At 52.0% G+C, this 69,293-nt stretch overlaps 4 protein-coding genes across 4 annotated transcripts in view; 2 read left to right on the top strand and 2 right to left on the bottom strand.

Annotated features, from left to right (window-relative positions):
• Positions 1-11,084: 11,084 nt before the first annotated feature.
• On the bottom strand, positions 11,085-30,857 carry LOC113997212 (ankyrin repeat domain-containing protein 26-like). Its single transcript, XM_039388684.1, has 10 exons — positions 30,151-30,857; positions 29,616-29,730; positions 29,197-29,370; positions 29,002-29,108; positions 28,206-28,296; positions 27,813-27,949; positions 27,549-27,642; positions 26,801-27,082; positions 26,307-26,542; positions 11,085-11,239 (listed from the first exon to the last, which is right to left on the bottom strand). The coding sequence occupies exons 1-10, from the start codon at positions 30,366-30,368 to the stop codon at positions 11,176-11,178; spliced, it is 1,518 nt and encodes a 505-aa protein (XP_039244618.1). The 5' UTR covers positions 30,369-30,857; the 3' UTR covers positions 11,085-11,175.
• Positions 30,858-34,593: 3,736 nt separating this feature from the next.
• On the bottom strand, positions 34,594-37,845 carry LOC113997213 (zinc finger protein 239-like). Its single transcript, XM_039388681.1, has 3 exons — positions 37,827-37,845; positions 37,111-37,186; positions 34,594-36,378 (listed from the first exon to the last, which is right to left on the bottom strand). Exons 1-3 carry the CDS (start codon positions 37,843-37,845, stop codon positions 35,460-35,462), a joined length of 1,014 nt encoding a protein of 337 aa, XP_039244615.1. The 3' UTR covers positions 34,594-35,459.
• Positions 37,846-56,095: 18,250 nt separating this feature from the next.
• QPRT (quinolinate phosphoribosyltransferase) lies at positions 56,096-58,550 on the top strand. Its single transcript, XM_027738866.2, has 3 exons — positions 56,096-56,683; positions 57,859-57,990; positions 58,242-58,550. Exons 1-3 carry the CDS (start codon positions 56,096-56,098, stop codon positions 58,425-58,427), a joined length of 906 nt encoding a protein of 301 aa, XP_027594667.1. The 3' UTR covers positions 58,428-58,550.
• A 2,806-nt stretch (positions 58,551-61,356) lies between these two features.
• Positions 61,357-69,293, top strand: part of LOC113997210 (medium-chain specific acyl-CoA dehydrogenase, mitochondrial-like) — a 9,430-nt gene continuing 1,493 nt past the window's right edge. Inside the window, 12 exon segments of the mRNA XM_027738869.2 lie at positions 61,357-61,392; positions 63,004-63,103; positions 63,743-63,840; positions 63,939-64,008; positions 64,858-64,958; positions 65,138-65,218; positions 65,396-65,526; positions 66,629-66,737; positions 67,326-67,466; positions 67,543-67,624; positions 67,627-67,637; positions 68,035-68,283. Coding sequence (XP_027594670.2) covers positions 61,369-61,392; positions 63,004-63,103; positions 63,743-63,840; positions 63,939-64,008; positions 64,858-64,958; positions 65,138-65,218; positions 65,396-65,526; positions 66,629-66,737; positions 67,326-67,466; positions 67,543-67,624; positions 67,627-67,637; positions 68,035-68,283 — 1,197 coding nt within the window. The 5' untranslated portion in view covers positions 61,357-61,368.

The following is a 69,293-nucleotide window of genomic DNA, read 5'->3' as shown; positions in this document are numbered from 1 at the left end:
GGTTTGGTTTAGAGATTGTGCTTTGCTTTGCTTTAACAACAATTTTGACAGCGTTTGAAGTGTGTTTTTGCAGCCAGACCCTGTCCCTGACCACCACGAACCTTTAACCTGTACCAATTTGTATTAATAAAGAGTGTTATTCCTCAGACTGTTGGAGGGAGTCCTTTATAAAAGTGCTGCCAGTTTTGTTGATGCTGGAGTAACTCGTGGAAATATCCACTGAGAGGTTTATCCTTTTGCTGTGACGTGTCAGTCCCCAAAAAGGGCCCTGGAATTCCCCCCACCGGGTGGATCTGTTTGGTGGAGGGTTCCTGGGTGGAATATGGGACAGACTAGATGGGACTGCCAGGGTTTTGTTTTTCCCTGGGGCACCAACAGACAAACAAATCTCCAAGAGTCGGGTGAATTCCCCTTCCCCCCGTTTCCCGGCACACACGGGAATCTGCTGAGGTTGGACAAGACCAAGGTGGTGCAGCCGGGTCAGGGCAACCCCTGGGATCGGTGCAGGCTGGGGGAGGAAGGGATGGAAGTCCCTGCTGGGAGAGGGCTCTGGGGGTGCTGGTGGGTGACAAATGGGACACGAGCCAGCCCGGAAACCCCCCGTGTGCGGGGCTCATCCCGGGGGCAGGGGAGGAGGGGAATGTGCCCCTCTGCTGCCCTCAGGTGAGTCCCCACCTGCAGTGCTGCCTCCAGCTCGGGGGGCCCGGATCAGGAGGAATGGACCTGTTGGAGTGGATCCAGAGGAGGCCACAAAGATGCTCGGAGGGCTGGAGCCCCTCTGCTCTGGGGACAATTGGGATTGTTCAGCCTGGAGAAGAGAAGGCTCCAGAGAGGCCTTAGAGCCCCTTCCAGTGCCTCGAGGGGCTCCCAGAGAGCTGCAGATGGATTTTGGACAAGGAGCTGTAGTGATGGGATGGGAGAAGGGGGAATGGCTTCCCACTGGCAGAGGGCAGGCTTAGAGGGATATTGGGAAGAAAGTTTTCCCTGTGAGGGGTGGAGACTCAGGCACATGTTGCCCTGAGAAACTGTGGCTTCCCCATCCCTGGAAGTGTCCAAGGCCATAATGGATGGGGCTTGGAGCAACCTGGGCTAGTGGAAGGTGTCCCTGCCCATGGCAGGGGGTGGGACGGGATGAGCTTTAAGGTCCCTTCCCACTCAAACTAGTCCATGATTCCATGATTCTGTGCTGAGACAAGGCAAGTCTCTGTCGTGGGCAGTGACTGTAAACCAGTCCATTATCCCAGTCAAAACCAGGACAACAGGACAGACACCTCCTGCTGAGTCTGGTCCTGCCCCCCCCTCGTGCAGCTACTGAGGGACTCTGGGAATCTGAGGGCATCAGGAAATTGGGAAGGGAGATGTAAATGTGGGTAGAACAGGGCCCCCTTTTCTCCTCCCCTTTCCCTCTGGGAGTCACCCCAACACCTCCCTGCGGGTCACGGCCTGAGGAGAACATCCAGGCCCAAAATACATTTGGAACCTGAGGGTGGGAAAAATCCCAGAGCAGGGACTGCAGGAACAAGAGGAATTTCCCCAGGTGCTCCCAGCCCTGCTCAGGGGGAAGGAAGGAGACAGTCCAGGGGGGATCAGCTGCACCTCAGGCACCCTGGTCACATCTCTCATCCATCTCTCTCAAACACCAAACTGGGGACATTTCCCTCTTCCAATGAGCTGCTGCTCCCACCATTTGGATGGTCCAGAGTGGGACCTTTGGTGTTGAGGGGCTGTAAATGCCTCCTTCTTGAGCGGCTTCACCTCCCCTGAGCCCCTCCTCTGTCAACGTTCCTCAATTATCCAACAAACGAGGCACGAAGCAGAAAGGGGCAAAAGGAAAATCTTCCAGGTCACTGCCGGCTCCTGGGGAAAATGCAAGGCAAACAGTCAAGTCATTCAGCTGAGATGTTTTCCCAGCTGCCCCACAATGGTCTCTTGTGTGTGGTCAGGGGCCCGTAAGGATGGAAGGTGTTGCGGAACTGTGGGCAAAGGGGAGTGGAGAATTGAGGCTGTGGCAGGTGGCGGGAGCCCCCGCTCAGTGCCTGTCCTTGATCTGTGCCCACGGGGGTCCCAGCCCAGAGGGGCCTGTGAGGCGGGTGGGGAGGGAGGGAGAGTGGGGCGGGAAGGTGCCATCCTGCTGAGGGCCAGCGCTGGGCCCAGGGCAGGGCAGGGCCATCCCTGGGGACAGGGGCACTGGGGCAGCTGTGTGCCAGGGCCAGCCCAGTGTGGAGCCAGAGCCCTGCTGGGCTGCCAGTGCCTGGCCCCGCCTGCCTGGGCCAACTGAGCAGAGCGGGGCCCGGCTGATGCGGGAGGACACGGTGTGCCCAGCTGGGACAGGGGCAGGGCCAGCAAAGGGCATCTGCCCCTCTGGGCTCTGCTCGGGGAGGCCGTGGCTGGGCCTGCACCACTTGGGGGCTGCAGTGCCCGCAAATGGGCTGGAGCCGGGCACTGCCACCACCCCAGCACTTCCCTGGGCCCAGCCCTTGTGTGCCAGGGCCAGCATTGCCCAGTGCTCCCCAGTGCCTGCCCAGACTGGAGATCCCAGTCACCCACCTGTGCCCATTGCCCGTCAGCCCCTTTATCTCCCAGCTCCCTGTTTCCCTGATCCCGGGCTCCTGGTGCCCCAAGAAGGGGGGCAGTGCCAGCCCCGCGTTCAGCCAAGGGGCTGAAGTGGGAACAGGGACAATTGTGCTCAGACACGCCTGGTTTGGGGCTGGGCTGAGCTCTGGGGTGTCCCAGAGGGAAAGCTCTGGGAAGGGATGGGCAGGAGGATCAGGCTTTGGGGGCCGTTGGAGGATGGATTGTGTTGTGTGGGATTGTCCCCACAGGGTATGCAGCTGCTTTCAGCTCCCTGCCCACCCCCTTGGCACCCCCAGGGGCCTGGGCCCTTCCAGGGGCAGCTGCCCCGTGCAGGAAGCTGGAGGGATGCCGGGGAAGGTGGCTGGATGGGTGCCGCAGGCGGGATGGACTCTGTGCCAGGGCTGGGCTTGTGGCCAGGGCTGGGGGCTGTGCCCAGCCGGGCTTTGCCCCGGGGGCTCTCGGGGAGGGGGCAGGGAGGAGTCCCGGCAGGGATAAATGTGCTCCTGCCCTTGTGCAGCCTCAGCCAGCGCTGCCCAGGCCCAGAGGAAGATGAAGGTCGCTGTGCTCAGCGTGGCCCTGCTCTTCACCATCCTGCTGAGCCCCCCGGCAGATGCCAAGGTGAGGCCCCCTTGCCACGGCCATGGGCTCAGGGATGGGCCCCCTCCCAATCCAGGGGATCCCCCATCACTCCCCTGCACCCCCAGTCCCGGGCCAGGCCACTTTCTTCTGGCCACAATTCCCTCTCTCCTTCCCCTTCCCACAATTCAACTCCTGCTGCTGCAGCTCCGCTTCCTCACGGGATGCTTGCACCCGGCTCCGTCCTGGCACAGTCCCAACGCTTCCTGCTCTTTCTGACCCCAAATCCCACCTTTTTGGGCCTCCCCATCCCATCCTCTTGGTCCCCTGGGGCATCTCCCCACCATCTCCTCTCTTTCCCAGCCAAGGCAAAGGCCCAACCCAAACTGGGTGGAACTGGGCCAAGCCCCACTGGAGTCCAAGGAGGACAAACAGGCCCAAGCTCCACCCTGGGCTCAAGTGGGACAAGACCTGGCCAGGCTGAACTGGCACCAACTGGGAAATGCCCTGCCATGGCCCCTTCCCAGGGCCTTTCCTCCAGGCTTTGCCCTCGATCCCTTGCCTTTCCCCCTGCACTGGTGTCCCCAACTTGCCTGGGAGCCGCAATCCCAAAGAGCCCCGCTCAGCCCAGGGTGCAGCCGGGGCTGGAGGGGGTGGGGACACCCGTGTCCCCCCCAGCCCCACAAGGCCAACCCCAACCAAGCCTTTGCTCTCCTCCTGCAGCCCGTTCAGGCCGGCGGCGTCCAATGTGGGGAGGTAAGTCTGGGAGTTGGGGGGCACCCAGTGTGGGAAGTGGGGGCACTTTGGGCTCCCATCCCTTCCTGGCACTGGGGACACCCCAGTGACCAGTGACGTCTCCTTGTCTCTCTACAGGCAGGCGTCATCGGCGGCCCGGTGGGTACCAGGGCTTGTGCTGGGCCCAGACCCTCCCCTCTGGTGGCCACCACCCTCCAGGCCATCCCAGTGCTCCCCAGTCCAACCCAGTCTGCACCGGGGAGGCCCTTCCTCAGGGCCCCCACTCTATTCCCACACACCCCAGTCCACCCCACCACACACACACAGGGCATCATTCCCACACCATTTCTTCCCTTCTTTCTCCTCTAATCCTTTCCCTTTCCCATTGCCCATGACACTCGTGTCCAGAAATCCCCTTCCTTGACCCCCTAGTCTCAAGCTCCCTCGAATCCCTTCCAGTTCTCTCCCCTTCCCCATTTCTCCAGCCCCCACCCTTGCCCTGCTTCATTCCCTGGGTCCCCTCCACTGGTATCCTTTCCACCTCCCCCGCATCCCCCACAGTCCCATCCCTTCCACACCCCAATGCCCATCCTGTGGGATCCCCAATTCCCCCCACTTCACCCTCTTTGAGTCCCCTCCTCCTCCCTCCCACCCTCCTGCAGGCCCTGAATTCCCCTGGCTCTCCTTGTCTCCATCCCTACCCTGGGCCCTGCAGGAACTGGGATCCTGGGGGAAACTGGGTGCAGTGGGGCTGGGGGGAGCAGAAGGGACTTTCCCCCTCAGAATGAGGCCAACCATGGGCTGGGGGGTCTGGGGGCACCCGTGTCCCTCCCTCAGCCCCACAGGGGCCAATTCTGCTTAAACCTTTGCTCTCCTTCCCCAGCCAATCTCGGGACAAGGAGGAGGTGGATGTGTCGGGGTAAGTCCTGGAGCTGGGATGTCCCCAGTGTGGGAAATAGGGGGAAATGTAGTCCCCCCATCCCTCCTGGGCCTGGGGTCACCCCAGTGACCAGTGACACCTCACGCTCTCTCTCCAGGGAGGCATGGATGTCCATCGAGTGAAGAGGTCTGAGGTGGGTACCCCGAGTTCTGCTGGGCCCAGACCCTCCCATTTCATGACCACGACCCTCCCTAGCATCACAGTGTGTCCCAGTCCACCCCAGTGTGTCTCTAACCCTGCCTTTCTTCTCAGCAGCCTGTGGATGACCCGGTGCCACTGCTGCGTGAGTGATGCTTGGCTGCCTCTCTGCATGTCCAGGTGAGAAATATGGGAGGGTCCTCAGCCCCCCAAAGGAGCCTGGCAGGGCCCTGGGGGGTCCCTGAGCCCTCTGCAGTGGGCAGAGCTTGGGGACAGCAGAGCTTGGGGACAGCAGAGGGACACACAGGGGGCTGTCCCTGCTCCGTGTTCCGGGGCAGCTGGACAGAGCTGCCCCCAAGCCTGGCCTTGCACTGGGGGCTCTGCAGACCCCCAGGCTCACCGGGAGGGCAGGGAGGGGCTCGGGGAGGTGTCAGAGCATCCCGGGCTGGGGGGCTCTGGGGGCCACATGGATCTCAGCATCCAATTCCCTTCTCCTGCCCCAGCTCCCTGCAGACAGACGGGGTGGGGACAAGGCCCCTGCCATGTCCCTGTGGACACCAGGGGTGACGTTTGGGGCTCTGTCTTTCAGGACTGGAAGTGGTGGTGACACCCGTGTCCTGGCCCCCTCCAGCGGCATGAGGAGATGATCATCCCTGGAGGACCCCCCTGATCCCCTGGGTGCCCTGGCAATTTCCCTGCAAGAATCAATAAACCCCTGCAGCAAAACAAATGCTCTGTGTCTGTCTGGGTGGGTGTGTTCCCACCTCCACGGGTGCCTTCCCGTGTCCATGTGTGTTCCCACGTCCCCTGGGGCACCCGGTGGTTTGGGGGCACAGCGGGAAACAGGGTCTGACTGGGGCTGTCCAAGCACCGTCCCCAAGGAGCACAGCTTGGTGTTGGGGCAGGGGAGGGTCAGGGACAATCAGCCAAGGTCCCTCAGTCCTTCCCTGTGCTCTGGGAGGGATGGGAAAGGGGATCAAAGGAGCCAGCGGGTGTCAAATGCCCCCAGATCTCAAGGGCCAGGGTCGGGGCTGAAGGGATGGAGAGCAGCCCTGCATCCAAGGCCATGGGGATAGTGGGAGATGAAAAGCAGGATGTGAGGCAGCAATGGGAGCTCACAGCCCACAACCCCCCCATGTCCTGGGCTCATCCCACAGCGTGGGCAGCAGGGGAGGGGGGTTCTGCCCCTCTGCTCTGCTCAGCTGAGACCCCTCCTGCAGTGCTGCCTCCAGCTCTGGGCTCCTCTGGCTGTCTGCAACGCACCCGCCCACAATGGCAATGGCTTGGGGGGATTCCCCTGCCAGCCCTGGCATCTCCTGCAGCTCCATGGGCTCCTCAGCACAGCAAAGACACGCACCTCTTGGGGCACTTCCAGAGGAGGCCACCCAGGGGATCCCAGGGCTGCAGCACCTCTCGCATGGAGACAGGCTGAGAGAGTGGGGGCTCTTCAGCCTGCAGAAGAAAAGGCTGTGGGGAGACCTCCTTGGGGCCTTCCAGTACTTCAAGGCAGCTTTTTAGAGACATGTGGGCAAAGGGTTCAGTAGGGCCTGTCACAATAGGACAGGGGGTGAGGGGCTTAAACTAAAAGACTGAAGGTTCAAACTAGAGAGAGGGAAGAAATGTTTTGTTGTGAGAATGAAACACTGGAACACATTTGCAGGGAGGTGGTGGATTCCCCTGAAATGGAGCTAAGGCCTAAAAGAGTTAACTCTAAATATTAATCCAGAGAATCTGCTGCTCAGAATAATGTAATGCTTAGCTAGAATGTACTGCTTAGCTAGAGATAGAAACCAGAGCTTAAGGATTACATGGTACTGTACACTAGAAGAATGCTCGCACACCTACATAAATTAAAGATAAGGGGCGAAAGAGGGGCTTGAGTCCAAAACTGTTGCAAAATTCACCATAGAGTCAGCAAAAATCCAGAAAGTTGAAAAGTTCAGCTGAGGAAGAAGACTGAAAACACAACCCCCCCCTGAAGAAACAGGAACGACCACTGAATATCACCCCAAAAAGACAACTCCACCTCAAACCCCACCCAGACTCACCTATTATGAATATTATAACTAGATGTTGCAATTCTATGAATATGCATGTGAAAATGTTGTAATGACTTGTAGAAAATATATATAACCCTGTCTTTTCACTGAAAAGGCAGAGCAGTTTGTCCAGCGCAAGCTGGCTGTTCTCCAACATTGCTTAAATAAATACCTTGCTGTTTAAAGGCTAAAATTCTGTCTCTAAACAGTTCCATTGCGCCTTTTTGGGCATCACCCCAACCCTGAAAACATTCAAGGCCAGGTTGGATGGGACTCTGAGCAAGGTGATCTAGGAAAGATGTCTCTGCTCCCCTCCAGGGGATCCCCCGCCCTGTGCTCTTGGCTACCGCAGTGATGGGCAGCTCTCAAAGGATGCAAGTGCCCAGAGAGCAGAGGGAACACACAGGACCTCTGTTAGCAGGGGCATCTTCAGATGAGATGGGAATAGTTTGGATCAACACGCTCAGGCTCTGCTGTTTTGCCTCTCTGTGGTTGCACAGAACTATCAGAAGAGACCGATAACCACGAGGTGCCCCAGTGTCACAGGGTGCCTTTGGGTCCTTGAGACTCCTCAGTGTCACTGGCTCCCCCTTGTTGACATCAGGTCGTGAAGTGTCCGAGGGGCCCCAGGTGAAACAAGAAGCTCAGCCCAAAGGTGTTAACTGAGATCTGGGCCTGCTAAAAAGCCCCCTAACATCTAATGGGTCTGTGTCACCACAGTTAGTTCTGTTCTGCTTACTGGACCAAAACTTAGAAGAATGCTAGAGGCAATATTCAATAGGCCCAGAGGTAATAAATTAGGATTCAGGAAGATAAGGTAGAAATTTGAATAGCAGAAATAGGCCCGGAGCCAGGGCTTTCTCCAAGTTTCACCGAGTTGGTCGAGAACAATGGAAAGGTAAAGAGTTCAAGGCTGATGAAGAGGAGGAAAGACCCCAGACTCATGGGAGGAAGACCTAAACCCTAGCAGAACTGAGTACCAAGAGAAGCACCGCCCCAAGCTCCGCCTGAGCTCTGCCTACACTCCGCCTGTTATTCATGTGTGTAGATAGATGTTGTAATCATATGAATATACATTTAATCATATATGAAAAATGTATAAAAATCTCTGATTTTGTGTGAGGCCTTTGAGCAAGTTCTCTATGGTGCAAACCACGCTTGCTCCCAATGTCAGCAAATAAATACCTTTGCTGCTCAAGAGAGACAAAAGTCTCTGAGCAGCTCTTTAAACTGGATTTTTCAGATTCATTTGGTGACCTGCAGTACGACAATGACTTCTCCTCCTGGATGTGGAATCCTCAGATGTCGGGACCCCCTTGGGTGCCCTTGGATGAGTCTTTTCACCTGAAGGGGTTCCCTTCTTCGGTGGCTTCCTGCGGGGGCTGGACAAGAATGCTGCCTATTGGTAAAAGGCATTTTTATTTGGGTTTGTCTATTTTGGTTTTGGATTCCCATAAGACAAGGACGGGACGCCGTCTCGCTGAGAGGGGAGAGGATGCTCTTCCTGGGGAATATCCCCTTCGGGCTGGTATGTTCCAGTTTTGTTTGTATTTGGCCAGATATTGTTTCTTTTGAGGGAAACGAGGTGTCTAAGTTTCCTTTTGGTTGTTCTTTTGTTTATGGTTTGAGGCGCCTATAGTATTGTGTATTCTTGGAAAGTGGCAGTTGTCATATTTTTTGGTTTGTTTTATGTTGCTTTGATAATTTTGTGTTTTCTCTTTTTGTGTGGAAGCAAAATCGAGCTTCTGAAGTGTCTGTTCATTCTGAACCAGCCATAGAGACATCTTGTTAAGGTTTTTATGGGGAGGGGGTCTGAGAGGTTGACTGTGAATACACCACATAGCCAGAAACCTAGAATTAGAATCTGTCCATTTTGTAATTGTTCATTTTATGTGCGTGCTTTATGTAATAATTGTTTGAAATATATTCTTGGACCCCAGTCTACCCAAGAAATAAGAATAGATTGGACTTTGAATTTATATTGTATTAGATGTGGAGCTAATCAGACTTTGGAGGAAACTCGGTGTGCCAGATATTACTGACGAACTCATAGCCATGGGTTTCTTAGAAGGTGCATTGTTAGATTTCAGTATTTTTAATGCCCACACAGAAGCAGCCTTGCAGCGTTTAACATCCTGCTTTGCAGATGCTGCTGAGCTCTTTGGACTGGAAGTGTGCTGGTTTAAGAGTTAACCAGCAGGGGAAATGAACTCAACTCAAAGGAGAGATTATAAGTCAGAATAACAATTTACTAAAATAATACAGTAAGTACAATCATACAAACAAACAATTGGTCTTAACCCACAAAACCCAAATGTATAACCAAGTACCCTGGGGCATGAACAACGTGGTGTTCCTTGGGCCCCGCTTGAGTCCAAAGTAAAGGGAGAGGGGAAGAACCTGCTGGTGGGAGAGCTGTTGCAGTCTGGTCAAAGTGGTGATTGGAGTCCAGTATAGGGTGGTGATCCAAGTCTGTTTGAGAGCGATGAGCCGCAGTCCTTCTCTGGATCCCACAGAGTGGTTCCAAATGTTCCAAGACTCCAAGATTATATATCCTGCAGTTCAGGCAGGAATGCTCAGCACTTCCCTCAGGGCGGGGAGTTCCACAAAGGGTGTGAGGACAGGAGCATCCTCCTATCTCACAGGCCTCTTAACACCTAGTTTATAGCCTGAGGAGTCAGGCTCTATGGGCAGAGGGTGTAAATGGTTCATTGATAACAGTTTCTGGGAAATGGCATGGAAGGCTATAGAATACACAGTTTTGGGTTACACCCATACCCTGATGAACTGGTCTCAGTTGTCCTAACTAGGACATTATCCACCCCTTATTCTATGCCATCCATGTCATGCCCAAATTAACCCCCTTTAAAAAAACTATATCCCTTTAAAACTATATACATCTATATATATATACATATATATACAATGAAACATTACAGACCATTCTCACTCAGAATTAGGTTCCCTTGTGGTACACAACGTGTCTCCCCATCTTTTTGCATTACCCACCAGGTAGAACCAGGTCCTTGAGCAAAAACAATCCCTCGGATGGGTTTGCCTTTGCTTGAGGTGGGACTAATCCAAACAGTCTTCCCTAACATTCCTCTCATATGTACCACGGGGACCTTATCTCCATCTACAGTATGCAAAAGTTCTGATTGGGCAGGGCCAGCTCGATTGATGGAGCCTCGGGTGTTGACCAACCAGGTGGCCTTTGCTAAATGCAGCTCCCAGTGTTTGAGAGTCTCCCCACACAGTGCCTTCAGGGTGGTTTTCAGCAGTCCGTTGCACCGCTCAACTTTTCCAGCAGCTGGTGCATGGTAGGGGATATGATACACCCACTCAATGCCGTGCTCTTTGGCCCAGGTGTCTACGAGGACATTCTTGAAATGGGTCCCATTATCAGACTCAATTCTCTCTGGGGTGCCGTGTCGCCACAGGACTTGTTTTTCAAGGCCCAGGATGGTATTCCGGGCAGTGGCATGAGGCACGGGGTATGTCTCCAACCATCCAGTACTTCCTTCTACCATGGTCAGTACGTAGTGCTTGCCTTGGCGGGTTTTGGGGAGCGTGATGTAGTCAACTTGCCAGGCTTCCCCATACCTGTACTTCGACCACCGTCCACCATACCATAGAGGCTTCACCCGCTTGGCCTGCTTGATGGCAGCACATGTCTCACAGTCATGGATGACCTGTGAGACAATGTCCTTGGTTAAGTCCACCCCTCGGTCACGAGCCCATCTGTATGTTGCATCTCTCCCCTGGTGACCAGAGGCGTCATGGGCCCATCGAGCCAGAAATAATTCTCCTTTGTGCTGCCAATCCAGATCTACCTGAGAGACTTTAATCCTGGCAGCTCGGTCCGCCTGCTCGTTGTTACGATGCTCCTCATTAGCCCGTTTCTTGCCTACATGAGCGTCTACGTGACGGACCTTCACACTCAGCTTCTCTACCCGGCCAGCGATGTCCTGCCACATCTCCGCCGCCCAGATGGGTTTCCCTTGGCGCTGCCAGTTGGCCTTTTTCCATCGCTCCAGCCATCCCCACAGAGCATTGGCCACCATCCATGAGTCAGTGTAGAGATAGAGTCTTGGCCACTTCTCTCGTTCAGCTATATCCAAAGCCAACTGAATGGCTTTAAGCTCTGCAAACTGACTCGACCCACCTTGTCCTTCAGTCGCTTCTGCAACTCGCTGTGTGGGACTCCATACAGCTGCCTTCCATTTTCGGTTTGTCCCTACAATGCGGCAGGAGCCATCCGTGAAGATGTAAGGGGGGTACTTTTGAATTAGATGATCAATGGAGCATAGAGGCGTGAGAACGAACTCATATTAGGATGTGAAACCAGCTAGACTATGGTACAATGTAACTTATGGCAGAAGCTAATTGTAAGGTCCATTGTGCTTTTTAACAAGTCAGCTTGTAAGGTCCATTGTGCTTTTTAGCAAGTCAGCTTGATATCCCCTATTATCAGAGCTGAGTTTTTCCTTGGTTTTGCTACATATTGCAGGATAGATACATCTACCCTTGAAACACAATGGTAGAGGTCATACATAGGGGTGAGAAAGATGATGATGGGAGGAAGATTATGTGGGCAGGGGTCGCTCGCCCCTTGCCCTACAAGTAGGGCATGCGCAGACTGTTGCCATGAGGTAATGATTAGGCGGTGTTTGGCTGCCATTCAGGCATCACCTTATACTACGTACTGGCCCTACGTAGTGTAATGTGGAACTGATAAAAATGGGGTGTCGGAGCTGCTGAGTTGAGCGATACTCATCCTACCACCGAGACTGTGTTGCTCCGCGGGGACGCCCGCTAAGCACGGGCACCGACCAGCTGCTGCAGATCCTGACAGCCCTGGCCTGTCTGTGTGGGTAAGCACAGGTTATTGATAGGAAGCAACTGAGAGAACAAACTTTTTAATATCCTTTTAGTGTTCCTTTAATTCCCCTTTTATGTTTATAGTATTTTTTCCTTTAGTTTCCCTCTTTACTAACCAATATCATGTTATCCATAATATTGTGTTAAGATCCTTTTTTGGTATTCCTTTTTTTTTTTTCACTAGTTAATACTGTACTAAATGCTGTTCATAGTATTTGTTTTAATGCCACCCCATAAGATAGTTATTTTGTATCCTTTTTTTTTAGTTTTTAATTCCTCTTGCTAAGTTTCTTACTAGTATTATTATTCTCACTGTAATAAAAGATATTTTGTGTGCTTGAGTATTTTTTGGCACTTGTCTTTATTCCGAACATGTATCCGAACGTACTGCTACATAAATTGGCGTAGTCGGCAGGATACATGGAGGAATAAGCAGTGCCCCAGGGAATTCGTTGGTGGAGTGCTCAGCTGACGTTTCTCTGTGTATTGGTGGGAGATCTTCAGGTGGAGTGCACAGCCTGGAGAGCCACGTCCCCGTGTGTGTTGTGTAAAAGGGAGATTCTCAGGTGGAGAGCATAGCCTGGGAAGCCGCGTCCCTGTGTGCGAGGTGAACTCTGTGTGGGTGCCGTGGGTGCCAGTGTCTGGGTTCATATCTTCTGCTAGTTTTACTTTGTTTTAAACTGGGTTTTGTTGTTCTTGTTGATTAAGTTACTATATGGGTGGCAGTGCTTGTGTTTTATATGCTTTGTTTGGTTTTTTTTTGCATATGGGAGGTAGTTCTGAGCAATTAATTGTGATCACACTTCTTGAGACCTAGAATTAAGATTTGTCCTTTTTGCAACTGTTGTTTATATGTACGACTTCGTTGTATTAATTGTAATAAATATATCCTGGGACCTAGAGGCAGCCAGGAGATAAGGCTAGATCGTACTTTAAATTTTTATTGTATTCGGTGTGGAGCGAATCAAAGCCTAGAAGATACCCGGTGGATTAGGTTTTATTGTTGTTTCACTCATAGGTATGTCTTTCTGAGGATTCATTCAGAGTTATTGTAGAGTGTGTATTTTGTGGTTGGTATATAGAGATTTTAGATTTGATGTGTATGTGTAGTTAGGCTTGTTTGTGATGTAAGAGCCATAGTTTGTGGATTGGTGTGTCTCATTGTGTTTAGCTTAAAAATTGAGAATCTGTTGTCATTGTTTTGTTGGCAAGAACGTTAGTAGATTAAGATGAAAAAGTGGTTAGGAGGGTCAGCCGCAGGCGGCAATGAACCCAAGAAAGCTCCTCCCCGTGAATTAATAGAACTGGGGCAGGAGCCATGGATTACTTTGTGGAGTAAGTGGGAAGCATGTACAAAGATTCCTCTTGAGTATTGGGGGCAGCAGACCCCGATGGAGGTATTGCGATACTGGGAGCAGTTTACCCCTACTACTAAATCAAGCAGTCGTCTGGAACAGGCTGGACGAATGGGGGGTGCACTGCTTACTGCATATAAGTTAACTGTGGAAAAATGCACAAAACTGCAGGAGCAGCTGAATGCTGTAAGAGCCACTCAGTTGGTACAACGCCAGACTTTACTTGACCTTCAGGCCAAGAAGAACAGGGTAGAAGATAAATGTGTTACTTTAGCTGAGAAATATGCTGTGAGAACTGTTCGGCGCAGACAAAAGAAAATAGACCGAAATGATCGGGGGCCACGGGTGCGAGCCATAGTCACTTCCCCTGATTGGGATCCAGAGAAGTGGGATGGTAACATATGGAGTAGTAGTGATGATTCTGATGAGGACAATTTTATAGCAAATTCAGAGAAGTTATCGACAGCAGATAAACTGGCACATAGAATAAAGGCAGCCCCTGTTGTACGGCGGAAGGCCGTGATAGATAACCAGGGTAACCGAGTGAGGCAGGATGAAGTTGCTGATTTCTCCCCAGAGGATATTAAAAATCTTTTATCTAAATATTCTCAGCAACCTGGAGAACGAGCACAAATGTGGATGGTTAGGTTAATGGAGCAAGGAGCTGACTCTGTGATAATAGACGAAGTTGATGCCACGAAGTTTTTAGGGTTAACTAATGACGTATATGTACAAAATGCCCTTTGGCGTTTAAGACAAACACCAGGAGTTGATAGAACTTTAGTTTCAGTTATTGCTGAAGGTCTCAGTGACCGTTTTACTAATGATGGATCATGGCAGGATGGAAGTTCATCCTGGGTAACTCTGCATCAAGCAATCAAAATATTAAAGGGGGAAGGGATGAAAGTAGCTATTGAGCTGCAGAGCCCAGAACTTTACATGCAACAGCCTTTAATTCCAGTAATGTGAAACAAACTGTTAGAAGGCTGTCCTGTACCCTGGAAACCATACATTATTCCACTACTAGTGTCTAACTTGGGGGCACCCATAGAAGAGATCATAGAGAGGTTGCAGCAACTTGGTGACCTTCCAGGCCTCCCACCCACAGAACAAAACCTTAACTTGATACAATTATACTGTTGTAATGAGGAAGAGTAATATGACACCTCAAGTAAATATTAAGTTGTTAGTATTTGGAAGGGGGGAGTTGTTTGTGTTTTGCCTCCCACAGGACCCTGCTGGCTTCCAACATGTTAGATGAAACCTTATCATGAACGGCAAGAATTCTGAACAGAGATCAGTGAACGTTGAGCAGCACAAGACCAGCCCGAATATCACATGGAAGAAAAACATATCCTAAATATAGTTAATTGTGTCTACTAACTTTTGCTAACTGGTGTAATGACTCAGTTATCGTGTACCTGTCTCTTGTGTGTCTTGTCCACACCTGATGTTGTGATTCATGTAATGAACAATGTCCTGGTCAGAGGCTGGGGGGATATACCTACCACAGCCATGACTACTCTTGCATTAGCCTATTCAGTGCAGGTCATGTATCTTGAATAACAAGATAGATTGGTTATTCTTTTCTGCATAGCAGGTCTCGTGTCCCAAATTGGAATTCTATATTTCTTAGATGAGTTGCACCAACAATCTGTATGCTTTGTTTTGTATTACTGGTAAGCAACAATCAGAATTGGAATATTATTCCTGAACTGTGTGCTGCTAAGTTGTTCTGGCAGCAGTGTTAAAGGTAAAGGCTAAAGCTAAGCCCTGGCTTCAAGAAGTGAAAGACATATGTGATGCTGTGTGCAGAGGGACTGTAATTGTGCTTGGTTTTGTCTCCTGGGATGAGGTAGACATACCACTAAGGGGGGAAAGAAGACAATGGAAAACTATAAAACTTGTAACATCCTGAAGCCTAATGGTCATCACTGTATAGAACGATCTGTTTCTGTGCTATTCATGTCACACCAGTGATGTTTGTGAAGATCAGACAGAACGGTGTGGTTTGAGAATTCTAAATCAGACACTGATTGTTTTGCATGCTCATATTTGTATGTGTTTTGTCCCAGTAGTGTTACAGCAGGTGGCAAGAATTATTTGGAATCAACAAATGACAGAAACCTTTTAGCTTATGAGTCTATACAAGAATATATGTGACTGTGAAATAACCATGTGTGAGGTGCTAGGCCTCGCAGAAGAAAAGCTTATGTTGAAAAGCTGGTTGGCAAGACTGCAAATGAAGGACTGATGTTTGTGGACCTCCCTATGGGCTCTGGCTTGCATCATGTTTACAATTTTCTTATGATGAATTGGTAATATTCTAGTTAAGTACAGAAATGATTTCACACTCAATGGTATAGTTAATGTAAAGATAGATAAAATTCTTTTATAGCATGGAGGCAAGAGATAACCTGTACTATCACTCCATGAGGTGAAGGGGGATTGACTGCAGTCAGGGGTAAACTGGGGCAGGACGGTTTGCTCCCGATGAGGCCTGGAATCTGTACAGAGAGTGCAAGCTTTCTGTGGGAGTGGTTGGTGAGACCAGGATGTTGTCTGGTGTTGCATCAAACTCCAGATATACATTGCCTGTGATGGCTCCTAACAGGCCTATAAATGTGTGACTGGCAGTCAACCACTTCATACTATAAAAGATGAATCCAAACTATAAAATTCTGAAATGAGAAGTTCTGTTGTACTAGACTTTATATTTTGCAGAAATTCCTGAGATTCATTGCGTTGTCTGAGCCCATATGATTGGACACACCTGTTCACCTGTCCAAACTTAGAAACTAGGTCTGTCAACCGGGAAAAGATTATCTCAAGTACTGTTGACTCCAAGTAAATGACCACTGTAATCCACTTAGATCTCACTGGGGATGGACATGATTATATTATTGTCTGTATTTTCGCTGTTACTCAGTTGGTATGTTGTTTACATTTTTAGAAATGACACTTCATCAATACGCTGTTCGAGTCATTCACCAGTGTCATGGTCCAACCATGGACCACGCGGTGGGATGGAATCCAACAGCCCCCAGGAGTTGGTTTCTCCCCTGAGGGTGCAGAGCAGCAGAGCCTTTTCCAGACCCAACTGTACCTTCCAGAAAGATATCAGCTATACTGTGCTTCTTTGCTGACTTCTGTTTTAGATGTCAATGTGTGGACCACCCCGGCCAACGTGATGAAGATGGTCGTGATATGTGTGACCATGGTAACTCCCACAAGTCCTTTTCGCACCTGTCTGGTTGGAGTACCCATTGATAACTACTGGTGAGGAACTCTGTATAATGAGATCGTGTTAGCAAACTGCACACATCCAGGAACTCAACAACCTCTTTGGTGGTACCAGGCATTGTGGTGAGCTAAAAGCGGAAAGGACGCTACTTGGTATATTAAGTCTTTAGCATACATGCATAATTTTCCTGCTTTACCCATTCAACCACAAAAGCTGGACATCTTAGGGACATTAACTACAACTCGATGCTTCTACCTAATCTATACGTCAGGTACCAAGGTTAATGAAGGAGGAGCTGACATTTTTCCTAGAGATATATACCAGAACGCATCAGCTTGGTGCAATGAGACTCTGCAAAAGCGATTTATTCCTGGATCTGATGTGATAGGTCTCCCAAATGATCTGTTTCTCATTTGTAGACAAAGAGCGTGGAAAGGTATTCCGGGAGAGGCTGTAAGAGGCCCTTGTACCTTTGGACAATTAACCTTTTTTCATCCTCGCAGCGTAACCTTGCCTAAACTAAGAAGACGCAGACGTGACACACGACGATTTACTCCGGACTGTAACTCTGATGTAAGGTCTTGGAATAAAGCCGAAAGAATAACTGCTAGTATAATATCTCAGATAGGGACTGCTCATGCTTTGGCTTCTTTAAATAAACTAGGATGCTGGTTGGCTAAAGAAGCTAATGCTACTTCTGCTGCTTTGAGTGCATTGCTCACAGATGTAGATTCTGTTACACATGCAAGTTTACAAAATAGAGCTGCTATTGATTTTTTGTTGTTAGCCCAGGGACATGGCTGTCAAGATTTTGAGGGCATGTGCTGCATGAATTTAAGTGATCATTCTGAATCTGTTCATGCTAGCATCCAGAAATTGAAAGCCCTTACTCAACAATTACATGTTCGTGATGAATGGAACCTCTTTGGTGATTGGAAATGGGGATGGCCCTGGTTACGAAAAGCGTTAATAGGCTTGTCAATAGTTGGATGTATAATAACATGCATATTGTGTATGATTCCCTGTATACTAACATGTGTACGTCGAATGATAAACACCAAGCTAAATGCATTACAATCTCGAGTAGTTCGTTATCACCCTCTTGCTACCATTGATCACGCGGTGGTATGTAAGGGGGGTACTGTTGAATTAGATGATCAATGGAGCATAGAGGCGTGAGAACGAACTCATATTAGGATGTGAAACCAGCTAGACTATGGTACAATGTAACTTATGGCAGAAGCTAATTGTAAGGTCCATTGTGCTTTTTAACAAGTCAGCTTGTAAGGTCCATTGTGCTTTTTAGCAAGTCAGCTTGATATCCCCTATTATCAGAGCTGAGTTTTTCCTTGGTTTTGCTACATATTGCAAGATAGATACATCTACCCTTGAAACACAATGGTAGAGGTCATCCATAGGGGTGAGAAAGATGATGATGGGAGGAAGATTATGTGGGCAGGGGTCACTCGCCCCTTGCCCTACAAGTAGGGCATGCGCAGACTGTTGCCATGAGGTCATGATTAGGCGGTGTTTGGCTGCCATTCAGGCCTCACCTTATACTACGTACTGGCCCTACGTAGTGTAATGTGGAACTGATAAAAATGGGGTGTCGGAGCTGCTGAGTGGAGCGATGCTCATCCTACCACCGAGACTGTGTTGCTCCGCGGGGACGCCCGCTAAGCATGGGTACCGACCAGCTGCTGCAGATCCTGACAGCCCTGGCCTGTCTGTGTGGGTAAGCACAGGTTATTGATAGGAAGCAACTGAGAGAACAAACTTTTTAATATCCTTTTAGTGTTCCTTTAATTCCCCTTTTATGTTTATAGTATTTTTCCTTTAGTTTCCCTCTTTACTAACCAATATCATGTTATCCATAATATTGTGTTAAGATCCTTTTTTGGTATTCCTTTTTTTTTTTTTCACTAGTTAATACTGTACTAAATGCTGTTCATAGTATTTGTTTTAATGCCACCCGATAAGATAGTTATTTTGTATCCTTTTTTTTTAGTTTTTAATTCCTCTTGCTAAGTTTCTTACTAGTATTATTATTCTCACTGTAATAAAAGATATTTTGTGTGCTTGAGTATTTTTTGGCACTTGTCTTTATTCCGGACATGTATCCGAACGTACTGCTACAGAAGAGCACATATCGCCTTTCATCTGCTGGTAGCTTGTCATATGGTGGGGCCTCCTCAGCCCGTGTCACCTTCTCCTCCTCTTCTTCAGAGGATAGTCCGAAACTCTCACCTTTGGGCCAATTGGTGATAATTTCCAGAATCCCAGGGCGATTAGGATTCCCTATCCGGGTTCGCTGCGTGATCAGAGCGATCCACTTACTCCACGTGGCATCGGTGGCGTGATGTGTGGAAGGAACTCTTCCCTTGAACATCCAGCCCAGCACTGGTAGTCGGGGTGCCAGGAGGAGCTGCGCTTCGGTGCCGATTACTTCTGAGGCAGCTCAAACTCCTTCATAGGCAGCCAGGATCTCTTTCTCGGTGTATAGCTGGCTTCAGATCCTTTGTATCCCCAACTCCAGAATCCCAGTGGTCATCCTCGGGTCTCCCCAGGCACCTTCTGCCAGAGGCTCCAAGAAGGGCCATTCTCCCCGGCTGCGGTGTAGAGCACGTTCTTCACGTCCTGTCCTGTCCTTACTGGCCCAAGGGCTACCGCATGGGCAATCTCCTGTTTAATTTGTTCAAAGGCTTGTTGTTGTTCGGGGCCCCACTGGAAATCATTTTTCTTCCGTGTCACAAGGTAGAGAGGGCTTACAATCTGACTATACTCGGGGATATGCATCCTCCAAAAGCCCACAGCGCCTAAGAAAGCCTGTGTTTCCTTCTTGCTGGTTGGTGGGGACATGGCTGCTATTTTGTTAATCACCTCCATGGGAATTAGGCGGCGTCCATCTTGCCACTTCACTCCTAGGAACTGAATTTCCTGAGCAGGTCCCTTGACCTTACTCCGTTTAATGGCAAAACCGGTTCTTAGGAGAATCTGGATTATCTTCTCTACTTTCTCGAAGACTTCGCCCGCCGTGTTCTCCCATACAATGATGTCGTCAATGTACTGTAGGTGCTCTGGAGCCTCACCCTTTTCCAGTGCAGTCTGGATCAGTCCATGGCAAATGCTGGGACTGTGTTTCCACCCCTGAGGCAGTCGATTCCAGGTGTACTGCACACCTCTCCAAGTGAAAGCAAATTGTGGCCTGCACTCAGCTGCCAAAGGAATGGAGAAAAAGGCATTGGCAATGTCAATGGTGGCATACCACTTGGCTTCCTTGGACTCCAGCTCGTACTGGAGCTCCAGCATGTCCGGCACAGCAGCACTCAGGGGTGGTGTGACTTCATTGAGTCCACGGTAATCCACCGTCAGCCTCCACTCTCCGCTGGACTTACGCACTGGCCATATAGGGCTATTAAAGGGTGAGCGAGTCTTGCTGACCACCCCCTGGGTCTCCAGTTCACGGATCATCTTATGTATAGGGGTCACAGAGTCTCGGTCGGTGCGGTATTGCCGACGGTGCACTGTTGCTGTGGCTATCGGTACCAATTGTTCTTCAACCTTCAGCAGTCCCACAGCAGAGGGGTCCTCTGAGAGACCAGGCAAGGTGTTCAACTGTCTAATTTCCTCCGTCTCCACAGCAGCTATGCCAAAAGCCCAACGAAGTCCTTTTGGGTCTTTGAAATACCCACTCCTCAGGTAATCTATGCCAAGGATGCACGGGGCCTCTGGGCCAGTCACGATGGGGTGTCTGTGCCATTCCTTCCCAGTCAGGCGCACTTCAGCTTCCAGTACAGTCAGCTGTTGGGATCCCCCTGTCACCCCAGAAATGGAGATGGATTCTGCCCCTACGTATCTTGATGGCATTAAAGTACATTGTGCGCCGGTGTCCACTAAGGCCTTATACCTTTGTGGCTCTGATGTGCCAGGCCACCGAATCCACACTGTCCAATAGACTCGATTGTCCCTTTCCTCTACCTGGCTAGAGGCAGGGCACCCCTAGTCCTGGTCATGGTACTCATTGTGCTCTTCTTGTGGGTATGACCTGGAGGTCCCTTCAAGAGGATCAGACGTATCATCATTCCTGTACCGTCTGGAGTCTTGCCCACGAGAGACTGGAGCAACGTTTACCCTTGAAGAGTTCCTTGTGGTACTTGTTCCTCTTTTCAGTTCACGTACCCGGGCTGCTAAGGAAGGGGTGGGTTTCCCATCCCACTTCCTCATATCTTCTCCGTGCTCACGGAGGTAAAACCATAGATTGCCACGTGGAGTGTACCTTCTCTCCTTAGCTGGGGGACGCTGGCTCCTAATAGCAGAGACTCTTGTTTGTCCTGGTGAGATATGGAAGATCCCTTCCTTAATTTCTTCTCTTAGCTTCTGGTGTCCCTCTTCAATTTTCTCTTCCAGGCTTCGGACGTGTTCAGCCAGTTTGGTTTCCACAGATGAGACGTGGGCTCGTAATGGGGCGGTGACAGTGTCTTCATACATCCTGAGTTTACTAACCAATGCCCCCACCTTGTCCTCTCCCTCCCTCCATTGCAGCGTTGCTAAGTAGCGGGAATACATTTCTGGCCCGAGTCGTGCAAACTTTAACCACATCTGGGAGGTGCACTGTACGCCATCTGGACTTTTAGGGAATCTTTCATCGTCTGAAAAGATTATCTCCAGTACAGCTAACTCCCTTAAGCACCGGATACCTTGTTCCATCGTGTTCCACTGTCCTTGCTGTACGTGGAGGTCCTCCTTGCAAAGGTATCTCTCCCTCACACTGCACAACAGTCGCCGCCAGAGGCTGAGAGTTTCCTGCCTCCTTCCAATCCCCTGATCAATGACTACATCTCGAGACAGGGACCCCAGCTGTCTGGCTTCACTCCCATCTAGGATTGTATCGTTAGCTGCGGCATCCCAGATTCGGAGCAGCCAGGTCAGAATGGACTCGTTCGCCTGTCGTGTGAACTCTCTCCGGAGCTCGCGTAGCTCACCCAGGGATAGGGACCGAGTGATTATTTCTGGCTCTGTCTCCTCCAGTGGATGTGAAGGTCCTGCCTCTTCGTCATCATTTGCTATACGGACTGATTTAGTCTTTGATTTCCTTTTCTGGACAGGAGTGACTGCTATTGGTTTTGGTTGTTCTTCTGGCTCCTCGATGGTTTGTGTGGACACGGTGCCGGTTGGTTTATTTCTTTCTCCCTCTGACTCAGCTGTGGTTTGGGTGGACGTGGTGCCTACGGATTTGGTCCTTCTCTCCTCCCCCTGACAGTGCTGTACCATGTCAAGTAGTGTCCGGTAGGCAGTGGCCAGGGCCCAGCAGGTTGCTGTGAGCTGGTCATCTCTGGAGCTGCCAGAGCATTTTTCCTTCACCAGTCTTATCATGCTAACAGGATCCTGCAGTTGTTCAGGGGTGAATTTCCAGATCATTGGAGGAGAAAACTTCTCCAAATACTGGCTGATGTCCTCCCACTTCCCGTGCCACTCAGCATTATCTGCTCCCAGGGCAGGTGTCCAAACAACCTCCCTAGAAGGCCCTGTTCTGACCCTAAACATGGTGTACACAGTACAGAGCAGACAGAGCAACACTAACAATAACATTATGCTGTCCTTAACATCAAAAGGGAACTCAATGTTTTCAAAAACTGTTGTAGCAGGTCTGAAGGGGAAGAAGGAGGTGAGAGGTTGGAAACAACCATCCCCCCCTGTTCCCCCAAAGGGCTGGGTACGATTTTTAATGAGGCCCCAGAGGTAGCAACCCAAACCAGGACAGGCAAACAGGACTGAATACACATTTACAATGAAACTCATTGCTTCTGATGTTAGAATGACATAAACATAATATACTAATAAAGCAATTTGGATCCCTCTCCCTGGTCTTAAAGAGAGCATCAAAACAGGCAAATAGTTCCCCATCTGTGGAAATATGAACAGGCTCAAATACAACATCCATGTGAATGCATCAAACAACATGGTGATCAGGGAGTTTCTATATCCAAATAGACAAATGCTTAAAGTGAAATTGTGATTCTGACTTCTCTCTCTCTGCCCCACGTTGGGCGGCCAAAAAATGTGCTGGTTTAAGAGTTAACCAGCAGGGGAAATGAACTCAACTCAAAGGAGAGATTATAAGTCAGAATAACAATTTACTAAAATAATACAGTAAGTACAATCATACAAACAAACAATTGGTCTTAACCCACAAAACCCAAATGTATAACCCAGTACCCTGGGGCATGAACAACGTGGTGTTCCTTGGGCCCCGCTTGAGTCCAAAGTAAAGGGAGAGGGGAAGAACCTGCTGGTGGGAGAGCTGTTGCAGTCTGGTCAAAAGTGGTGATTGGAGTCCAGTATAGGGTGGTGGTCCAAGTCTGTTTGAGAGCGATGAGCCGCAGTCCTTCTCTGGATCCCACAGAGTGGTTCCAAATGTTCCAAGACTCCAAGATTATATATCCTGCAGTTCAGGCAGGAATGCTCAGCACTTCCCTCAGGGCGGGGAGTTCCACAAAGGGTGTGAGGACAGGAGCATCCTCCTATCTCACAGGCCTCTTAACACCTAGTTTATAGCCTGAGGAGTCAGGCCCTATGGGCAGAGGGTGTAAATGGTTCATTGATAACAGTTTCTGGGAAATGGCATGGAAGGCTATAGAATACACAGTTTTGGGTTACACCCATACCCTGATGAACTGGTCTCAGTTGTCCTAACTAGGACAGGAAGTCAGCTTAAAGAAGACAGAGGTCCTCCATCAACCTGCACCTCAGGAAGTCCCCCATCATCCCCATATAACCATTGGCCAATCAGAGCTCAAATCAGTCCAACAGTTTAATTACCTCAGTTGCCTCATCTCCTCAGATGGTAAGATCGAAGGAGAGATAGACAACAGGTTAGCTAAGGCATATAGTGCTTTTGGAAAACTCCACAAAAGAGTATGGCGTAATAAACACTTGAAGAAAAGCACCAAGATCAGTGTTTACAGAGCCATAGTGTTGTCGACTCTCTTATATGGTTCCGAATCATGGGTCATCTACTGCCACCACCTGTGTCCCCTGGAACGCTTCCATCAGCGCTGCCTCCGTACGATCCTAAACATCCACTGGTCAGACTATGTGACCAACACATCTGTTCTAGAGCAAGCAGCTATCACAAGTATAGAAGCCATGTTGATGAGAACACAGCTGCGATGGGCAGGGCACGTCTCCAGGATGAAGGACCAACCACCACCTCCCTAAGATCCTGCTCTATGGTGAACTTGCCACTGGCTGCCACATGAGAGGAGCCTTGGCCATATTGATCACTATAACTGGTCTACTCTGGCCTCAAATCGGGAGGCCTGGAGACACACCATCTATAACGCAGCTGTCTCCTTTGAGAACACACGCAGGATCACTCTCGAGGAAAAAAGGCAACGCAGAAAGAACCGTGTCTTGCAGAATACACCATCTAAGGAGTCTTTCTGCTGTGCCTTTTGCAATCGGATTTGTCTGTCACGTATTGGCCTCATAAGTCACCAGCGTGCCTGTAGCAAATGTGGATAGAGCCTTCCCAATTCTTCGTTCGCGAAGCCCAGCCATGACATGACATGACATTTTTAAAGCCCTTAGGTTTGTTATAGAGTGTGCATTTGGTGGTCAACAGCAGCATCTTGTGGATTTGTGTGGCTATACAGGCTTCTTGTGAGAACCAGGTATACTTGTGGTCTAAGGGGGACTTCTCGTGGAGTTTTGTATTAGTGCAGGTTGGTTGTAAAATTAGTGGGTTTAGGAGGTTTCTTATTGAGAAGTAGTACTTGGATTTGAAGGGTAGATATCATCTGGCAGTATAATAGTTGTGATTGTTAGGATATTATAGATTTAATTGTTTTTCTTCATAAGAGGGGTCAAAATGAGTAAAGAAATAAATGCCAAGACTCCTGTGGGGTGTATATTAAAACATTGGAAAGATTTTGGAGGTATTCCTGGAGGGAACTTAAGTAAAAAGACCTTTTTAAAACATTGCCAGAATTGGTGGTTGCTCTATTTATTAGATGATGGCAAGAAGTGGCCTCCTCAAGGGAGTATTAATTATAATCCAATTTTACAGCTTCTGTTGTTCCTCTGCAGGGAGCAGAAGTGGGATGAAGTGATGTATGCAGATATGTTTTTCACTTTAAGACATAAGCCATAATGGCTGAAAGGTTGTGGAATCAATGTAGCCCCCCAAGATCCCCTTGTGTTGGCATTGGAAAAGAGTCAGAAAAATAGTAAGCTGAGAAAGCATTGCTGTGATGCCTGTAGGATAGGTCAGAGGTGCTTTAAGCTGGGAGAGACAGTGATGAGGAAAGTATCCCAGACCCTCAGGAACTGCAGCCGACACATTTTAGAGGAGCAGAGCTGGCTCGGCAAGGACCAAGCAGCCCACAGGAGTGGGGATTGGATGCAGAAGATTCTGAGAGTGTAGCAGAGAGCGTTGAGGACCCAGAAGAGGGAGTGAGTAGCAAATATGGTGGTTGGACTGTGGGACAGAAAGCCAAGAGCAAGACTGGGGTTAGAACAAAAGCTAAAACCAAAACAAGTCCCACGGTGGCTCCCCTGCAGCAGGTAATAACACCCACAGGTAATCAGACAAGAGGGAAAGCACCCTTTTCAGCAAGTGACTTGAATAGCTGGAGAGAGGAAGCTAAATTTTTTAGGGAAAATCCTGAGAAGGTAGCTAAGAGATTTGAATTCATTGTAAAAAATCAGGACATTGATTGGTCAGACATAGACTTGATGTTATCAGAGTTGAAAGAAACGGAAAAAGAGCTTGTAATAAGAACAGCTAGATAAAATGTGGAAGGAGAGATTGCAACAAGAGTCTTAACAGGGAACATAGATGTGTAACAATTCTTTAGGATACATGCCTGGAATAAAGATAAGTGCAACAGACATTCAAACACATAAAATATCTTTTATTACAGTGATAATAATAATAATAATAAACTTAGCAAAGAGAATCAAAAAACTTAAAAAGAATACAAAATAACTACCTTATCAGTTGGCATTAAAACAAATACTATGAACAGCATTTAATACAGTGTTAACTAGTAAAAAGGCAGTTAAAGGGATACCAAAAAAGGATCTTAACACAATATTACGGATAACTATTAACGCGATATTGGTTAGTAAAAAGGGAAATTAAAGGGAAATACTATGGACAATTTATTTATGTAACAGTATTAATTAATAAAATAGGAATTAAAGGACACTAAAAGGATATTAAAAAATTTGCTTTCTCAGTTGCTTCCTATCAATAAACTGTGCTTACCCACACAGACAGGCCAGGGCTATCAGGATCTGCAGTGGTCGGTGCCCGTGCTTAGCGGGCATCCCTGTAGAGCAACACAGCCTTGATGGAAGGATGAGGATCGCTCAGCTCAGCAGTCCTGACACCCCATTTTTATCAGCTCCACGTTACACTACACCAGGTCGGTCAAGCAGGACTTGCCCTTGGGGAAGCTGTGCTGGTGCTTCCAATCACCTCCCTGTCATCCACGTGCCTTGACAGAGCTTCTAGAAGGATCTTTTCCATCACCTCCCCAGGCACAGAGGGCAGGCTGACACGTTGGCAGGTCCCAGGGCCCTCCTTTCTACCCCTTTCAAAGATGGCCACAGTGGGTTTCCCTTTTTCCCCTCACCTGGGACTTCCCCTGACTGCCACGACTTTTCAAATATCAAAGAGAGGGTCTTGGCAACTCCATCAGACCCTGTTGGCCAATGGAGGGCAATAATGCTGGCCAGATGGAGAAGATGGATTTCCAAGGAAAATGCAGGAAGAAAAAGGACTCTCTCATTACCACTCCAAACAAGCATGGACTTACCTTTCCAGTTTCTTGGCCAGGCATCTTCTGGTTTTCACTTCCTCCAGATACAGCTCTTTGTACATCCCTATTTCTCCCTGTGTTGCTTCTTTACGAGAAGCTCTCTCTTGTTGGGTGTTTTTGACCCTCTCCAATTCACTTTCCAGATTTCTAATTCTTTCTTCCAACTGGATTCTCACGAAATCACAATGACTGTCTCTGGTTTGTCCTAGTGGGGCCTGGTGGGCTGCCTGTGCCTGAAGGAGACAGTGCACCTTCAACCACCACAAGAAAAAGAGAGCTCTGCCCAGCACAAAATTGCACCCACCCACTTTCAAGGGCCCAGCCTGACTCAGAGAGGCGGCTCTGCCTCCTCACTCCCAGCAGCAACCAAGGCAGAACCCAGGAGCTACCAGGGCAAACAATTCTTTGCAGTGGGAAAGAAGCCCAAATGAGCACTCTGCTTCAAAGCTCCTAATGAAGAGCCTGTGGACACTGGGGAGAAATTCACTTACTTGCAAAACGAGGCTGACCTCTTGTAGCTTTGGACTTCTTTCCTGGTCAGCTCCTTCTGCCACCTCTCCTGTACACTGTTCTCTTTGGCTGCCATCCAGCACCAAAGTCTCCAAATGATGGTGGTGTTTTGTCACCTCTTCTTGCAGCTGACATTTGCTCTTCTCCAGTTGTTCACACTTCCCAAGCAGAGTGGACAGCTCTTCTTGCACAGCCTGGTTTAGGGCCTCGAGCTGCATGCCTGTTCCAGGCTCCATGTCCAGCTGCTGGGAAAGTTCACCACCCTGGACACAGAGAAAAAAAAGGAAAAGAAAACTCAGCATGGTCTAAAGGCAGTGAATTCTGGGAAAACCTCTCAAGGGGGTGGCCATGGCAACTGTATTTATCATCTACTGGAAACGAGCCTAGAAAACACTTGAAAGATTCCCCGACAGAAAGAAGAAACTTTACACCGACTTAAGAATTTGGGAGACACTTCTGGCAACAATACTTCTGGGTCCCTTGGAGATCATGACGAAACTCCTCATTTAGAATCTAAGAATTCCTCCAGTGTCCAGCACACCAAATATCCTCAGGGCTTTTGTAGCAGCTGGGGAAAGGACCAGGCTGCTTTCTGAGCAGCCTCTGCTGAGGAGAAGGCAGAAACTGAGCTCCCCAGGCTCTGCAGGAAAACTTCATCTGACAGGTGCCCCACAGAAATAGGCAACTAGGCTCAAGAGTCACAAAAAGGCAAATTTAGGACCAGCTTACTGAGGCAGAGGCTTGCAGGGCTCTCGGAAGGGCTTCAACGCTCTCGCTTGGCTGCTGGACAGTGCCTTCCAATCTGCTGTTCTCACTTGCAAAGCTTAAGAAGAAATACAGCTCTTATTACCAGAAAACCCAATGCCAGGCAAACTGTGCTAAGGAACAGAAGCCACAGCAGAAGCGTCCTTCAAAATCCCACTGACTCTCCCCCTGTTTCCACCCAATCCCCCAAAGCCACAGACCCCTCGCTTCACTGGGTTACTCTCTTACTCTTGCGCGTCTTCTTCCAGGAGGTCCTGCAGTTTCTGGGAGGAAGTTATTGCCTCTCTTTTCTTGGCATCCAAGGCAGTCTTCAAGTCAGGAACACAATGCTCAGACTGAAGATGCTTTTCTTCCTCCTCCTGCAGCTGTAAAATCACGGGAAGAATCCACAGTTGTCAGGGGAGCTTTTCCAGAGAGGAGCCAGCTGCTGCTGAAGAACTCAGGTGCTGCATGTCTGTGTGCATCCCCTCTGCCCAAAGAACTGCAATCCATTCAAGTCCCTTCAAAGCTTCACTTCTACTCCCCAATGAACACAATGAACACTGTTTTGTCCGTTTTCAGGATGGATAGGAAGCAACAGGCACCCCCAGGTTTCTCCCTGTGGGGACAGGCTTTCCATACCTCCACGTCAGCCCTGTCCAGCTCCTCCTGCAAGCGCAGATTATCTTCCTCCAGGTGAGCCTCATGGCTTCCAGGAACCACAAGAGCACTCCTAAAGCATGCAAAATTTCATCGGAAACGTGTCTGACCCTGCATCAGTTTTCCCCTGCTTGCTCCCAAAACAGCTCTTCCCCCCTTTCCTACAAGCTCCATGAAAGCAAAGCCAAGTCCATGGAAGCACTGGAGAATTTCTCTTCCAAGGGGCCTCCCTAAAGCAGCCTCAGCTACCAGCTCAGGCCATGCTGTTCAGGGTTCCTTGCACTGCTCTTCAAAGTCCCCCCACATGCGGCTGCACAAACTCCCAGGGCAAGCCCTTCGACCCCCTGACCATCTCCATGGCAGGAAGTTTTCTCCTTCTGTGCTCGGAGCCCCTCGTGTCCCCTGGGACAGTGTTGCTTCTCTTTCCCCCAACGCTTCCCTTCAGAGCACTGAACGCCCCAACTCTGCCGTGCCTTAACCCCCCCTGGCCTGCAGAGCAGCCACGCTGCTGAGCTACTGGCAAGTTTCCCCGGGGCTCTGGCTCTGGGTGGGGAGAGGGCACCACAGACAAGGCTTTCTTGCAGACCTCAGCGGGCAAAGGACGAGAGCCCCTGAGGTACGAGAGCAGCCAAGGGCAGACCTGCATTTACCACTCCCACGGGGAACTGCTTCCACGGGGCTGCTCCTTCTTTTGCCCAGCTCATTGCCACGCCCCTCGTCTGGGTCCCACTTGCAGACTACCCAGAACACCCGGGGGCTCTTTTGACAAAGCCCTCACCTTTCCCCCTGGGCTTGAGCAGGCCTGTCAGCTGCTTTGTTCACAAGGCACTCCAGAATCTCCTCGTGCTGTTGCAAGGCTGCAAGTTTCAAGGGGGTAAATCCCCACTAAAAGGAGAAAGAATCCCCATTAGAAAGACACAGACAAGCTCTGCAGCTCTTGGAAAGAGCAGCTTTAGCCACGTGCCAAGGTTACCTGGTTCTGAGCATCACTGTTGGCATGATGCTCCAGTAACAGCCCTGCTACAGCTGTGTTTTTAGAGAGCACAGCCAGGTGAAGGGCAGTGTTGCCGTCAGCGTCTGCCAGATTGGGGTCGGCACCGTGTTCCAGCAGAACAGCAACACATTCTTCCTGCTCCTGCTGCACTGCCTGGCAACAACACACCAAAAGGGAAAGGCTTCCAACTTTTCCATCCCCCTCTGTCACAACTCCCAAAGCTCCTGAGTGCTGCCATAGAAGACCATCTGCAAAGATCAGCTAACAGAGGCTGTGCCGTGCCCATTGCAATAGGCGTGTTTCTATGGCCCTGCCCTGCAAGGAATCCTGCCAGACACCTCCCCTTTGACACCCCAGCACTAAGCCCCACCTCCAAGCTCAGAAGGCATTCCACACACCTTCATCAGGGCCGTTCTCTTGAAGCTGTCAGCGAGGTTGGGCTGGCTGTTCTTTCTTAGCAGATATCTCACGACATCTGCATGGCCATTGGCTGAAGCCAGATGCAAAGGTGTCCTAAAAATTAAACAGATGCTCTTAACCCAGACAGACAAAGGAGGAGTCCAAGCTGTGTCTCTACCCAGCACCCTGGGGACCCTGTCCAGACTCTGCTCCTCCTCCTGCTGCTGCTGCTGCTGCTGTTACAGGCCTGCCCTGATGAGCCAGAGGGCAGAAGAGAACAGGTGAGGGCTGAGCAGCTGCAGAACAGCCCTGCAGAGAGAGCACGGCCAAGGGGCAGGTGGGCAACACGCGTTTGCAACAGCGCTGGAGCCCGGCCGGCAGCTGCAAGCAGTGAAAAGCTCAAGAGTTCCCTGTCCCAGCTGACAGGGCAAATGTCACTTTTCAAGCCTTGTCCCTAAGAGAGGGCTGCCGAGGACTACTGCAGCTTGGCTCAGGAGCAGCCAAGGTGTGCCATCAGCGTGGCCCAGAACTCACCGCATCTCCTGGTCTGGCCTGTCGATGCCGACTACCTTGACGTACCAGCGCCAGCGCCTCAGCCAGCCCAGGTCACCGCGGGCGGCCGCGCGGTGCAGCCTGCCCAGCCCCTGCTCCCGGAGCTGGGAGGCGCTGCTGGAGCTGGTGGCAGCCCAGGGCTGCCCACTGGGGCTGCTGGAGGGCGACTGCCGTCGCTTCTTGCTCAGAAGCCACGGCATGGCCCTGCTTGGAGCTCCCAGCAGCAGGAAGGGCAAGAAGGCCCCGGCGGGCTGCCGGGAGCCAAGTGGGGATGAGGAATGGGACGGGGCGAGGTTTAGGGGGAGGGTGACAAAGGGGCGAGAATAAGGACGGGCACAGGGTATGAAGCACAAGGCAGATGAGGTCGCCCTGCGCAGTGGTCATGGCCTGCAGCTGCCAAGACGGCGATGCAGGCGTGCAATGCTCCCCGAGCGGGATGTGCTGCTGCTCCCCGAGAGGCTCCAGCAGCTCTGAGCGCCGGCTGCGGGCACCAACAAAGCCGTGCCCGACTGGCGCCTGTGGCGTCACAATGGCTGGTGGAAGGCTCAGCACGTCAGCGTGGGGTGTGACAGAGGCCACGGGGCAGGGTGGGGCCGGGCGGGACAGGGCAGGGCGGGGCAGGTGTGAGGGCGGCCCTGCTGGGCCTTGTGGGAAGGAGGCGGCCTGGGCCTTGTGAGGGCGGCCGGCGGGAGTGGGCACTGCCCCACCTCAGGGCGCCCCGGGGCAGGGCCCGGGACGCTCCCACCGGGCCGCAGGCTGCGGTAGGCGCTGGAGCAGCTCCCGCATCACCCGCTCTGGCTTTTTGCTTCAGCCTGGAGCCGGGCTGCCTCTGGACACACTGCCATCAAATGAGGCTCAGGACGAAGTGGGGCCACCACAGCTCTCAAGAAATGCCCACCCAGCGCTCCAAACCTGCCATGCCAGAGTTCCAGGACAATTCCCCAACTCCTTTGTCTTGTCCCTCTTGAAGAGCAGACACCTCACCCCCTTTCCCCTCACAACTGCTCTCTCCTGCTGCTTTGCCAGATGCCAACAGTGAATTTCTGCTCTGCTGCTCCACCAGCCAACGGGCAGCACACAGCAGGGCAGGAAGAAACTTTCAAACACATCTTGTCCCACTTTGTCCCAATGACAACACCAAGTGAAGGACCAGAGGTTTTTCACCAGCTTTCTCAGGGGAGGGACACTACAATGCACTGCAAGCAGGCTGAAGAAATTTCCCTTTTTCTTTACAGGCTACAAACCGATCTGCTTCCCACAGGATCAAGGATTTGCCTGTGTTTATGGCTACCAGAAGCTCACCCACTATCTTCTGCCCAGAACACAAAGAGGAGGGCTCGAAAGCACTGCAAGAGTCTGGCAACTGAGTAGCAGCAATAGCTCACCTGGAGGCCATGATCTTAACACCACTGTGCTTCAAGCCTTCCCGGAGGAAGGGCACACATTTGCCTGGCCTCTGGGACAGGCTGAAGATGCAGTTGTGAGCAGAGCTGAAGGGAGCAGAGGACAGCTCTGGCTCGGCCTTCAGGCCTGGCTTCTCCTTCAGCCTTGAAGATGTCTGCCGGACTCATTTGCACTCAGAGCAAGGGCAGAGAGAGAAGTCTTAACTTCTGGCCTGGGAAGAAAGCCTTAAGAAGCCTTCAAAAACATGACTCTCCTCACCCCTCCCACCTAGGCCCAAAGAGCTCCAATTCTGTCACCAAACGCAGCAGTTCTCCTCAAATGTCGGGACAGTTGTGGCAGCCGTGCCCTTTCTGCCAAAGTTGGACAGGTCCCCACCTGTCCCAGAGGCAAGCAGAGGGAAGAAGAGGGGACAGCCTTGGGATGGGGGAATGGGAGAAGCAAAGCCGGCAGGGGGAACAGAAGAAAACGAGGACACATCCTGGAGTCTTGATGGCAACTGCCGTTGGTTCTGGCGGAGGAGCCCCTCTATGCTGTGTGTGCTTTTGCACAGGCTGCACTGTGGGTATGGCCCTGCTCTGCTGGTGGCCACTGCTCACCCTCTGCACAGAATCACGGAAGGACTAAGGTGCTCTAGTCCAAGGCCTGTTCTGGAACAGGGTTTCCTAGAGTCAGTTGTCCCGATCCCTGAAGGTTGGGAAAAGCCAGGAAAGACGTAGGCAAAGAAGACATTCAGTATTTCTGCTTTTTTCCTGTCCTGTGGAACAAGCTCCCCATCTTGTTGAGGGATGGGCCCACATTTTCCCTGCTTTTCCTTTTGTCACCTACAGACTTAAAGAAGTCCTTTCCTGTTGTCTCTGACATCACTGGTCTGATTCAGTTCCATTTGGGCTTTGGCTTTACCAACTTCATCCCTGCATGCCCAGATAACATTTCTGTTTTCTTTCTTTGTGTCCACTCTCTGTAAGCTTCCTTTTTGTGTTTGAACAAGAAGCTCCTTGTCAAGCCATCCATGCAGGCCTCCTGGAATTTTTGCCTGACTTCCTGCTTTTTAGGATGAAACTCTCTTGAGCTTGATGGAAGTGATCCTTGAATATTAACCAGCTCTTTTGTGTCACTGTACTTTGCAAGGTGTTGCAAAGGTTGTTAAACCCAACAAGTATGGAAAGGGGGTTTCGATGAGAAGAAAATTGTTAGGTGCAAACCCAGGATGACGGTTAGTAGGATGATTAGTAGGATCAAACCCAGGATGAATGGGCTCTGTCTGTAGCACTGCGCCAGATTCAAGGAAATTTACCAGTAACACAGTTCCCTGTGACACAGCTGCTGGGATGTGGAGCACAAGTCCTCACTGCTGTGTTCACTTATGAGCCTTGCAGTCATTCAGCCCCCAAGGACAGCTCTGTTTGTGTTCACAGAGATCCAATGACAGTAAGAATCCCTGCCCAGCCTAGTGTTCAAAGGAGATGACAGTGTAGAGATGGGGGGAAATACATTGGGGGATTTGTTCCCCAGTGTCACGGGTTTACTTGTTCTAAAAAACCAAAGGGAATTTTCTTTCCCCTGCTGCCTGTGGGGGAGGGATGTTGAATGGGGAGGACAGTTTTCTGCCTTGGGTGATTACCTACCCAAAGGAGCTGGCTGGCAGAACTACATTCCAGCCTGACAGCTCTCTCTGGGGCTGGGGGGGACTCATGAGGAGTTTTTTTCTCCCCTCCTCTCCTTGGAAAGTGGCACTTCACTTTTTGCCTTAATGGAGGCAAGGGGTGTGTGTGTTGGAAAAAGCTCTGAGGCCGTTTTGCTCTCGACCTGGTCATCTGGCTGCCCTCCGGCCTCGGCTTGCCTGCACGCTGCTCTGTCTCCAGCCCCAATCTGCTCAGATTCCATCGGACAGTTTTTTTGACTCACGGACGAAAAAAGGGGAGTCCTGGACCACCAGCCAGGCACAGACAGCGTGAGTTTTAGTGGGAAAGAACAACGCCCCCTTCTTTCCCCTTTCCCCTACCCGTCCTGGGGGCGGGGGGGAAAACAACCAATTCCATTTTTGGCTTTGCTGCGATCCAACAGCGCCCCCTGCTGGCCCACACCGCGCATTGCAGGCCCCGCTTCCTTAGCGATCACACAGCGCCCCTTGCTGGCCAACACCGAGCCTGCAGGGCCCCGCCCCTACGGGGATCCAACAGCGCCCTGCTGGCCAACACCCAGCTCTGCGGCCCTGCCCCTCCAGGGATCCAACAGCGCCCCCTGCTGGCCAACCCCCAGCACTGCAGGCCCCGCCCCTCCAGGGATCCAACAGCGCCCCCTGCTGGCAGCACCCAGCACTGCAGGCCCCGCCCCTCCAAGGATCCAACAGCGCCCCCTGCTGGCCAACACCCAGCACTGCAGGCCCCGCCCCTCCAGGGATCCAACAGCGCCCCCTGCTGGCAGCACCCAGCACTGCAGGCCCCGCCCCTCCAAGGATCCAACAGCGCCCCCTGCTGGCCAACACCCAGCACTGCAGGCCCCGCCCCTCCAGGGATCCAACAGCTCCTGCCAACTGGGATTGGAATTGCGCCAGAGCACAGGGAAGTATCAAACTCTTTCCTTTTTTGGAAGGGGAGTTTTTGGGCACAGGATTATTGTTTAGTTGGTTTTGTGTTCTTTTGCTGGTTTTGCCAATACACAAATATCCTTTAATAAAGGGCTGTTATCTCTTCCTTTTTTCCATACTTCTTCGATTGGAGCCTCTTAATTTGGATTTACAATTGCTGAGAGAGGAGTTTGGTCTACTTCATAACTCATCCTCCTTAGCAAAACATTCCAGTCTATTTACACTCAGACAGGAGGGTAGTGGAGTGGTTTCAACAGGCCCCTGGCATCTGGCCAGGGTCAAACCACGACACAAGGGGAACCAGGAGGATGTGGAGACCCTGTCACGGGAAAGTGGAAGGCTCAGACTAAGTTTTAAAAAGCAAAGCCCTGCCAGAGAGTCTGGAGGTGCAGGAAGGACTCCCTGGCTTTCTGAACTCCTTCCCAGGGAAGGGTTTGGGTGCAGCTGAATCCTCTCTTAGCCCCAGACTGTGTTCACAGTTTAAATTTAAAGGAATTAAAGAGCTCTTAAACCACTTTGTCCTGCAGGTTTTAATGATGGCAAAACAAGAATATTTATATAAAATGAATAATGTACTTTATACAAATGATCAGACAAAAACCCCTAATCAGAACTATTTACTGCACAACAGAAACACTAAAACAATATAAACACTAAAAGTCTACTAGTAGAGTCTAATACAGCATAAAGCAGTACAGGGCACTGTAACAAAGCATTTATTGAAGCAGTTCTACTAAAGCTGGAAAACAAATAATTATTAAGTAGAGATCTGATGTAACTCACCCAGACCAATGCTCGTGGGGAGATCTTCCTCTCAGCCTCAAGGAGTGACCTTGGAGGGCGTCCCCAGCCAAGGGAGGAATCTCCACACACCCCCCAGAGAGGGTTTTGTCAGGAAGAACCCGACTGCATGAGAGGGGACTGGACTTTTTATAGGTGAGTGCCAGGCCCACCTTTCCAAGCCAGCTCTCAGCTTATCTGTCAACTCAGACTTCAACCAGCAGGGTGTGTGTTCAACGTTGGACCAACCAGGATGGTTTTAGCAGAGTTAACACCGAGACAACACCCTGGCTCCAGCAGTTGATCTGGTATGACAGCTTGATTATGAGCTTGATTGGACCTTGGGCCTGGCCAGGCTGGGACTATCCTGCCACAGTCCACCAGCCAGGGGTCTTCCCAAGGTGGGTCACTGGGAATGTGGGTCACCAAGCCTGTTCCCAAGGTGAGTCCTCCGACAGGTGATGGAGTTGGAGCAGCAGATGAAGCTCTTCCCGCAGTCGGGGCACTCGCAGGGCTTCTCTTACTGGTGGGTCCGTTGGTGTGTCATCAAGTCAGAGCTCTGCCTGAAGCTCTTCCCACACTCCTCACACTTGTAGGGCCTCTCCCCGGTGTGGCTGTGCCGGTGCTTCACGAGGGTGAAGTTGCGTTTGAAGCCCTTCCCGCAGTCAGTGCAGCGGAAGGGCCTCTCATCCGTGTGTGTCTGCTGGTGCTTGAGGAGGTCCGAGCTGCTCCGAGACCTCTTCCCACACTCGAGACATTGGTAGGGCCATTCCTCAGTGTGGGTCTTCTGGTGCTGGGTCAGGTTGGATTTGACGCTGAAGCTCTTCTCACATTCTGAGCACTTGTAGGGCTTATCCCCCGTGTGCATGCGCTGGTGGGTGATGAGGCCGGAGCTGTCTCTAAACCTTTTCTTGCATTCCCCACATTTGTATGGCTTCTCCCCCGTGTGCATGCGCTGGTGGATGACGAGTTGAGAATTGTATGTGAAGCTTTTCTTGCATTCCCCACATTTGTAGGGCTGGGGCCCCCGTTCCCCAGTGTGGATCTGCTGGTGGCGGATCAGGCGGGAGCTGACGCTGAAGCCCTTCCCGCATTCCAAGCACTTGTAGGGCCGTTCCCCCGTGTGCACCCGGCGGTGGGTGAAGAGGTGGGAGCCATAGATGAAGGTCTTCCCACATTCCGCACACTCGTAGGGCCGTTCCCCCGTGTGGACACGCTGGTGGGCAAGGAGGTTGGAGCTGTTGCAGAAGCTCTTCCCACAGCTGGGGCACTTGTAGGTCTTCTCCACGGCAGTGACGCGCTCCTGCACCACCAGCTCGGAGCTCCGGCTCAAGCTCCGGCCACCTTCCCAGTACAGGCTGGGTCTTTCCTCCTCAGAGCACCCTGGGCTGGCTTTGGAGCCCCTCCTCCTGAAGGATCTCCTGCTCTTTTCCTCCCCGCTGCCTTCCTGTGCCGTGGAGCCCTTCAAAACGGCCTCTCCCACCAGGGTCTGCCGGGGGGATTTGTCCTCCGTGCCCTCCGTCCTCAGCTCGGGGCCTGGGGCAGGAAGGAAGGACAGGGAGGGGATTTGCCTCCAGCCCAGAGGGAAGGGGGAGGAGAAGGAAGATGGAGAGGAAGGAGGGTAGAGAAGGAAAAAGAGGAGGAAGGAATATGAAGGGAAAGAACAAGAAGAAAAAGCAACAAGGAGAGGAAGGAAGAAGGAAGGAAGAAGAAGGAAGGAAGAAGAAGGCCCAGAACTGGACACAGCACTCGAGGTGTGGCCTCACCAGTGCCAAGTACAGGGGAAGAACCACTGCCCTGGTCCTGCTGGCCACGCTGGTCCTGAGAGAAGGAAGGAGCAAGGAGACAAGGAATGATGAAAAGGAAGGAGAAGATGGAACAGAAAGAAAAAGGAGAGAAAGGAAGGAGAAGGAAGGAGAGAAAGGAAAAAACATGAGGAAGGAGAGGGAAAAACAAGGAGAAGGAAGAAGGAAGGAAAAGGAACAAGGAGTGGAAGGAAGAAGGACAGGGAGGGGATTTGCCTCCAGCCCAGAGGGAAGGCCAAGGACATCCCCCCAAATCCGGCCCCGGCAGGACGGCAGCGGCAGCGGGGTTGTCCTGCAGCCGGGGGCAATGCTGGGCTGGGAGATACAGGACAAGACAGGGCAAAGGGGGACTGACTTCCTCCTCACCTGCCCGGGGGGCCTGTGGCATCTTCCTCTTCCTCGCAGCCTCCTTCATCTGGCCAAGCTTTGGGAAGGAGAAATCCTGATGGGGGGGAAAAACAAGAGGTGAGCACATTGGGTTGGGGGTTCCTCCCGCCCAAGTCCATCTCTAGAAGTCACCAAGCACCTTGTGTCCATAAAAAACTCCTAAACACCAAGTCTCAGCCAACCCCCCCCCGAAACTCCAAGGTTCAGACCAAAAAAACCCTTCCAGGAGTTCCCCATCTCAGGTCTCTCCACTTTGGGTTTCTGGGGGCCCCCCGTTTGGGCTGCTGGGGGTCCCACATGTATTGGAGGTCCCCCCTCTCCAAGGTCCCGCCCTCTCTGGGCTGCAGGGGGTCCCAGGAATACGGAGGGTCTTCCCACTTTGGTATTCTGGGGGACCCCCTTCTCTGGGCTGCTGGAGGTCCTGCAGTTCCCTCTTCTCCAAGGTCCCCCTGCTTAGGGATGAGGGGGGTTTTGGAGGCCCCAGGGGTACCTTCTCCCCTGACTCCTTGCTTTGGGGTGCTGGGGCTCTCAGGGGTCCCACCTCTATTGGGTCTCCCCCTCTCCAGGCTGCTGTGGGTCCCAGAAATCACAGGGGTCCCCTCTCTCTGGGGTCCCCCTGGCTGGGCTGACGGGGGTCCCAGCACTCCCCCTTCTCCAGGCTCCCCACTTCAGTGTACCAGGACTCCCAAGGGTACCCCCTCTCCAGGCCCCCATTTCAGGGTTCCTGCACTCCCAACCCTCCCCTCTCTGCAGGTTCCCCCCCTCCTTCCAGGCTGACAGGGGTCTCGCGGTGCCGGGATCGCCCCTCTCCGCTCTCCCCACTCCGGGGGTCTCAGCAGCCCCCACCGCCTCTTCCTCCTCCTCTTCCTGCTCCTCCAGGCCTGGGCCCCCCCTGCCTGGCCAGTCCCAGTTTTCCAGACCCCACACCCCTCTTTCTTTGACTCCAGGACCCCCCTGCCCCCACTTTCCTCACCATCCCACCTCTCCCTGATGCCGAATTTGTGCCCCAAAAGGCACAAAGGAACTGCTCAGAGACAAGGTTTAGTCTTTAAGCAGCAAGGTAATTATTTTATGCAACATTGGGGAACTCCCAGCTCGCGCTGGACAAAGAGTTTCAAAGCACTCAGTGAAAAGCCAGACTATTTATACAATTTTTGCGAGAGATTACATCATCATTTTATGCATATTCATATTATTGCAACATCTAGTTATAATATTCATAGCAGGTGGAGTTAAGGCGGAGGCAGGAGTGCGGTCATAATTTTGTGGAGAATTTCGGGGGTACATCCTGTTACTTCAGCTTCAGGGGTAGTCGCTTTACTCCTCTTTCTTGGGTAAACTTTTGAACTTTCCTTAATTTGGCTGACTCCAACATGTATTTGGCAGGAGTTTCTGATATTTGGCAGGAGATTCTGGACTCTGGCCCTTCTCTTTCCCCTTATCTCCCTGTGTTCCTTCCATATGTCTATTTATGTGTGTGTTAGCATTTTTGGAGCTCTTACTTTCTGTTCTTTTGTGTCAGTGTGTCAGATTTATGTATGTGTTATCTTCCACTAGTCCTTGAAACTTAGTTCTTTGTTTCTTTGCTCAGAGCATGCATTCTAAGTTAACTCTTCAGGCCTTGCTTTGTTTCATCCCAGTCCCTCGATCCCCCTGTTTCCTTCACCCTGGAGAGCCCTGGCCCCCCATTCCTGGCTATCCCACCTCATCTCATCCTCAGACCCTCTTTTCCTTGACCCTGGGACCCCCTGGAGCCCCTTCCCAGTTCTCACAGCTCTCCCCGTTTCTCCCTTTCCTTGACCCTGGGACCACTCTGACCCCCAAATCTCCCTGTCTCCTCAGTTCCCCACTCCTGGCATATCCTGTAGAGTGGTCCTGGAGTGTCCCAGGGACCCCCTGAACACCTCATTCCTGGACACCAGATCCCCCCTGCACCCCCTTATCCAGACCACCACCCCCTGCACCCACTTCCCCGGCTACAGAACCCCCTGCACCCCCTTTCCCAGCCATCCCGCCTCTCCCAGACTCCCTTTTCCTTTACCCTGGCACTCCCTGGACCCCATTCCTGCCCATCACGACCCCCCTGCACCTCCTCTCCACCACTGGGACTCTCACCCCCTTCCTCAGCTCCAGGACCCCCCTGCACCCCCTTTCCCAGCCATCCCACCTCTCCAAGTCCCCACACCCTCCCTTCTCCTTCACCCTGCCACCCCCTCCACCCCCACTCCTGCCTTTCCCACTCCCCAACCCCTCCTTTCCTCAACACCCGGCACCCCCTGAACTGCCCTTCCTGCACATCCCGGCTCTCCCCACCCACTGAACCCCCTTTCCCTCACACTGGAGGCCCCTGCACCCTCCTTTCCTGGACACAAGGACCCGAGAGACCCCCTGGGCCTCCTCTCCCAGTCTCTACATCCCCCCTTTTGCCTTCCCTCTGGGACACCCCAAACCCCCATTCCTGGCCACAGGAACCCCCTGGCACCCCCTTATTCTGCACTAAGACCCCCCTGCAACCCCCTTTCCCGCCCAGCCCGCCTCTCCCAGCCCCCAGGCCCTGCTTTTCCTTCACGCTGCTACCCCCTGCACCCCCAGGCCTGCCTTTTCCACAACCCACAAGACCCTTTTCTTTGGAACACGGGGGGACCCCCTGAACCCCGGGTTCTGGCCATTCTCCCGACCCCCAGCACCTCCCTTTCCCCCACACCGCCGACCCCTGGCCAGGGGATCTCCCCGGACCCCCCATCCCACCTCTCCAGAGCCCCGCACTCCCCTTTCCTCGGCCCTGGCATCCCCCAAAACCCCCTTCCCCAGCACTCTGCCCCCCGACAGCCCCAACACTCACCCCAAAAACACTCCCAGGCTTCCCCCTCTCCCATCTCCCCACTTTGGGGGGCGGGAATTGGGGAACTCCCGCCACCGTTGGGGACAATCAAAGAGTTCCCGACGCGTGGCCGGGGCCTTTGTTCGGCCTGCCGGGAATTCCCAACAAACATCCCGGCCCCCATCAGCCGCTGGGGCCCGGGGGTCCCTCCTCTCCAGGGATCGAGCTGTGGGGACACGAAGGGACCCCCACGGGAACCCCTTTGCCGCTCTCCCACCTCCCCTTCTTCCCCTCTCCCCCCCTTTGCCCGTCGCCCCCCGCTGCTTTGGCAGTGACCCACCCCCTCTCTCGCTCACTTTGGGGCTCCCAGCCCCTCTTCTCCTTCCCCTCTGCCCCTTTGCCATCGGGGCCCCCCAACTCACCTCGAGCTCCCGGCTCGGGGATGGAGCGGGGGGAGGAGGAGCGGGCAGAGGCAAAGGAGGAGGAAGAGGAGGAGCATCGCCCCCCTGAGCGGGCGGGGAGGGGGAGCTCGGCTGCGATGGGTTGGGGGTGTGCGGGGGGTTTTGGGGGGGATGTTTGGGGCTGAGCCGCAAATGGCCCTCGGGGGGACCTCGGGGGGTCCCCGGGAGGTGTTTTGGTTTTGTTGGGGGGGATCCCGGGGTGGGTTCCCGGCAGAGGCGGGAGGTGGGCGGGGGGATGCGGGGACCCCCCCGCGGTGGGGGTCGGTGTTGCGGGGTCAGGCCCCGCCGCCCCCATTGTCAGCCCGGTGCCGGCGGGGGGGGACGCGACGAGCCCCTTTTTTAGGGCCCCCGGAGTGGGGAGAGCAGAGAGGGGCGACAGCGGAGCTGGGGGACCCCCGGCAGCCTGGGGGGGCGGGAGGGGAAGCGCGGAGAGGGGGAGCCCAGAGGGGTGGGGGGGCCGGGGACCCCCGGCTCCTGGAAGAGGGGCTCCGAGAGGGGGGACCCCTGGGATTCCCGGCATCTCCAGCAGCCCGGAAAAGGCAGAACCCCGGAGAGGGGGCCCCCAAAACACGAGGGACCTCCAAGAGCCTGAACGGGGGGACCCCCAGAACCCCAAAGTGCAGAGGGAGTGAACTTCGGGGAGGGTTTTTTAGAGCCTTTTCCACGGGCCTGCCTCCCCTGGCTGTGGTCTCCCTGTTTGTCAGCACTGTCAGGTTTGCCCACCTGAAGCCCCCCTCCATCTCCTCCCTGCTGCTGGAACTGCTGAGGTCAGTTCTGGACTCGGTGGTGCCTCCAGCACTGAACCCCCCCAGGAGGAACCAGGACCTCAAGGGTGCCTGGAGGAAAATGACTGGATACTTTTCAGAAGCAATGAAGTGCCTTTTTTCTTCTTCACAGCATCCAGGATGTCAGACTGCTTTGTGCCACGTGTCCATTTTGTTCTTGTATTGGTGTATTTTATATTTGCATTCCTTTTTTTTCTTCACTTGTGTTACTGTTTTCCATAAAGGAATGTCATTAGTCATCTATTGCTACACCAGTACCTACCATTGCTGTGCACAGACACACTGAGGTGCCACGATCACTGTGTATTTCAAGAAAATCATGTGCCCTGCACTGACTTGTGTGTCCAAGATGCTTCCTCAGCCCTTCTCTGGAGCTGCAGGGGCAATGCCTTTGTGCAGAGGAGGAGGGAAGAGATTCCCAGCCCAGCAGCAGGGCCAGGGCCAAGGGCTCTTGCTCTTTCCACGTGTGGTCTTTCCAGCTCCCCACTCCCCTTCCCAGCCCTGCTGTGGGTGCAAGGCCTGAGTGTGGAAGATATTACAGAAACCTGGTTGGTAGAGAGAGGACACATTAAAGATTCTATACCGCTGGTCTCACGCTAAAGCAAGAAAACTATTAGAAGGTCACTGATCAGTGTGTTTGTGAAACTGCTTTGTCTAAGAAACTGCAAGGCTGCATTGTCTGCTGTGAAGCTGTATTGTTTAAGAAACTGCATACGTGATAGAAAATTAGAGCAACAGGATGGGAAAGGTAGAGAAAGTAGCAAATAGTAAATAAAGTAACTATAGCCATGAGAAAGAGGCAGCATTTGCGCAAATATAACTTAGGTAATTAGGAGCCAATGATGAGCTTGTATTTGGAATATTAATGAGCCTAATTATTAACCTTTATAAGCATGGAGCTTACAGCAATAAAGTTGGATTAGTCATGATCAATACTGTGATCGTGTGATACTTTCCCGTCGTCCACAACAAATGGTGACCTCCGACGTGATAATTTAAAGAAACGGGGGAATCCACGGTTGGGATGGCATAGTGTCGGAGCCTTAGCAGCGAGGCTGGTCAAAAAGTCAAATTGAGGAGTGACTTGGACCTGGAACTGGTCAAAAAGTCGGCAGAATTTGCAACTTCGGACCCGGATCAAAAAGTGGGCAACTGCAACTTCGGATCCTTAAAGCGTCACTTGGGACGAGTTCCACCGTACGTGCTGCCGGACCCTGGAGGCTGCAAGAGCGCGCTAAAAATAAGTAAAAAATGGAAAGGGAAGCAGCATATAGTTTATTTTCTGAATTTTTGCAGAAAAAAGGTATTAAAGATATAGATTTAAAAAAGGAATTACCAGGATTGCTTGCTTTTGGGTATGCAAAAGGGTGTTTTATCAACCCGCATACCGTGCATTCTTTAGAAGAGTGGCAAAAGTTTGGAGATAAAATATGTGAGGCCATTCTAGAAGAGGATAAAGTTGCAAAAAAGCTGAGAAAGTTTTGGAAAGTTGTGAATGATACATTGTTACAACATGAGGCAGAGAAACGAGCTGCTGAGCAAGCTCGAGGTATGCAGCAACACAACAGAGACTGGTTCTCTATTTCCCCGACTCCCCCTGCATTTCAATCAGTTATGCTCCCAGCACAGCCGTCTGCCCCCCCTCCTAATGAAAATACGGCTCCCCCTTCTGCAACCCCTCCTGACCCTCCTGCCCCTGCAGAACCTTTAAGCAATAACGCTGATCCATTGCTGGAGCCACCAGCACCCCCTCCTCCGCTTTAGATGCTGTGATGCCTGTCCCTGGGGCAAGCACTGACCCGGCGGGGGCCATAGCCAAAGAGAGGAGAGATACATGGGCAGCGATTGCTAAACATTGCCTGTCAGAAGAATTGCAGGGGGCAGAGGGCATGGCATTTCCAGTTATTTATAATCAAATGCCAGGGGGAAGGCTAAATGCCACTATAACTCCATTAGATTGGAAACTTTTGGCACAACTGCGGAGCACTGTAAGTGAATTTGGTTTGCATGGAGAACCTGTTAAACAAATGTTAGATTATTTCTGGGCCACTCAACTTTTACTACCCTCAGATCTCCGTTCCATTTCGAGAATGATACTTACAGAACATCAGCAACTTTTGTTTAATGCTTATTGGCAAGCATATGTTAATGAAAGTGTTGCTGTGATCAGGCAACCGGGGGATCCTTTACACGGCGTTACAGCAGACGAACTAATGGGAACAGGTCCATATTCACGAACCGAAGCACAAGTACACATTGGGGCAGATAAAATTAGAGAGGCCATGGACCTTGTAAGGAAAGCATTAAATAGGGTCAAGGAGCCAGGGGGAGTGCCATTATATATGAGCTTAAAACAGGGAAGGAATGAATCTTTTGGTGAATATGTTGACAAGTTAACAGCTGCTATCACAAAAGCTGGGGTCCCAGATTATATGAAGGGGACCATACTAAAGCAGTGTGTTTTGCAAAATGCTAACTCAATGGTTAAACAAGTAATAAATACATTGGGTCCTTATTGGACTATAGAAGAATTATTAGACAAAGTATTGCAAATACCAACAGGAGAGAATGCATTTTTAGTCAATGCTATTCAGGATTTTACTAAAGGGCTTAAAGAACAGACTCAGGACTTAGTTAAGGAGCTTAAAGAACAAGCTCAAAATTCCCAAATTCAAGTGTTAGCAGCTCTTGCACCCCTCCAGGGAAAGGCTAATAACTCCACAGATGGAAAAACTCGATCAAAGTGTTATCGATGCGGAGCTACTGGACACTTCAGAAGGGAGTGCCGAGCAACAGGAATTTGGTGCCAACAGTGTCAGAACTCCACCCACAACACTTCTGTTTGTCGGAGCCGGTCGGGAAACTCCCGGCAGAGCGCGAGGAATTGCAGTGGCCGCGCTCAGACACAAGTCATCGCTGCAGCACAGATAACCCCAGCCAGCAACTTTTCACCGAACAATCCATTCCACGGACAGGAGAACAGCTGCAACCTGCCACAACCACAGCCTCAGCCAATGCTTTCGGATTACAACCTGCCACAGCCGGTAGCCTCGGATTGGATCTGGCCACGACACTAGAGGTCACTTTGCTATCCACCCAACCTCAAAAGATTCCTACTGGTATCTACGGGCCTTTGGTAATAAATAAACAAGCATTTGGGGCACTGTTGATTGGCAGATCGTCGGCTAGCCTTGCTGGATTATTTGTGCTGCCTGGATTAATTGATGCTGACTATACTGGACAGATAATGGTTATGGCATATACTATTTTTCCACCTTTAAGGATTCCTAAAGGACAACGTATTGCTCAATTAATACCCCTGCCACAGTTAGCAAAACCTTTAACCAACGACCGACAACTGATGCAACGTGGAGATCGTGGATTTGGTTCTACAAGGGGACTTACCTTACTGACACTGGATTTAAGTGAGAGGCCAAAACATAAAGTTACAATTATATGGAAAGATCAAACAAAAACACTGGATGCTTTACTAGATTCAGGAGCTGATTCCAGTATAATAGCTCCTCATTGTTGGCCTAGACACTGGCCTCTGCAACCTGCTACTACAACTGTGACTGGCATTGGGGGTGCCTCAATTGCTATGCGGACTCCTACTGTAAACATCGAGGTGGAAGGTCGTGTGGCCAGTGCTGTCCTGTCTGTTGTGCAGCTTCCACCAACAGTACAATGCTTAATCGGGAGAGATGTTTTGACACAAATTGGGATGAAACTCTCCAATGATCACCCTTTGGGGGAATAGCCATTGCTTGGTCTTTCCCAATTCCTATTACTTGGATTGTTGATACTCCAGTATGGGTTAAGCAATGGCCTTTAAAACGGGAAAGCTTGGAAGCTGCTCATGAATTAGTACAAGAACAAATTGATCAAGGACACTTAAAACTTTCTACTAGTCCCTGGAATACACCTATATTTGTAATAAAGAAAAAGTCTGGAAAATATCGATTATTGCATGATCTAAGAGCAGTTAACTCACAAATGGAAGCCATGGGGGCTTTACAGCCTGGACTACCAAATCCTGCAATGCTTCCCATGGATTGGTCCTTACTGATTGTAGACTTAAAAGATTGTTTCTTCACAATTCAATTGCACCCTCGGGATACTAAACGTTTTGCTTTTACATTACCTGCTATTAACAGAGAAAGACCTGACCAACGATTTGAATGGACAGTATTACCACAAGGGATGAGGAACAGTCCAACTTTGTGTCAGCTATATGTGGATAATGCATTACAAGCCCTACGACGCAGATGGCCAGATTGTATAATTTATCACTACGTAGATGATATATTGTTTTGCCAGCCTGAGGAGTTTGTACCCGAACAAATACAAATAATTCGCAGACATTTGGAACAATATAAGTTAATAATAGCAGATGAAAAAATTCAAACGACAGAACCATAGAGATATTTGGGGTGGACTATCTCTCGACATGCTGTTATCCCACAGAAATTGGTATTTCAATCAAAATTGCGCACTGTGAATGATGCACAAAAACTTCTTGGGGATTTACAGTAGTTACGCCCTGTTGTGGGAATCCCTGCTGACCTTTTAGCTGAATTGCGACCCCTATTAAAAGGAACAGACCCAACAACCAAAATTACTGTCACAAAGCACCAACAACTCATACTCCAACAAATTTTAGATTATGTCACTCAAGGCCGTGTTCGGAGAAGACAATGGGAATTACCTTTAGAACTTACCTTTTGGGCTGACAAACGATACATTTTAGGTGCTATTACACAATCACAAACAGAAACGGGGGAGGATATAGGGGTTTTAGAATGGTTATCAACTAGCATACAACAGCCTAAAACACTTTTACAAAAAATTGAAATGTTGGCAGCCCTGATAAAAAAGGGTCGAGAGCGTGTGTTACAAATTGATGCTCAAGAGCCTGCACGTATACGATTACCAATGCAGAAAAATGATCTTGATTGGTACCTATGTACTAATGAGGGTCTTCAAGAAGCATTATTAGGACTGACATGTCCCATAATTACCAGTAGACTGCACAATGTCCCTACAGCATGGATTGGTTCTTGGCAATGGATACTGAAACCTAAAAAACAGGAACAACCAATTCCACATGCACGAACAGTTTACACAGATGCTGGCAAAAAATCTCACACTGCTGCCCTAACCTGGTTAGAGAAAGGAGAATGGAAGCATGAAATTTTAACAGGAGAACCTACAGATTCATTACAAACTTTAGAGTTGTTAGCAGTGGTCAGAGCACTGGCTAGCATGGATAGACCCCTTAATATTGTTACTGACTCATTCTATGTAGCAGGGGTAGTTAATCGGATAGAAGGGGCCCTAATCAAAGAAGTCCCGAATAAGAGGCTCTTTCAGTTATTTTGTCAATTATGGTTGGCAGTAACAAACAGAGATCATGACTATGCTGTCATACATGTACGAAGCCATAAATGGGACATTGGGTTGGGTGAAGGAAATGCTAGGGCGGACAGATTAGTTTCTATGGCTACAGAGGATGAGGAAGAATTTACCAAAGCACAGAAAGATCATGAACAATATCATCAAAATGCCAGAGGACTAAAAAGAATGTATGACATCACCTTAAATGATGCTAAAAATATTGTTCGATCCTGTCCAACATGTAGCAATCATAATGGTGGTGTAGGATTGGGTATGGGAGTAAATCCCAGGGGGTTAAAGAGTAATGAAATCTGGCAAATGGATGTTACACATTATGCACCTTTTGGAAGATTCAAATATATACATGTGTGTATTGACACATATAGTCATTTTATGTGGGCTACGGCTCAAACAGGAGAAAAAGCTTTACAAGTAGAAAGACATTTGTGTGAATGTTTTGCTGTGATGGGGAAACCACAACAGATAAAAACAGACAATGGACCTGCCTATGTGGGTACTAGAGTAGGCCAATTTTTGAAAAAGTGGAAAATCACTCACCGCACAGGTATTGCTCACTCTCCCACAGGACAAGCAATCATAGAAAGAGCTCATTACACACTAAAAACGTATCTTGAAAAACATAAAAGCATTATTGATGTTAAGAAAAGGTTAAGCAAGGTACTGTTTGTCCTGAATCATTTATGCATTTTTGGAAATCAAAAAGATCCTCCTGTAACAATTCATTATACATTAAAACAGGATACAGAGAAACCTGAAGAAGTGTGGGTCAGATTTAAAGATCCACGTACAGGGATTTGGCAAGATCCAGCAAAAGTACTCTATTGGGGAAGAGGTTATCTTTGTGTTTCTTCACCACAGGGACCTCTTTGGATACCTGCCAAGTGGACTCGAGCTGCTGTGAATGTCTCAAGCCCTGCTCAGAACAGAGACGGCGAAAAAGAGAATAGAGGAGAAGATTCGGATACTACTTCTACCACGAGTGCATGCAATTAAAGGGTTACCCAAGAATTTGCAACGGGAAATTAACAAATGTGATAGTTATCAAGCGTTTGTCCTGCTACTGACTGCACTGTATCTATTTTCAGAAAAATATTTTGGCACACGACACTGTTACAAATGCAAGCAGCCAGGCTGCTTGGCCTGGATTGCCTTTAAGTGTAAGACCTGTGAAGGCAAATGGTGGTCTGAGCAACATAATTTGCGAGGAATTTGGTGTAGAACTTGTGCTTATGCATTATCACTTGATACATGGCAACGTAATTTAGAAAGAGCAACAGGGTTTCAAGTACTTGAAGCATTGCTGTTATTTGAAGCTGAAGAGCAGAGTCTATTGGCTTACTTACGCTGGTACACTATACATATTATAAAAAGACTGAGTGTGATCAAAGGTACAAAAATTATTGCAGCCCGGTGTGGGAAAGATACACCCCTAACAACAATAGTACCTTGTGGTCCCTTTAGAGGTAATCCACAGCGATACCTTAATTTCTGTGTGAAAACATACAATCAATTTGAAAGAAAATGATGATCCTTTTATGGTTTTGGGTTTTGGAGACAATCTTAATGACACAAGGGCACCCTAGCATCCCTGTTGGACCCAGAGAAAACATTTGGGTAACGTTTGCCAACCAAACAGGTCAAATGGATTTTTGTCTGAGTATGGCCAGAGCGTCTGATCCCTTCCAAACATGTCTGATTGGCATTCCTTACCTTGATACAGGTGACTTTAAAGGATGGGTTAATCCTAATCCTACCAAAATTGAGGTGGAACGTGCATGCAATGTAACCAAAGAATGCATGAATGGCACCAAAGGTATGATGTCTCTTTTGTTGGTGGCTAATCTGAACAGGACAATGACAGACAGTCCCAGTGAATTACAACTATTTGGAGCTGTGTATGGAAATGACTCTTGTTTCAGACTTAATCTGAAAAAAGAAAAGATCTTTTTGAAATGGCAACAAACAATTGGGAATGTATCCACCACAAACATAACAGCACAAAACCCTCCATATGACAATGTAACCTGGTGCCAAGGTTATGTCAGAAATTTAACAATGAATGTGACAAAACCAAAATATTTACCACCTGGTTACTTCTTGATTTGTGGCAATAGAGCATGGCCTGGCATTCCTAAGTATCCCATTGGCGGACCATGTTACTTGGGAAAGTTGACTATGTTTACACCTACCATGAGACAAATAACACAACTGAAAAAGCAAAATATTCGGAACAAACGAGAAACTGAATTTGATAAATACTGCAAGTCAGTAGAAAACCAACCCATTAAATTCTGGACACCTACAGTAAATTTTTTTGCATCCATATTTGCCCCCTTTGGAACAAAAAAGGAGCCTGGTTCTTGTCCAAAGAACAGCTTGTTGGGCAAGAAATCAAATGAATAGAACTTCGAAGATTCTGGGAGAATTGGCTCATGACTCTGATGAAATAAGGCATGCTGTTTTACAAAACAGAGCAGCCATAGATTTTCTATTGCTGGCTCAGGGGCATGGATGTGAAGAATTTGAAGGCATGTGTTGTATGAATCTCTCTGATCACTCTCAGTCCATCTACCAGAAACTCAGAGAAATGCAAAGTCACCTGAATGACTTTGAAGTTCAAAAAGATCCCATTAGGGGATGGCTAGCAAAATTAGGTTTAGGACCATGGCTTGCGGAGATCACTAAACAAGCAATTTCGCTTTTACTAATACTGCTGGCTGCTTTATGCATTGTTCCTTGTGCTTTTAAATGCATTCAAAGCATGCTAACAAAGGCAATGAGTGACGTGTTTTTAACATTGTCTAAACAGAGCGGGGGAAGTGTGGAAGATATTACAGAAACCTGGTTGGTAGAGAGAGGACACATTAAAGATTCTATACCGCTGGTCTCACACTAAAGCAAGAAAACTATTAGAAGGTCACTGATCAGTGTGTTTGTGAAACTGCTTTGTCTAAGAAACTGCAAGGCTGCATTGTCTGCTGTGAAGCTGTATTGTTTAAGAAACTGCAAGGCTGCATTGTCTGCTGTGAAGCTGTATTGTTTAAGAAACTGCATACGTGGTAGAAAAATTAGAGCAACAGGATGGGAAAGGTAGAGAAAGTAGCAAATAGTAAATAAAGTAACTATAGCCATGAGAAAGAGGCAGCATTTGCGCAAATATAACTTAGGTAATTAGGAGCCAATGATGAGCTTGTATTTGGAATATTAATGAGCCTAATTATTAACCTTTATAAGCATGGAGCTTACAGCAATAAAGTTGGATTAGTCATGATCAATACTGTGATCGTGTGATACTTTCCCGTCGTCCACAACACCTGAGTGCTCCGGCAGCTTGGTCACAGTCCTGCTGCGTGTCCGTGCTGGGATCACAGGCAGGGACAGGCCCTGGCACTGCTGGCACAGTTTGGGGGCACAGCGGGAAACAGGGTCTGACTGGGGCTGTCCAAGCACCGTCCCCAAGGAGCACAGCTTGGTGTTGGGGCAGGGGAGGGTCAGGGACAATCAGCCAAGGCCCCTCAGTCCTTCCCTGGGCTCTGGGAGGGATGGGAAAGGGGATCAAAGGAGCCAGCAGGTGTCAAATGCCCCCAGATCTCAAGGGCCAGGCTCGGGGCTGAAGGGATGGAGAGCAGCCCTGCATCCAAGGCCATGGGGATAGTGGGGGATGAAAAGCAGGATGGGAGCCAGCAATGGGAGCTCACAGCCCACAACCCCCCCGTGTCCTGGGCTCATCCCACAGCGTGGGCAGCAGGGGAGGGGGGTTCTGCCCCTCTGCTCTGCTCAGCTGAGACCCCCCTGCAGTGCTGCCTCCAGCTCTGGGGCTGCCTCAGGGTGTAGTTTTCTGTTGAGGAGGAAAAGGCAGGACTGAGTCAGGTCAGACTCTATTAGCAAAACGTGTGTCTCTTTTCAGGAAGACTTCTCTGCATCCCCCTCCCCTGAGCTCTGGGTTTTGCTGGCTGATGGGGGCTTTGAGAGCAGGGACCCTGTGACAGGCTCCCGAGGAATCCTTCTTTCTGTGAGAGGCAACTCGGAACACGGGGTGATCCGAGATTAAATGTGCCTGTGACACATCAAAGCGTTTCCAGCCCTGCTGTTCACAGTTTGCCCAACTGCAGAGCAGAGCTGAGGGGATTTGCTGTGGTTTTGTTACAGTTTCACTTGGCACATTTAGGATTGAATTTGGATGGCTGAAATCCCTGACATTTCTGATGTTCTCCAAGTGAAATCTCGTGGGTCCTGGGAGGCAAAGGGATGGTCTCAGTGCAGAGAGAAGAACTACGCTGGCCATCACTCCTGTTCTCAGCCGCCCCTCGCTGGCAGCTTGGAGCTGAGGGAGGATCACACTAAGGAGCTCCCTTAAAAAGAGACAGGGCCTTTCTGGGAGCAGAGGAATCTGGGCTCAAAGGGCAGATTGACAGACTCCTTGTCTTTTCTCAGGGTGCCTGCTTAGGATCTCCTTTTTCTTTTCCCAGACTGCTGCACAGAGGGATCATTGCAGCTGCCCAGAGCATTTCTATGGCTCTACCACCGAGGTGTCCTCTCCATGGGGATCCCAGACAGCACAGAGATACTATGGCAGAGCTGTGCCCTTCTGGAGGACACCCTGCAGGACACCCAGGGAAGCAGCTGAATGTCCTGAAGTTGCCTGGAGGGCACTTGGGCATTTTGCTCCCACAGACACATCCCCACAGCAGCACGCAAAGGGTTTGTGTCTGGACAGGAACCTGCCACCCCAAAGCCCCTGCACTGCCTGAGAAAAGCCAATGGTGAGAAGAAGAACAGCCCAGACAACAGGGGATGGCAGGGAAATGCCACAATGCGGCTGCCAAGGGAGGAGGGACACACAGAGAGAGATGGAAATGGGGGCCTTGTCCTTGCCTGGGCTCTGGCTGCTGCAGGGCAATGCACAGCCCAGGGGCCATGGCCTGAGGGCACAGGCTCTGCTTAGGCTGGGAAAGGAGCCCAGGGAGGAGCTGCTCAGGGAAGGGGTCTGTGCCACAGGGACAGCAGGGAGGGGCCCACATCCCCCTGCCCAGCACTTGTGGCAGCAGCTGCCTCTCCCTGCCTGCCTGTCTCTGGGTGAGGAGCTGTTCCTGCCAGCAGCCCCTGCCTGTGCCCAGCTCAGCTCCCTGCCAGTGCTGCCAGAGCCATGCCCAGCCCAGTGCCCAGGGGCAGCTCTGCCTGGGCAGGGGCTGCAGAGCAGATCCCAGACCCTGCGGTGGCTGGGAAGGGGGAGGTGTTCTGGGGGGATGTGCTTCCTGAGAAGGGCCCCTGGAAATGGCAGAAGGTGAAGCTGTGAGGAGCTAAAGGGCCCTGCCCTGCCCTGCCCTGCCATGAGGGGTCACTCCTTCCACCCACCCCTTCTCCCCCAGCCCCGTGGCAGCTCCTTGGCCGGGCTGAGAGCTGACCCTGGCAGGCAGCAGAGTCCCTGCCCCAGCACACAGAGCCCTGGGGGCAGGACCCTGCTCTGCACCACAGCCCTGGGCACCCCTGGCTGCACCCCCACCTTCCCACCCCACAGCCAGCCCTGGTACAGGGAACCTTCTTGCCCTGGGCCTCTGATGGGGCAGCAGCAAGTCCTGCTCTGCAGTAGCTTCTCCTGCTGCACCCCAGCAAATCCAGCAGAGCCATCCTGGCAGCTCCTGCCACTGCTGCCATTTGGCAGCTGGGAGAGGCACTTACAGGAACTCATCTGCACTGCTCTGCAGCCAGAGCCTGATTATGGCAAAGGGCTGGGAAGGTTCCTCCCCTGAGCAGATCTCCCCTCTCCGCCCACCCCAGGATCCCTTGAACCTCCTTCTCACTTCTCCTGTCTGCCCTTGCTGCCTGCAGCTCTTGCCCTGCTCTGCAATATGGCCACTTCCCCTGCACTTCAGCAACTGAGAGAGTCCTGCTGAAAGATCCTAGAAGCTGATAGTAACATTTCCCGGGAAATCCCTGAGTGCAGCATTGGGATGTGCTTCTGTGCACAGAGCTCCCCGTGTCCATCCCTCAGGCCGTGGGGCATCTCAGACAGGGCAGAGCAGGTGACACCCCACAGGGCTGAGGTGCCTCCAGCTCCTGGGAGCAGCAGCAGGAGCCAGGGAAACGCTGCCCCTGCTGCAATGAACTGTCTGTGTGTGCAAGGGAAGGACTCGTGTCTCTGAGCACCCAGGGGGTGTGAGCAGGGCATGAACCCAGCTCAGGTGTGGACACCTCACAGAGCCCTGATACACACACACACTGCTGCTCTTCCTCACCCCCCTCCCCAGTCCCAATGAGAGTTCTCTCATCTGCCTTGGAAGCAACCACTGCAAAGGCCTCTCTGCTGGATCCCCTTCCTTGGCTCTGTGGCTGGTGCCTGCCGATGCACAGTTTTTGGGAAGGCACACGTGGGGAGCTTCTCACCTGTGCACTCAGAAGAGTTCTGCGGGCACAAGTGACATTGGCCTTCAGAAAAATACTTTTCTTCCCTTTCCTCAAGACCCCTCTGAACACGCTCATCTACAGCCCATGGAACAGAGAATTCATGACTCTGAGAAAAACACTCAGAAAAGCTGAGCTGGAGTTGTGATCCTGTGGGAAGAAATCTCTTCTGATTGTCTTCTAATCAGGCCCAGAGGATCTGCACTCTTTGCCAGGCATTGCCCTGGAAGTGTGCCATGTGGGGAGGGCTTTGGGTGTGGGAAGGGGCAGAGAGGTGCTGGGAGACCTGGCTGGTGTTACCATGAGACCTCTCTCAACTATCTCAGGAAAGACAGAGCAATCAGGGGGGTTTCCAAGTCCTCAGAGAAGGAAAATACCAAATCTGTCTTCAGGAGGGAGAATTAGGGACTGGTCAGCTCCACCTCTCCTTGGGAAGGTGACAGGACAAGCCCTCCCACAGTCATCCCCGGGCACTTGAAGGCAAAGAAAAACGCAGCATAAAGTGTTTGGGAGGGCAAAGGAGGGAACAGGGCACACTTGGACTTTGGGAAGGCCTTGGCCATGGTCTCCCATCATCTCACAGCCAGACTGAAGCAGTGGATGATGAGGGGATGGAAGTTTGGCTGGATGACCAGGCCCAGAAGTCACCAGTGGTCTGGAGCTGTCCTGGCAGCCAGTCACTGTTGTCATTCCTCTGTGCCCAGCACTGGGACGCTACTGTGATGCACATGAACAATTGTCTATGTCCATTGACCACAGACCTTCTCTTCTTGACGGGAGGAAAACCACTCAGGTTCCCAGTGACCTTTGAAGTCAACGAGAAAGTTTGCTCAGGTGACCTGTGAGTTTCTTGTCGCACTGCAGGCATTGCTGCTCAGATCCAGGGCTGCCTGGCAGCTCCCCCCAAACAGCCCTGAGCATTTCCTTTGCTTCATCTTGTCTTTTTCCTTTTTCTCTGCTCACAACTTGCTGCCATTGACCATCCCTGTATCTCCCCCTGCAAACAGCCCGTGTCTGTTTGCCCTTCCCTCCCTGGCCCCACTTGGCATCACAGGAACATGCACCTTGGGGAGCAAGATCATCCAACAAGTGCTTCATTAATAGTCTGTAGCGTCCTGCAGTGCCTCGGGCTGTTCCCTTGCCAGAGGCACCCCAGGCCACACATATTGACAGCATGTGGATTATTCCTGACAATCCCAGTCTTTGGGCACTGCACTCCATGCACATCCCCCGTTCATTAGAGGCTCCACGGGAGGGCAGCTCTGCCAGAAAGAACAACACATTGACAGAAGGCCTTGGGGTCAGAGGGACGGCTTGGTGTGGCTGTAGAAACCCAATACTCACAGGACAAACACCCAAAGCACAGAAGCTGCTGGACAGTAGCTGGTAATCACTTGGGAAGAGAGATGGGTGGCTCAGCCCTGCTGGAACGTGACCAAGTGAATCAGCTGCCTCAGGGAGTCCTTGAGCTCCTGGTTCCTCAGGCTGGAGATGAGGCCCCTCAAGCACCCCCGTCCCTGGGGCACCACCCAAGTGCCCTTCAAGAACCCTGAGCCCCCAAGTCCTCCAAGCACCTCTCCTGATCATGGGGTGCCCCCCAAATTCCCCCCAGTCATTCCCCCCACCCCCGGCATCGCTTATTTATTGCCAATAAAGAGAATTTTCCCTCCCCCACCCCAAACCTTTGGGTGGGGGGTGGGGACCCCGGGACAGCCAATCACAGCAAAGGGGGAGGGTCTTTGGGCGGGGCTGGGCACGCCCCCACAGGTAAGAACTCCCCTGACCCCCCCCAGTTCCGCTCAGTTGCCCCCTAAGTCGTGACAGGTCAGTGAGGTGCCCATCCCCCACTTGGGCGCGGGGGGGGGGGGGGGGGGGGGGGGGAGGGGGGGTGATGGCCAATCAGGGCCAGACTTTGGACCCCCCTGAGCTGGGGAGGAGGGGCAGGTGGGAGACCCACATCTGGGGGGGGTCGGGGGGTGCGAGATTTGGGGGTGTTTCTGGGGGGGTTTGGACCCACATGTGGAGGGGGTGGATTTGGGGGTGGGACGGTCATTTTTGGGGGGGAAACTCACATTTAAAGGGGGTCCGGGTGAAGTGGGACCCACATTTGGGGGTTTCTGTGGGGCAAGACCCACATTTGCCCTACCCTCAGGGCCCCAAATGCCCCCCAGGACCCAAATAACCCCCCAAAATCCCCTCCAGGACCCCAATATCCCCCTCCCAACTTCCCTCAGGATCCCAAAATTCCCCCCCCTCGGACACAAAAAACTCCCCAAAATCCCACCAGTAACCCCCCAAGCCCCCCACATCCTTCCCTCTACCACTCCAAGGACCACAACCCCCCCCCCAAAATCCCTCTCGGACCCCTGAAGACCCAAATAACCAACCGAAATCCCCCCGCAGACCCCTCAGGACTCCCCCTAAACCCCAATATCTCTCCCCAGGACCACAATAAACCCCCCAGTGCCCCCCAAAAATCCCTGTCAGAACCCCAATAAGCCCTCAAACCACCTCCAAGAGCCCCCAGACTCCTCCTCCCCACCCCCCCCGAAGACCACAACTTCCCCCTGCTGGACCCAAATAACCCCCCAAAGTCCCTGCAGGACCCCAAAATCCCCTGCAAGACCCCTTCCAGAACCCCCAACCTCTCTCCCAGATGCCCCCTCAGATCCTCCCCAGAACCTTCTCGACTCCCCCAGGATGCCAAAATCACTCCAAGGACCCAATAACTCCCTAAGATCCCCCCAAGAACCCCTCAGGACCCCAATTACCTCCAAAATCCCCCCTCCAGATCCCCCCAAAATCTGTCCAAGGACCCCCAAAATCCTCCAGGAACTCCCTAGCACCCAATAAGCCCCCCAAATCCCCCTCCCAAACCCCCAATATCCCCCCCCAAATCCCCTTTCAACGACTCCAATAACCCTCCAAACCACCACCCCCCCCCCCCCCGCGACTCCCGAGCCACCTCTCCCCGCCCCGAAGATCCCAAAATTCCTCCCTGGACCCAAATAACTCCCTCCAAATCCCCCGCGAGCACCCCAATAACGCCCTTCTCCCTCTCCCCAGGACCCCCCACCATGACCTGCGAGCCCCCCGCCCCTCTCTGGGCCCCCGTGCCGCCCCCCCACCGCCTCGTGTCCCTCGCCCGCGCGTGGCTGGACGAGGACCTGCCCTGGCCCGACGCCACCGTGGGGGTCGCGGGGGACGCCCCGACCCGCGCCCACCTCCTCAGCAAGGGCGGGGGCGGCCCGGGGGGCGTCCTGGCGGGGGCCCCCTTCGCCGAGGCCGTGTTCGGGGTGTCGGGGTGCCACGTCACCTGGAGGGTCCCCGAGGGGGGGTCGCTGCCCCCCGGGCGGGCGCTGGTGGCCGAGGTGGAGGGTCCGGCCGGGGGGGTCCTGACGGGGGAGAGGGTCGCCCTTAATATTTTGGGGCGCTGCAGCGGGGTCGCCTCGATGGCCGCGAGGGCCGTGGGGGTGGCCCGGGGACAGGGGTGGGGGGGGGTCGTGGCGGGCACCCGAAAAACCACCCCCGGCTTCCGACTGGCGGAGAAATACGCGCTGGGGGTGGGGGGCGCCGACCCCCACCGGGGAGGATTGGGGGGGGGGCTCCTCCTGCTCAAGGACAATCACCGAGCGCTGGCGGCAGCGGCGGGGGGGCTCGAGAAGGTGGGCACCCCAAATTTTTGGGGAGTAATGGGTCAGAGGACCCTTGAATTGGGGGGGTTCGGGGAGGGGGGCCAAAGTCTAGGAAAAGACGAGGGGGCAACTCCAATTTGGGGGAAGAGATCCATAAATTGGGGGGTTTTGGGTAGAGAGACCATGAAATTTGGTGGAGTGTCGATATTTTCGGGAGGGGAGGAGGGGGGACCCCGGTTTGGGGGGCTGGAGCAGGTGGGCACCCCGAAATTTTGTGGGGAGGGCACCCGTATTTGGGGCTTGATTTGGGGTAAAAGGTAGGTGGGGGACCCCAGTTTCAGGGGGGAGAAGGAGGGGAAACATCGATTTGGGGGGGTGACCCCTAAATCGGGCATTCTGGGTGGAGGGACCCCGAATTTGGGTAGGGACACACTGATTGGGAGACAATGGGTGGAGGGCAGACAGAAGGACCCCTGGATTAGGGGGAAATGGGTGAGGGAACCCCAGTATTTGGGGGGAGGAGCCCAATTTGGGAAGGAAATGGGGGGGGGCCCTGAATTGATGGGTTCTGGGTGGGAGGAGAGATGACCCCAGTTTTGGTGGTGTTGGGTAGGGGGGACTCCTGAACTGGAGGGGTTGGAGGTGGGGGCCCGATTTTGGGGGGTTATAGCTTGGGTGACCCCAAACTTCGGGGATGGTGGGCGAACACTGATATTGGGGGGGAGGAGACCCCAATATTTGAGAGGGGCACTGAACTGGGGGGGAGATGAGTGGGAGGGACCCCCGGATTAGAGGGTTCTGTGTGAGGGGCGATGTGGGGGGACCCCTGAACTGGGGAGGGATGGGTGGGGGAACCTCACCCCTCCCAGTTTGGGAGGGAAATGGGGGGGGAGTCACACCTGAATTGGGGGGTCCTGGGTTGGGAGATCCCAAATTCAGAGGACAATAGGTGGGGGAACCCTAATTTTGGGGGGAAATGGGAGACATCCTCGAATTGGGGGATTTGAGAAGTGAGGACCCCAATTTGGGGGGATCAGTGCGGGGGGGGGGGAGACCCCAGTTGTGGGTCAACGAGTTGGGGGGGACGACCCCATTTGAGGGGCTCTGGGTGGGGCACCCCCTCTTTTACCTCACCCCCAGCCCATATCGGGGCTTGGTGGGGTCCCTCTGGGATTCCTCCACCTCATCCACCTCTCACTCCCCAGATGGTTTTGGGGGTGCGCCGGGCCGGGGGATTCACCCGCCGGGTGGGGGTCGAGTGCTCCAACGCGGCCGAGGCGCTGGAGGCCGCAGGGGCGGGGGCCGACATCATCCTCCTGGACAACCTCTCCCCCCAGGTGAGCCCCCAAAATCCGGGGGGGCAGCCCCAGGTCTGGGACTGGACCCCGAAAATAGGGGAACCCCCTGTATAAAATGTGGGGAAGCCCCATAGATAAGGGGGGGTGAACCCCATTTTTAGGGTCAGTGGGTTGGAGAACGCCAGTTTTGGGGGTCAGCGGGTGGGTAACTTGTAGATTTCTGCCTTGCACACCTCCAGTTTTGGGGGTGAGGGGCTCCTCGCTGACGTGGTGCCCCCCGTGTCCCCCAGGAGCTGCACTCGGCGGCGGCGCAGGTCAAGGCTGCGCACCCCAGGGTGACGGTGGAGGCCAGCGGGGGGGTCGTTTTGGGGACCCTCCCCCAGTTTTTGGGGCCCCACATCGACGTGGTGTCCATGGGGTGTCTGACCCACAGCGCCCCCGCCCTGGACTTCGCGTTGCGGGTGCTGGAACCCTAAAATCCATCCCTGGGCCCCGGAAAGCCACCCTGGGACCCCCTAAATCCCTCCCTGGGAGGGGGACACCGAAATCCGGCAGTGGGTCCTCCCAGCCACCAGGGGGCGCCAACGGCTGAGGACCCCCGCCCCAATATCCAGGGGATCCCAAAATCCATCCTGGGGCCTCCCTAAACACATGCTTGGACCCCACATCTTCACCTTGGGGTCTCCCTTACCCAGAGAGGACCCCAGTGCCCATCCTGGCGTCCACAGGGTCCCCCCAAACTCTTCCCCCCTCCAGGGGTGACCCCAGATCTCAATCCTGGAGTCTCCTCACCCCCCTTTTCTCTCTGTACCCCCAAATAAACCCCTCCCACACCTCCCCCCCACGTCTCCCCAACATTTTTTGGGGGCATTGCTCCCCAAACCCCACCAGTGAGTGTGAAAACATCCACTTTATACCAATCAAAAATGGAGAGGGGGGTGAGGGGGGGAGGGAAGGGTGTCACGACCGCCAACCCATTTGAGTCCCCTACTCAAAAATAGTGGAAATTCTGCTAATCAGGGAGTGGGATCCAGCCTTTTGTGGAAATTGGCACTTGGGGAACAAGTCTGAGTTCAGAACAACAGTTTGAGGGGTCCAGAGCCCAGTTTGAGGGACCCAGATCTCAGTTTGAGGTGCACAGACTCCAGTTTGAGGTGCACAGACCCCAGCCTGGAGAGCCAAGATCCCAGTTTAAGGATCCTAAACCCCAGTTTCAGAGGCCCAGAGCCCAGTTTAAGGGGCTCGGACCCCAGGGGATGGGTTAGGGATGAGCAGGAAATCTGGCCATAAATTACTGCCACCAGCAAGGCACTGTCACCCCTGCACAGGACCCCATCCCATCCCAGGACCCACCCTGTGAGTGTGATCCTTTATCCTGGGATCAGCACCCATCCCGTGAGTCTGGTCCCTTATCCCAGGACCAGCACCCACGCTGTGTGATCCCTTATCCTAGGACCAGCACCCATCCCCTGAGTGTGATCCACTCTGGGACCAGTGCCCCCCGCTGCGGTCCAGCCCCAGCCCTTCCTGGTGATCCCCCTGAGTCACCACCTTCCAGGAAGGCTGCAGGCCAGGCTTCTCCTTATCTCACCATCTTGGGAAGCTTCACCCTGGCATTCCTGTTTCCAGCCACATTACCCCCTTCGGCATCTTGACCCTCTTGAACCCTCCCCATATCAGCTCATTCCTGGGTCACAGATCTCAGGAGCTTGTTCCTTACCAAAGGGTTATTGATTCTGATCTTGGAAGTCCCTGGAAATAATGTCTCAGTTCTGTCCATGCTGTCCCAAAATCCCTCCCTGCAGCAGGAACACCCTGCAGTTGCTCAGGCTCCTGAAGCAGCTGCACCTGTGACAGATGTTACCTGTGCCATTACCTTTCCATAGGGATACCAACCCTCCCTTCCTGCCTCTGGGATTGTGTGTATGGGGGGGGAAGATCCCAGTTAGTGAACTCCAGTAAAATCCACTCTGCTCATTGGAAAACCCACCTGTTAGAACCTTTCTCTTAAAAGGGATGGAGAAATGTCTCTGCATCCTGGAGCTGTGGTGATAATAAATCACCTGAGGAGCACTGAGGAATTAGGTGTGCAGGAACTGTGTAAATAAGGGATGAATAATCCATGGACAGAAATTGGGCTACTCAGCAGTTAAACTCCCAGCTTCAGTCAGGAATGTGACCTGTGGAGCAGAACCTGTGGTGCACAGGACACAAGCTGGAGAGGGGGTGTTTCCCAGCCCTGAAGTCACACGTCCCGTGGCCTTGAAACTGGATTTAAAACTGGAACGTGAAAATCTTCATTAAACATTGGAATAACATAAAGTTACAAATTAACTTTAACTCAGCTGCAGGGAGAAAAGTCACAGAATCATCAAATTACTAAGGTTGGAAAAGGTTGGAAAAGATCTCCAAGGTCATTGAGTCCAACCTGTGACCAATCCCCCCCTTGTCAACTAGGCAAGAGCACTGAGTGCCACGTCCAGTCGTTCCTTGGACACCTCCAGGGATGGGGACTCCACCACCTCCCTGGACAGCCCCTCCCAATGCCTGACACCCTTTCCATGAAGAAATTCCTCTTGATGTCCAACTTGAACCTCCCCTAGCACAACTTGAGGTCGTTTCCCCTTGTCCTGTCCCTTGTTCCCTGGGAGCAGAGCCCGACCCCCCCCCCGGCTCCCCCCTCCTGTCAGAGGGAGTTGCAGAGCCAGAAGGTCCCCCCTGAGCCTCCTTTTCTCCAGGCTGAGCCCCTCCAGCTCCCTCAGCCGCTTCTCACAGGACTCACGTTCCAGCCCCTTCCCCAGCTCCCGTCCCCATTCCACCCGTACCGGAGTGAAAAACCAGCCACGGTCTGAACAAAGCCCGTGCGAGATCACGATCGGCTGCTTTTAACGAGGTGCCTTCACCCGATCCGCGTCTACCCAAGCCCACCTGCGCCCTGGGCAGGGGCCCGGGGCTCTCCCGGCCGCATCCACCCAACCCAGCTCCCGGGGAGCCCCGAGCCCAGCGCGGCTCCGAGGGCGTGGGGTAAATTTCCCGCCGAAAAAGGCTTTTCCCAGGGAAATCAAAGCAGCTCTTTCCCTAAAGTGTCATCCCGATGAAACGGGGCAGCGGCGGGGGAGGGGCGCGGAGGGGAACCCGGGCCGCTCTGTTCGGGGGGAGCACGGGGCCGTTCGGGGGGGGAACAGGGGCGTTCGGGGGGCGAGGATGTTCGAGAGGGCAAGGGGATATTCGGGGGAAAGAATGTTCGGGGGGGGGGCACGGGACTGGTTCGGTGGGACACGGGGCTGTTCGGGGGAAGCACGGGGCTGTTCGGGGATGGGGGGGGGCACCGTCCTATTCCGTGGGCGGGAGGGGGCCGGGACCGTCCCACTCTGCTCCGCCCCCCCCAAGCCGGACACTGCCGTAGCCGCCGCCGCGATGTCCGCGCTCAGCGTCAGCCGGGTGAGGGGGCTCGGGGGGCTCGGAGGGGACGGAGAGGGCCGGGATCGTGCTGGGGCAGGGGCGCCGCTGCCAGCCCCGCCCCCGGGGGTCTCGTCCCGGGGGCGGCCTCAGAGCTGCTGCCCCCACTGCCCCCGGGATCAGTGCCCGCTGCCCCTCCCAGGGGTCGGTGCCCTCTGCTACCCGAGGGCTGCCCGTGCCGTTGGTAACTGGGAACATTCCTTACGTTGGGATCCACCGGGGCCCCTCCCCGGGAACTGCGCCGGCGCTTCCAATTCTCCCCGTGATTCCTGAATTGGGGGAAAGGTGAAGGGCGCCGGCCCGGCCGTGTCCCTGCGCTGTCCCTCCGGTGCCGCTCCAGTGTCCCCATGGCCACCTGCCCCAAGCGTCACGGTGACGGGGGGAGGGGGGGTGGGGTCCGTCCGGGAGCGGCGGGGGCTGCGGATCTCACAAGGGATGCTCCAGGCACCGGGATTTGGGGTTCAGCCCCCGGCAGCGGGGCCAGAGAGGGTGGAAGGCACGAGGAGCTGGGGTTAGGCTCAGGGCACAGAGAGGTGACCGAGTGGGCAGGTGCTCGCCCAAATCCATACACGGAATCACAGACTGGTTTGGGTGGGAAGGGACCTTAGAGACCACTCAGTTCCACCAGTTCCTGCCACAGGCAGGGACACCTTCTGCTAGACCAGGTTACTCCAAGCCCTGTCCGACCTGCCTGGGAACACTTGCAGGGATGGGGCACATAAACTGCTCCAGCATCTCATCCTCTGTGTGTGACCTTTGGTCCTTTGTCCCTCCTCTGTGTGCCTCCTGCTGTGACCCCCTGCCCAACCCTCACCTCCACCTGTCTGAGGGTGTTGGTGTTTCCAGAGTCACCTCAGCGATGTCCTTGACCTTGCACAGCCCTGGGACAGAAGAACCACGAGACCGAACATCTCTAACACAAACTTGACAGCTCCTTTCCACAGGGTGTCACCTTCAGCCTTGTTAGGAATTCAGGGCTTTTCCTAGTTTCGTCTAAACTTTTTGGTGGACAAGCTGCATAGGACTGGATCATCCTTAAGGAAAAAAAACCCAGCAAATCCCAAAGGAAAACAAAAACCAACCAAACAAAGCTCCCACAATTGCAATTCCCTGGTTTTTTCTACCTCATCTTTCTGTCAGTTCTAGCTCAAACAAGGTGTAAAATGTTTGGGAGGGTTGAGGTTTGTCTGGAGGTTCCTGGTATTATTTGTTTTATTTTCCTACCCTGTGGCAGCAGTTTGGCAAGAAAGCTCAGGCAAGAAGGGAAAACCTGGATGAGAAGGGAAAATATCATTTTACAACATCTGTGGCTTGTGAAAACCCCACGGATAACACTTTACCTTCCGGAAGCCGCCCCCCCAATTCCCTGAGCTGTGCATCACTGACTCCACAGCTCTGCCTTCCAGGCTCTATCCCAGTTCTTCCCACAGTTCTTCACCTTTTGGTTTTACAGGTATTTTCAGTATTCTCTGAAAATACCTTTTTTGCCTGTGTGACACCTGTCACAGCCCGTGTCCCTCACCAGCACCTTTGGGATGTGCCCCTCACTTCAACCCGGGACATTCCCTCATTCTCACACTCCTTTTCCTGCAGCAGCTGTTTCGGACCGTGGTCTGGCACAGCTGGAGGTCGAGCTCCAGCAAACCTGCCCCAAATGTGCACCTGAGCAAACCTGGGGCCGGGTTCAGCTTCGGTGAGTGTGGCAGGGCTGGGAAGGGAGGGAACAGGGAGGGACAAATGGCAGCAAACGAGACAAAAAACCAGAGACCCTCCCCCAAAAAAACCCCAACCAACCCCAAAAAAGCCAAACAACAGCATTGGAGTTCAGGAGGAATTTCAAGGTAGGTGTTTATTTGGAATAGATTTCTATTCTTTTTATAAAAACTATTTGAAATCCGAAATCCCTTTTCCTTTCCAGCTCAGGACTGCTGGGGGGACGTGTGTGATATTTCTGAGACCTTCTTTTACCTGTCTTGAGCTCTTTTCATTGCCAAAGTTACCTCAGCATTGAACGATGATCCTGCATTGGCTTTTAAACTGTTAAAAGAACCCTGTGTAGCATCAGGGGAACGCGGTGGGTCCAGGGATGTGACACACTGATTCCTCCTCACTTGAGCTATTACAGCAAATTCTGTGGGGCAGCAGCAGATGTTTGACAGGTGTTTTTACTAAAACATTTTGTTACCTGGCACTTCCTGCTCTATTTTCAGTAGTTTTTGAATAATTTGGTAAGTAATGGTGTTGTGGGCATTGCTCAGAGCTCAGGGGAGTTTCAAAGGGAAGGAGAAAATTGAACATCTTTGTGATTTTTTTACCTCTTATTTTCCACTAGAACTGACAGATGAACAGAAGGAATTTCAAGCCACTGCCCGGAAATTTGCTCTGGAGGAGATTATTCCTGTTGCTGCTCAGTATGACAAGACCGGCGAGGTAAATCCACCACACAGCAGGGGAAAAACAGACTTTTCTCTTAATGTGAATTTTGAAATGTTACCTGTGATAATCAATCGGGATTTTTCCTGTTCCAGTATCCTGTGCCACTCATCAAACGGGCCTGGGAGCTTGGACTGATGAATTCCCACATCCCAGAGAGCTGTGGTGAGTGATGATCCATTTTAATCCCTAAAATAAACCAAAGAAAAGGCCTTGGAGGGGATTTATGTGTGAAATTGTGGCTTATGTGTAAAATTACCAGTTGCACCCTGGAGTAATCCCAAAAGGATCCATGGGCGGGTGGGCACACACAGATGGGCCAGGTGGGTGTTAAACACTCGAAATTCAGGAATGGATTTGAAAAATCATCACGTTTCATGGTGAGAAAATCATCAGCACAGTCTGGCTGGGATACCCACAAATAACCTGGAAAAGGAGGTCACTGGTGAGACTGACTTAGTGGGTGTGGAAAAATAGAGACTGGTGCCTCCCAAGATCTGTGGGAGAAGGTCATGGAACAGGGTGTTAAAATGAAATTCAAAATGGGAAAAGAGATGGACACAGGAAAGGGGAAAAGTGATCCAGACTTCCCAGGTAAAATGGTGTCTGCTGCCTCTGAAAAAAGGGAGTTGGGGGTTCTAATAGGTAGTTTTGTGAGGTGTCAGAGCCCTCATGGCCCTGCCTCTGCTTCCCAAGAGCTTCTGGGGGAATGCTTGGATGTAAAGCAGTGACAGATCCTAGTGGCACCTCCTGGCCATTTTGTGCCACTTGTTCCACCTTGAGCGCAAAACTCCCCCAGAACCGTAAAATGGGATTTTTAAATCATCTGACTGAAATGAAAATAAAGAAATAAAATAACAAAAATATAAATCTGACAGCACATTCTTTCCCAAGCCCGTGGGGGGATGTCCAACGGAATGCAGCGCACACGGGGGATGTTTGGATAATAAAAGCTTGTAAATCACTAATATTTTCCGCTTGAGACTCCACTGAGCTCTGACCTGTCCCCTACAGGGGGGTTGGGGCTGGGCTCCTTCGAGGCATGTTTGATCACGGAGGAGCTGGCCTACGGATGCACCGGGGTGCAGACAGCCATCGAGGCCAATTCCCTGGGGGTGAGTCCTGCTCAGCCCCAAACTGCACTCTGGGACCCTCAAACTCATCTTTGTGTCCTTTAAACTGGGGTTTCAGCCCTCAGAACTGGGATCTAGGCCCTCCAAACCGGGCTCGGTCCTCCAAACCAGGTTTGGGGCCCTTGAAGTGATGGATTAATGCTCTGAACGTTGCCTTGCAGCAAATGCCAGTGATCATCGCTGGGAATGAGCAGCAGCAGAAGAAATACTTGGGAAGGATGACAGAGGAGCCCCTCATGTGTGTGAGTGTGACCAGGCAGTGACAATAATTAGTTAATAAATTAGCTGATGACAGAGGAGTCCCTGACGTGTGTGAGCGTGACCGGGGATCCATTGGTGCCCACAATTCCACAGTAATTTCATGGCTGCCCAAACTCAGGCCGTTGATTCCTCGGGATGCTGGCATTTGTTTCCTCCAGGCCTACTGTGTGACGGAGCCCGGCGCGGGCTCGGACGTGGCCAGGATCAAGACCCAGGTGGAGCGGAAGGGAGACGAGTATGTCATCAACGGGCAGAAGATGTGGATCACCAACGGCGGGAAGGCCAACTGGTGCGTTGGCTGGAACCGGTGTGGCTTCGCAGTCCCACTGGGCTCTGCTGGTGTTCCTGGAAGGGCCTGTCACCAACCTGAGTGCTCCGCTCTGTCACCAGCTCATTGGGACGAGGCACCAGCAGCCCCTGTGGGTGCCCAAACAGGGAATGGAGTGATGACGTCACAGCTCGGTGATGTCATGGCTCGATGATGTCAAAGCCCCAGTCAGGAATGCAGCTTGATTTGGGCTGAAACCAAACCAAATCCGCTCTGCTTTCCCCTTGGGACAGGGAGTTACTCAGCGTTCACTCACAGAGAGCTCAGGTTACCCAGCCCTGCCCTGGCTCTGGGACAGGGATCAGCTGCTTCTGACTCAGCCACGAACCTCTCCAGGGAAAACAGGAAAACTCTGGAACTGGGGAGTTACATTGAATTTCCTTAAGGGAAGGCATTTCCAAGGAGTCCCAGAGCCTGCCCAGCACAGCAGGGCAGCACAGACCCTTCCCCAGGGCTCAGCATGCCATCCCTCCCCACCCCAACACACCAAGGCTTTACAGTTCAAGAGGAAAAACTTTATACAAAAAGTATCTACAAAAATTGGGGTTTCTCTCTGTTTAACTCCTTGCTTGAAGCAAAACCATCACAGAGACTCTCCCAGCACATTCCTGACCCCCAGCAATGGGATTTCAACAATTACTAACAGAAAAAAATGCATTTGCAAGTGATACTGAGTAAAATTGAGATATTGGCAATTGAGAGGATAAGGCTTTGCACACAGTACTGTATTCCCTGAGCAATAATCCTTACAGATGTTCTGGGAATTGGTTTATTTGGGGCTACTTGTGAGGCTGAGTGTGATATTGAGACACAACTCATGGAGAAGGCAGAGAAGCTTTGCAGGTAGATCTGAGGGAATTTCATTAAGTCTTGATTTTTGCAGGAAGAGAGGCCCTGAGAACACTGACATTTCTCACACTGCTCCCTCCTCGTTGGCGTTTTTTTGGAAGGGCTCATTAAAAAGGTTTCCTGTATGGTACACAGATAAAAACTGGGGACACTTCTGCCCAGCAGTGTCTGCTTGCTGAGGATGAGCCGAGCCCCCGTCTCTGTTCCCCCACAGGTATTTCCTGCTCACCTGCACTGACCCCGACCCCCGAGCCCCAGCCAGCAAAGCCTTCACAGGGTTTATCGTGGAGGCCAACAGCCCCGGCATCCAGATCGGCAGGAAGGTGAATTGGCAAGAGCTGATTAATGTTCAGGGGGGTGAAGGTGTCAGCAGCCAGGTGGAGAACTTCCCCCAGAACTTCACGGTTCGCTGGAATTTCGCCTGCTCCTGCCCTAGGAAGGCGCTGTGGAGTTCTCTTTGGGGGGGGAAACAAAAACAAAACAAAGAAACTGCCATTTTTAGTAGCAGCAAAACTAGAGATTGAACATTTGGAACTTGAAAACCTCATTTATTTAGGAATTTGTCTGTTGGCAGCACAGCTGGGTCTCACAGCTGCCTTCACTTGCCTTCTTGGCTGTTTCCTCTCCCATGTCAGAGTGTAGAATTGAATTACACATGTAACTGAATCCTCCAAAGGATAAACTGAACCAGAAAAAGCCAAAGAAGAGATTCTAGCCCCAGGATTGATATCCCACACAGTGGGACAGGTCAGGGCCTTGCTGGGCTGGGAAGGCAAAGTTGGTATTTCTTGTCTCTATGATTGGTTTTAGCTAAAATTGAAGTGGTTTGGGGGGAAAAGAAAGCTTCTTTGAGTAAACTAAATCTCAGAAGAATCTGATTTAGTGGCACCTCTGTAAATTCCCTTTTCCAGGAGCTGAACACGGGCCAGCGCTGCTCGGACATGCGCGGGATCGTCTTCGAGGACGTCCAAGTCCCCAAGGAGAACATGCTGATCGCGGAGGGCGCTGGCTTCAAGATCGCCATGGGCGCCTTTGACAAGACCAGGCCCCCCGTGAGTGCCAGAAATGGGCTGTTTCTAACCTAAGCTGGGGATTTCTGCCGCTCATCCTGCACTGTGCCTGCCCCAGGTGGCAGCGGGGGCCGTGGGGCTGGCGAAACGAGCGCTCGACGAGGCCACAAGGTACACGCTGGAGAGGAAAACCTTCGGGAAACCATCGTAGAGGTGGGTCCGAGGGATTGGGCATCAAAAATGGCAAAGTCTAATTCAACATGGAGTTGAGGGATGGATCCCAGTTCTGTAGAACTCCTCAAGCACAACTTCCCAAGCGTATTGAATTTGCAAATTAGGAAATGAAGATATAAAATCAGATTATGGGGAAAAAATTTATTCCCAGAAAGATTTCTCCAGCCCTGGCACAGGGCTATGGGGGACTCCCCGTCCCTGGAGGGTTTCACCATGTGGATGCAGCACTTGGGGACACAGTTTAGTGGTGAGGACGAGGTTTGGGCTCGGTGATCTTGACACTCTCGTCCAGCCTCAACGATTCCATGACTCCTTGAGTCCCTGAAGAAGAGTCCCTGCCCTTTGAAGCTCACCCGGTGGGTCTCCCCGCTCCCAGCACCAGGCCGTGGCGTTCCTGCTGGCAGAGATGGCCATGAAGGTGGAGCTGGCCCGGCTGGCGTACCAGCGCGCGGCCTGGGAGGTGGACGCCGGCCGCCGCAACACCTTCTACGCCTCCATCGCCAAGGCCTTTGCCGGGGACGTCGCCAACCAGGTGGCCACCGATGCCGTGCAGATCTTTGGGGGGAATGGGTTCAACACAGAATATCCCGTGGAGAAGCTCATGAGGGATGCCAAAATCTACCAGGTGAGTGGGACAGAGCGTGGGGCCTCCACAGCGACACAGGTGTTCTATAGAGAATAATTAACAGCTGAGTAATTGCAATCAGGATGGACACGGGATGAAAAGATTTGGAGGCTGAGAGCAACAATCCTTCCATTGGCAGAAAGGCCTTAAATTTGAGATCCTCAAATACTCACACACCGGGCAGGTGCTTCAGCTGAGCTCTCACAAGCACTAAGGAACACAGATTAATTAATCAGCATTAATTACCCTGTGTGGGCTGCAGGAACAGCTGTGGGGCTCAGCCTGTGGTGATTCACTTCTTTAGGTATTTATTTATTGGGTTTTTTTCCAAAAGAACAAACACGGTCATATTTCCTCATTTTTGGCCCACGGACACCCTTAATCCCCAGCGGTTTTTCTGCAGTATTATTGCCAAGAAATTATTCCAGGCCAGAATTTCTCTCTTGACTCCAGTTCGTTATTCAGCAGGAAAGATTAAATTCCATTTAGCAAACCCAGGGATCTTCACCTTTCCCCTCTTTCTGACATTACCCATGACTGGATGGAAGAGATCCAAACAGGTCTCAGGGAACAGGGGTCACAGCTGCTGTTGTTACTGTTGATTCTGGGTAGTTGACATTCCTTTTACAGCTGACTTTAAAATTCCAACTGTTCTCACCAGCTAGGAATTTTTCCCTCCCCAAGGACAGAAAGCAGCTGTTTGCAATCTAAAAATTATCAGTCCTGATTTCAGTCCTGCCAGGGAGGAACTGAATGAGACGCAGGCCTTTGTCAAGATCAGGCTCTTTTCCTCTTCTGGGATTTTTGTTCCCCAGGATCCCAGTTATCCAATTCTCCATCACACAGATCAATCCTCAATGCAGAGCCAGGGAAGCTGGGACCTTGAAATTGTTCCAATTACTCTGATTTAGTATGAATTTTGGGGTGTGTTCCCTGCTCCCTCCATCCGTGCAAGAACTCAGGAAAGGCACTGGGCCGTACAATTCAGGCAGATTCACCTGGAAAAGGTT

The sequence above is a fragment of the Pipra filicauda genome, unplaced genomic scaffold (assembly GCF_003945595.2).
Source record: "Pipra filicauda isolate LSUMZ 115617 unplaced genomic scaffold, ASM394559v2 scaffold675_size221767_pilon, whole genome shotgun sequence".
Classification (NCBI taxonomy): Eukaryota; Metazoa; Chordata; class Aves; order Passeriformes; family Pipridae; genus Pipra; species Pipra filicauda.
This window is presented reverse-complemented; position numbering and strand designations above follow the sequence as displayed.

Bases quoted from the DNA above. Each gene is read 5' to 3' on its own strand.
- QPRT (XM_027738866.2), top strand. From the start codon at position 56,096: ATGACCTGCGAGCCCCCCGCCCCTCTCTGGGCCCCCGTGCCGCCCCCC. The intron at 56,684-57,858 runs GTGGGCACCCCA...CTCACTCCCCAG, and splicing joins CGGCGGGGGGGCTCGAGAAG to ATGGTTTTGGGGGTGCGCCG. The intron at 57,991-58,241 runs GTGAGCCCCCAA...CGTGTCCCCCAG, and splicing joins TGGACAACCTCTCCCCCCAG to GAGCTGCACTCGGCGGCGGC.
- LOC113997212 (XM_039388684.1), bottom strand. From the start codon at position 30,368: ATGCCGTGGCTTCTGAGCAAGAAGCGACGGCAGTCGCCCTCCAGCAGC. The intron at 29,731-30,150 runs GTGAGTTCTGGG...TTTAATTTTTAG, and splicing joins AGGCCAGACCAGGAGATGCG to GACACCTTTGCATCTGGCTT. The intron at 28,297-29,001 runs GTGAGGGCTTTG...TGCATGCTTTAG, and splicing joins GCTCAAGCCCAGGGGGAAAG to GAGTGCTCTTGTGGTTCCTG.
- LOC113997213 (XM_039388681.1), bottom strand. The intron at 36,379-37,110 runs GTGAGGAGGAAG...ACAGGAAGGCAG, and splicing joins GCCACAGGCCCCCCGGGCAG to CGGGGAGGAAAAGAGCAGGA.